Source organism: Malaya genurostris, chromosome 3 (assembly GCF_030247185.1).
Source record: "Malaya genurostris strain Urasoe2022 chromosome 3, Malgen_1.1, whole genome shotgun sequence".
Lineage (NCBI taxonomy): Eukaryota > Metazoa > Arthropoda > Insecta > Diptera > Culicidae > Malaya > Malaya genurostris.
This window is the reverse complement of record NC_080572.1, coordinates 211,248,756-211,320,844: the sequence shown is the minus strand read 5'-3', so window position 1 is coordinate 211,320,844 and position 72,089 is coordinate 211,248,756. Positions and strand designations below refer to the sequence as shown.

The window sequence follows — 72,089 nt, the reverse complement described above, 5'->3', positions numbered from 1 at the left end:
TAGTCTCGAACAAGTCTAAAATTATTGACATCGGTTCATCCAAATACGAAAAAATTTATGATTTTTATCGTTTACGTTACTTATACCATCATATCACCGGAACCGTATGATACAGCAATTTAATCTGATATTATAAGAACTTCCATCTGAGCTAAGTTTTTGGAAATAAATCAAATCATCTCTGAGAAAATTGAGTGAGTTTCATTTTAGAGATTTCGATCACTATTTCCTTTACAACCGGAACCGGAAACTAGAAATCGGTATAGCTGAAGTCGGTTCGTTTTGTAAGTAACTAATATAGCCTACAAATTAAATCAGTTTTGAGCCAAATCTAGAAGAATTTTACCCTGTTCTGCATTCTCGCTGACGGTGTGCAATTTCAAACACACTTTACCTTATTAGCATGATGAAACTCAATAGCAAGCTATGGAACTATGCGATTTGAGTTCTTTGACACATACTCACACACATACATACAATTGATTACACACAGACAATGCTCAGCTTGATAAACTGTGTCAAATGGTATAAGACACCAAGCCTTCCGAGCCAATTTTCACTAGTGAATTTTTCAAGCGATTGCACAAACTTTCTATATGAGAAAGGCAAAAAGCATTAATTTATAGAACAGAATTGTTATCACGATTTTGTAATAATATTAACAAGTATACAATTTGAATAAAAGATTTACAGATTTACTTATTTTTTACCTGAAAAATGTAGATTTAAATGTGACAACCCTTCACGCTATACGAAATTGAACAAAGCACGTTGCGAACAGATCAAAGCCGGTGATGTTTTCTTCTTCCGTAGCGTACGTACCGACGCATACCAGTTTTGCATCGTCATTTTGAATGATGATTTGAATGTTTTGACACTCATCGTCCTATAATTTCGAAACCGGAAGTCGGATCTGGATGAAATTGCACCGTATCTCTTAAGACAATAAGAGCTTTAATTTGAATCATGATTTGTGATAATCGGTTAAACCGTTACTGAGAAATCGTAGTGACATCCGTTTTTGGAGCTTTTCTTCACTATTATCGGTGCTTTCGGAAGCGGAAACTGGGAACTGATAGTCCCAAAGTAGTTTCATATATCCATTAACTAACAATGAATGTCCACTAGATGGGTTAAGCAGCAAATTTAACAAAAAATCGCACCTCGTATTGCCACCGCTTGTGAAAAATCGTCATGAAAATGAAAAGTTTTAACTTGTCGCGCTTTGATACACAGATAAAAATATTTTGTGGTTTCACATTTATTTTCATGCACATATTTGGAGCAGGCAATTGAATGGAAGTTTACATTACAAAACGAAGCGGTTTGTAAATATACAGTCTTGTTCAATGAAAAACTAAATGAATTTTATTGTAATTTTACATCAATCCTGGTTTTAAATCAGATTTTCGTTTCAACTGATGTCTATTTCATAGTACTATCGGTTTACATGTCGTGTAAGTTTCACCTTTTCTTTCTGTGTACCGGAACCAGAAGTCGGATCTAGATGAACTTTCCGGGAACTTTTTGTGGAAATCGGGTAAGAAATTTCCGAGAAAATTGAGTGAATATTTTCTCATAGATTTGCAATTCCGGAAGCGGAAGTCGAATAAAAATTAAATTCAATAGAAAGCTATGAGACCAAAAGACCTTTCGTTTGAATCTAAGTTTGTGATAATCGGTTCAGACATCTTTGAGAAAAGTGACATTATTTGTCAACACACACAGACATTTTGTGATCTCGACGAACTGAGTCGAATGGTATATGACACTCGGCCCTCGGTTGTAAAGTCGGTTTTCACAGCGATTGCATAGCCTTTCTATATGAGAAAGGCAACAAAGGTAGATAGCAGCAGCGCGACTTGAACCGAAAAACAACAGATCACAAAGCACGTCAGTTAATCGACTGAACCACAGAAGCACATATCTGCTTGATGAATAATTGATACATACAAATTCATATAGTGGAACTTGGTAACATAGTACAAATTACACTTTGAGCCTGTGAGTAAATATGGAATTGTATCGTTTGTAGAATTGTGTCACCAGTCAAATTCATAATTTTTTTCTGTATAATACAAAGCATCATTCTAAAAATCAAAGAAACATTATTCTGCTAGAAGTTTTTTCTGGACCACTATGTTTTTTGTTTGATTTTTACTTCGAAAAAATACAATGTTGATTACTATATTTACGTTTCGCATTCAGCTCATCAGTGCATAAAGTGGAATTAATTATTCATCCGTAAGGTGGCATTAGCAGCTCAACATAATCTACTCATGAACTGATGAGCTGAATGCGAAATGTAAATAAACGTGCACTTTAGCACAAACCTAAGAGGTACCAAACCCCCAAATGAATCTATCCTGTTGTAACGGTGAATTTCGGTAAAAATATTTATAAAAAATCTGAAGGAGAAAAATGTTTTTCTTTTAAAAAGTATGTAGAAATATGAAATATATTTAAAAAAATTCTCTCACCCCGGTCATTATCAATTTCAATTCAACATATCGCTGTAGGAAGATATTACGATGTAAATACCTTTTGACATAGGAAACTGAGTTTACTAATACTATTCTTGAACTAGCATCCTTATTTGAATATAACAAACCCTACCAAATGCAAGTCGAAGGAGTTTATAAACTTCTAGATATGCTTTGTATTCGCAGAAACCCATTTATTTCACTTTGATTCTAGAGATGCCCGCTAGCCAACACATTCATTGCATGACGCAAAATGACGACTGAATCGTGTTTTGAAGTCGGACACACCTTTGTTTTTTCAGCAACAACAAAAATCGCCCGTCTAGTTTTGAATTGAAAACAAACGATTTGAATTGGCTTATCAGGTTATCTTGTGTAACTGACCTAGCTTCTGCCAGACTTGGACGAATTGGCGCATTCCACTTGACCGAATTCTTCGCCATGATATGAGTAAATCTGCACGCTAGATCGTTATAAAAAGCATTTCGAACTCTACTATGGTCATAAGTCTTCTAGCAAGGTTCAATCTAAACAGTTACCTATCTGCAGAATGTTGCTCAATCTAGCTTTACTAGCAATTACATTGCATGAAATTACGGGTTAGTATTCTAAAACAAATTAAATTGTATGGTGACTTTAATCTTATTCCTGCATCAACAGCCGCTCCCACGACCGGTGACCAACGAATCATCAACGGCACGGACACAACTATCGAAGAGTTTCCGTTTATGATTTCACTACGAAGCTCAACTGGAAGTCACAGTTGCGGAGGAAGTATCCTTTCTAGTTACTGGATCCTGACGGCAGCCCATTGCGTTAATGAACAAACTACACCGGGTCGGCAGACGGTGCAGGTTGGACAAACAAACATTTCAAAACCGGTTGACGAGTCGGTGCATGAAATTGAGTTGGTTATTTCGCATCCAAATTATGATTCTTCGGATAGTTACGTCAACGATATTGCTTTGATCAAACTGAAGGATCCGCTAGAGCTGGGAGAAACCATTCAAACGGTTTTGCTTCCACCTGCCTGTTTTGAAGTCGAGGAACCAGACTTGGGTGTAACCTTGATCGGCTGGGGATATAACAACGATGGAATCATTTCAACTACCCTGCAGAGAGTGGAATACTATGTGGTACCGAATGAGGAGTGCGATTCTATTCACAGTAAAACAATCTATCCGAGTCAGATATGTGCAGCGGAGCCGGGTGGTGGCAAGGGGCAATGCAGTGTAAGTGACTATCTTTGCAAAGTATTCTATTCTATGAGTTACTCCATATATTCTCGTAAACAGGGAGACTCCGGCGGCCCACTACTGCATGATGGTGTCCAGGTGGGAATCGTGTCCTGGAGCATCAAACCGTGCACTATTGCTCCTTATCCGGGGGTTTTAACGAAAGTGTCCCACTTTTTGGAATTTATTTATGAAAACACAGATCTGGATCCACCACAGGGCGACTTACGACAGTGTTCTTAGTTTTGAGGTAATGAATTGTTGTTGATTAGTTGTATTTTATTTATAAATTTGAAGCGATTTTCAATAAAAATAAAATTGTTATCATCAGTTCTTGTTTATTTAAATATTTAATATTGCTGCGTTGACCAAATTTATATGCTGTCGATATGAAATATTGGAAAATAGTTTGATTTTCCCTTAAACTATAAAATCATGATAAGCTATATGGCATTTTTGTTAAAAACATGGAGCTCTGCAAATACCTTTGACATGCTCCAACTGTAACTTCTTCTTGCGTTTGTTTCCGTAACCAGTTTAAAAAGAAGTTTTTTGACGAAGGACAACGTCTTTGTTCCCGGTTCCAGGCAGCGCACAGTGGGGAAAAATGAACCAAAAACGCGACGATGCCTCCAAAAGGAGGCATGATACAGCTAACCACAAAGCACTTTTTTTGTGTAAAATGGTTAGAAAAATCGATTCCATGTATTTAGAAGGACCGCACGAATCGCTATCATGTTCATTTTACCCCAAGTTCCCTTTTTATACTGCATTGTATTCAAGCTTAACTATATAACATGAACCCGGAGAACTTGCAGAAGAGCGAATAGATTGTTTCCGATGTAAAAAAGGCTAGTGGACAGACAGTGGACATGTTTTGAAAAACAGATATTTTTGCCTATGGCATTTTTGCGTATGAAATATCAGTATAAAATTATGATCTTGATATGCTCTTCTCATAACCAGCACCAACCAACATTTTAAGGAATTATTTTCGAAAGTATATTCTGCATATATTCAAATAAAAACAAGTGGACCAAAAAAAAAAACGACTGCAAAGATATTTGAATCAAACGGCGGGTGGTAATGTCAGAGACATAATTGGATGTTGTAAATACGAATAAAATTGGCACGGTTCCTTCACACTTTTGAATAGCAGTTAGCTAGTTGGAAATATTGTCAAAACTGCAAAAAGGATCTCACTCACTTTTCTTCAAAATGGTCAGATCGACTTTCACATACATAGAGTCGAAATCCCCGAATTGATTTTGAATACTAGTTCCGGCTCCGAAGCTATAGAGTGTTTTTGATTTGTAGATTTTGATAATTTCCGTTCGAAGAAACTTTCCTGTTTCTATTTAATACACAATTATTTTTAGAATTTTACTCCAATATTTATGATGTTATGATAAATATAAGAAATGCATCATTACACCACTAGGTGGATTTGAACAGGATTTTTCATTCATGAAATGATTGTTATTAAAATCAATCAATCGATTACTCACTCTAAGGGCTGTGCTGATCTGTGACAAATCTGTGAAGAACTCTAAATGTTAAAAGTTCTTTCATAAAATGTAAACATTTTTTTTATCAACAATTTACATCTTTTATTGATTCTAATCGATTATTTCTATTCGTTAAGCATTTCAAACATGTTTAATTCAATTTCTCAGGTGAATCTTTTCTTAAAATCATCAATATAAGCATGGTATTTAACTTTGTTCAATAAAACTGTCTTGAATATCGTTTACGTTGCTCTACGGTAAATATACAACATGGCCAACAAACCCCGCAACAACACAAAAGTAAGGTAACACTGAAAACCATTATAGCGTTTTGCAGGGTCTTAAGTGCCAGTGGAACCACGTTTCTGAAAATCGGATGTAAATGGATCCATGATACACATATTACTTTACAAAAAACAGAAATTTACTCACCAGTCCCGAAAAATGAACAAACTTGCTACTGTACAAACGACAACACAAAAACACCTGAAAAAACGTCGGATTTTGGGCGAGTCGAGTTTGTTGAAAAACGCAATAACAGTTCGGCTGAAAAGTTCGTATCGTTTAATAGAAACACACATTTTTTTGCCAAAATTCGTTATTATTATTCAACATAATTGCCATCAGATGCGATACAGCGATTATAGCGATCTTCTAACTTTTCTATACCATTTTTGTAGTACGATTTGTCCTTTGCCTCAAAATAAGCCTCAGTTTCAGCGATTGCCTCTTCATTGCTTCTAATTTTTTACCAGCGAGCATTCTCTTGAGGTCTGAGAACAGGAAAAAGTCACTGGGGGCCAAATCTGGAGAATACGGTGGATGAGGGAGCAATGCAAAGCCCAATTCGTTAAATTTTAGCATGGTTTTCATCGACTTGTGACACGGTGCATTGTCTTGATGAAACAAAACTTTTTTCTTCTTCAAATGAGGCCGTTTTTTTGAAATTTCGTCCTTCAAACGCTCTAATAACGCTATACAATAGTCACTGTTGATGGTTTCTCCCTTTTCAAGGTAGTCGATGAAAATTATACCATGCGAATCCCAAAATAGAGACGCCATAACCTTACCGGCCGATTGTTGAGTCTTTCCACGCTTTGGGTTCGGTTCATCGCGTGCAGTCCACTCAGCTGACTGTCGATTGGACTCCGGAGTGAAGTGATGGAGCCATGTTTCGTCCATTGTTATATATCGACGAAAAAATCGGTTTTATTTCGATATAACAGCTCCAAAAACTGCTCAGAATCATCAATTCGTTGTTGTTTTTGATCGATTGTGAGCTCACGCGGCACCCATTTTGCACAAAGCTTTCTCATATTCCAATAATATTCGTGAATAATATGTCCAACACGTTCCTTTGATATTTTTAGGGTATCAGCTATCTCGATCAACTTCACTTTACGGTCATTGAAAATCATTTTGTGGGTTTTTTTCACGTTTTCATCGGTAACAGCCTCTCTTGGACGTCCACTGGGTTCATCGTCTTCGGTGCTCATATGACCAGTACGAAATTTTGCAAACCAGTCTATCTGGATAACACTCATCAAGCCATTTTTTGGTATCGGCGGCACTTTTTTTCATCAAAAAGTAGTGTTTCATCAACACACGAAATTCCTTTTTTTCATTTTTTTTCACAATAACAAAAGTAGCTTCACTCAAAATGCAATATCTCACAAACTAATAATCAGACAGCTGTCAAATTTATACACGTATCTTTTGAAGGTTGGTACTAACTGAAAATGGTATGAATTTAATTCTAGTGGCGCCCTCTTATAGAAACGATACGAACTTTTCAGCCGATCTGTTAGCTGTATTCTCCGCTACTTCTAGATAAAACTTGAAGAGAATAAACATCGGTTTAGTTTTAAAAATGTTCCAAATAAACTTATATTTCTCTTTTGAATTTCCGCCGAATGAAAACGAACATAACTGCTTCTGCGTTTTGAAAAAATGGTTGTTTTTCTAAAATTTTATTTTGCTTCTTATACAAAAAATTCTTTTCTGAAGCAGCATTACAAACCCCTCCGCCCACCCGCCTAAAGTAAAAAATTTGTAGAATACATCCGAGGTGGTAGTTTTACTTTTCGTGGACTACCTTGGGCATGGAAAAAAACATCAACAGCTAGTATTACTATGCATAATTGGATCAATTGATTGGATAATATGCTGCTAAATTCAAATGGGCTTTTTCCTCACTGATACCATTTAGATTGTAATGTCCGATGATAATAAATAAATAAATAAATAGATGCCTTTACATGCCTTTCATTTTCACAAGAAAATTCTCTAACCCTCGAAAGCATCTAAAACCTGGACTAAAATCCAGCTAGGCTTGTTAAGCAGATCATATGAAAAATTAAATCCGAATGGGATCAAATGATCAAAAGACTGCATAAAACAAAAACCCAATTGAAAAATTGATTTTTTTTTCATTTCCATAGAGTTTACTTTTCACTCAACAAACACACTTTAAAAAAAACTGTGATTTTACATCTTATTAGATGTACATAGATGGAGCGTCGCAGTTCTCGCAAATTTTTGTGCAAGAATATGTAATATTGTGTGATTTGAAAATTCCATGACATGAAATTCATTTAAATGAAATAAAAGTACAGAGATCGACAGCACCGCGACATAAACCGAGAATCATTGACATTTGACAAAGTGGAACTACTGTATAGTGAGTAAAGCTAGATTTACTCACTTTCGAGTAAAGACGGTATTTGTCAAATTTATTTAAAATTAATGTACACATAAAAATATTTATGTACACACCAAAAATTTTTGAATAATACAGCTGACTTAATTCCTCATACGAAGTAAATCATAATGACCTAATTTGGCAAATGACGGAAAATTTCATGTATAATGACTTAATCTTAGATGAGCTTGAATCTTACTGGTTTCGACTGTAACTTGCGGTCTGCTAGCAGGTGCGACTGTATGAATTTAAAAGCACCTTTTACCAGTCAAGCAGATGCATGCTTCTGTGGCTCAGTCGATTAACAGACGTACTTGCGATCCAATGATTCTCGGTTGAGGTCGCGGCGGTTGCTATCAGTATTCTTTTTTTATTTCAACGAATTTATGTCATGGAGTTCTATACACAATATTGAATGTTCTTCCACGTAAATTCGCGTGAACTACGACGCTCCATTTATGTGCATCTAATACCGGATTGTACAAAGCTTATGTTATGCGAGTGCAGAATGACTTACGACGGAACCCTAAAAAATTCTGGAGCTTCGTCAACCCGAAACGAAAAAGCTCGTCAATTCCTCCAAACGTTCGTTTTGATGAGGTAGAATCCACTTGTACATTTGATTCTTGTGAACTGTTTGCAAGTTTCTTCGCATCTGTTTTTGCTAACAGTACCGCCTCTGCCACGCAGGCTGAAACCGCCGCAATGGACGTTCCTGTTAGTCTAGTGGATTTAAGCACATTTGCAATCACTCCGGATATGATCGTCACCTCTGCAAAAAGGTTGAAAAAGTCATACTCTACTGGACCTGATGGTATTCCAGCAGTCGTTTATAGTCGATGCGTCCACGTCTTGACTGATCCTTTGTGTGTGATATTCAATAAGTCGTTCGAGCAAGGAGTATTTCCGACAATCTGGAAACAGTCTTATATGTTCCCAGTATTTAAAAGTGGCGATTGCCTAAACGTACGAAGTTACCGTGGTATAACCAGTTTGTCAGCAGCGTCGAAGCTTTTTGAATTGGTAGTTAGCACTGTCGTACTTTCCAAAACTAAAACGTACATCTCTACTGATCAGCATGGTTTTATGCCTGGACGATCGGTGAACACGAACCTGTTGGATTTTACATCTACCTGTATCACTCGGATGGAAGAAAAATCTCAAATTGATGCAATTTATACTGATCTGAAATCAGCGTTTGATCGAATAGATCATGAAATACTTGTAACAAAATTATCCCGACTAGGCGCTTCGAGAATGTTTGTTAAATGGCTGAGCTCTTATTTATGCAACAGAGTGCTACGTGTGCAGTTGGGCTCGTGTATTTCTTCTCCTTTCACGAATAAATCTGGTGTTACTCAGGATAGTAACCTAGGTCCACTATTGTTTGTGCTGTTCTTCAACGACGCTACTTTACTACTTGGCGTTGGATGCAGACTGGTTTACGCTGATGACCTGAAGCTGTATCTGGCAGTTCGGTCTATTGAGGACTGTGTTCATCTCCAGGAACTTTTAAATATTTTTGTTGGCTGGTGTAGAAGAATTTTTTTAATTATTAGTATCGTGAAATGTCAAGTTATAACATTCCATCGCAAAACCAACCCCATAATATTCGACTATCAAATCGATGGACAAACTCTTGGAAGAGTCGACGTTGTCAATGACCTCGGCGTTTTGCTGGATGCTAAGCTTACCTTTAACCAACATCGATCAACTTTGATTTCCAAAGCAACACGACAACTCGGCTTCATAGCGAAAATTAGCCGAGACTTCAAAGACCCGTACTGTCTAAAAGCGCTATACTGTTCGTTGGTGCGTCCATTACTCGAAAATGCGTGTTTGGTTTGGAGCCCGTACCAACTCGTTTGGAACTAACGAATAGAACGTGTACAGAAGAGATTCGTCCGGTTGGCTCTGCGGCACCTCCCATGGCAAAACCCTCTGGATTTACCATCGTACCCTGACCGCTGTCGTCTGATTGGCCTGGAATCTTTAGAGCGACGAAGGAAGATGCAGCAAGCGTTACTTGCGGCTAAAGTAATCAATGGCGATATTGATTCACCAAAATTGTTATCTCTTCTTGACTTCCGTGCTTCTCAGCGATCTCTACGCTCAACGAGTCTACTTCAACCAAGATTTCATCGTACTACTTTCGGACAACATGAACCAATGACAGCATGCATACGTGAATTTTCCAAAGTTGAGCATCTCTTTGAATTTGGTGAGCCGACGCACAAGTTCTCACAGAAATTATTAAGTGTATCCTTGTTATAAGTTTGTTCGTTGTACTTCGTGTTATTCATTAAGACTTTTAATTGTCAGATTAATTATTTTAACAAATAAAAAAATAAACAAATAAGATCTGAAATCACAGGGATTTTTTTAGGTGTGTATTTACATTCAATCAACACACAGAATATGGTTCAAATGATAATTCCTAATAATATTTGAACACGATCAAACCTGTCTACAAGTTTCGTCGAACAACTGCAAACTTACCTTTGAGGTGACGGAATCTGCCCTCACTACTACTATGAGAAAACCGGGACCCGGGCCGACACTTGTAAAGTGAGTAAAATTTGTTGTCATTTTGGAAACAGATTATAAGATACTCAGTGTTCCTAATTAATATTACTCACTATTTGAGATTTGAGTAAACAAGCCAAAGTGAGTACAAATTCCTCACTTAAGAGTAATGTTGAACAAGCGTGTTTGAAACCCCTCTGATTAACAAGTCAGCAGTTGAACAATAATTTATATCTAAAACTAAGAAAGACTTCAGAAGAGTGTAAGATTCCAGAAGGACGATAAGCGCATGTGCGAATTTACTGATAATTGATACGATTTTATTCCTGCAGATGGTATCACTGTGACTGTGGAAAGCTTTATAGCATATGACACTGATAGCTAAACTTTGTATAACAATGCATTCAATTACTTCGTATTTTGACCATACAACAAGACCAAAGCTCAGTGATGTATGACAATTGGATATCCAAAATGGTTTCAAACCGTTATTAAAAGATAACGACACAGAAGCTGCATTTACACTCGATTTGTATCGAAACAGTTCGATCCACTTTCTTATCAATAGGGTCCAGTTGATGGATCGATGGCACCGTGACTGGCAGTTTCGTTTCTGTTGGCCACACTGAAAACACCGTCATGACAACTGGTTCACATGTCATTCGGCTAATAATGCACCAAGATTCCGGCGTTTTGCGACGCATTCCACCGGTTGATGTATCTGTTGTTGTCACTCATCTTGACAGTTGGTATTTAGCACGGACGTTGATATGACAAAATAACAATGGTTTCAGTCGGCTTGGGTAAAACCACAGTCGATCTATAAGTAAACAATCAAATTGAACGTAAATTGATTTGTTCCTGATCACCAAATTTCGGTGCTGATAAAATTCCAAGCATTTTTTCGATGTTTTCTCTATTTTATTGCTATAGTTTTGTATTGATTTCGGAAATAAATTTCCACGATTTGGAAGTGTTGTTCTGGAGTTAACCTATTCATGTCACTTTACACTGTCCAAATAACTTTCAGACAATAGAGTAATCTCTAGTGAAAAAACAAACCTCCTAACAACATCAGTTAATTATGAACGATATCAGAAAGGCAACACTGTACCATTAGATGTATTAAAACAGTTATTTTTACGTCACATTTAATGACGGCTTTGAAATAATGGGATTTTTCGTCTTCGACCTAAAATTATCCTACTATCGGTTCAGCAATTGAATGACGTAAAATTTTCAAGTAATGAATGTTATTTACAACCGTACAAACCCGTCCCCTATTCGAATGTAAACAAATGATTTGATTTGGCTTATCAGGTTATCTTGCATAACTGACCTACAAATTTTGCCAGACATAAACGAATTGGCGAAATTCACAGCAGCTATTTCTTTGTCCCAATACGGATAATTCCTGATGCATGAACGTTATAAAAATCCATTCGTTCCCTATGATGGACATCAGTTCTCAAGTGAAGCTCAATCACAGCAGTTATAACCCTAATAAAACAATTAAAAATGTGGCTCAAATTTGCTACATTAGTACTTCTAGTGCAAATAATCTCTGGTTGGTTTTCAGAAACCTTAAAAACATTATTAAGTGATTTTAATCTTAAATTTCAACAGCCGCTCCAGCTAATGATAATCGACGAATCATCAACGGCACGGACACAACTATCGAAGAGTTTCCGTTTATGATCTCACTCCGAGCATCAGCCGGAAGTCACAGTTGCGGAGGAAGTATCCTGTCAAGTTGGTGGATCCTGACGGCAGCACACTGCGTAAATGTTCTTACCTCACCCAGTCTGCAATCGGTGCAAGTCGGGCGAACGAACATTTCCAGGCTTGCTGATGAATCGGTTTATAAAATTGAGTTGGTTATTCCTCATCCAGAGTACAATTCGTCGGACAGTTACGTTAACGATATCGCCCTGATCAAACTGAGAGAACAGTTAGAGTTAGGAGAAACGGTTCAGCCGGTTCTGCTTCCGGCGCCTTGTTTCGAGCTCGAAGAGCCAGACTTGGGTGTAACCTTAATCGGCTGGGGTTACAACAACGATGGAGTTGCTTCGACAACTCTACAAAGGGTCGAATACTATGTAGTACCGAATGAGGAGTGCGATGCCATTCACGACAACACAATCTATCCGAGTCAGATATGTGCAGCGGAGCCGGGTGGTGGCAAGGGGCAATGCAGTGTAAGTGACGATCTTTGTAAAGTGTTTCATTCTCTAGATTACTCCATCTATTATTATTATTAACAGGGAGACTCCGGTGGTCCACTACTACATGATGGTGTCCAGGTGGGAATCGTGTCCTGGAGCATCAAACCGTGCACTATTGCTCCTTATCCGGGGGTTTTAACGAAAGTGTCACATTTTTTGGAATTCATTTATGAAAACACAGATCTGGATCCACCACAATGCGACTTACGACGGTGTACTTAGTATTGCGAAAGATTAGATAATTGTTGATTAGTTATAAATAGATTGATGAGAATGTCGTTGAATAATAGTTTCTTGTTCAAAAAACAAAATCTAGTTCATCAGGGATAGTCCTGAGACCTTTCGTTGACAAGTAGGATAAAAGCAAAATTGTTAGATTTCCCCTGCGTCCGATAACAGCTCACGGACAGCAAAGTAGCCGCTTAGTCGGATTTTAAAACTCGTGTGATTTGATGAGTGAGCGAATGGTTGCAAAATTAGTGAGTCGTTTTCTATTAAAATCGTGAGATCTGCACTCTTCGAAAAATAAAACCTGCAGTTGACGTAAATTCAAGTATGCCGTAATTTGTTGAGATATGACAGAGTATTACATTTCTTAACATGTAAAAATAAATATTGTGTCTGCTTCGATGTCACCTTCAGCAAAATTAGCTGTGATAGTAATGATATGATCAAATATCATTCAATTTTAGTTGCTTTGAGATGTAAATTCAAGTAAATTGCGACGCTCGTTTTTATGTGCATCTATAGAGACGAAAATGTGGACTTTTTTTTTTCTAATTCGCATTTCACATCGTAAAGTACCTGTCCCAGTTATTTTGAGAGACGGATACTTAGAAAACAACTCATACTCAGTTAAATCATGTGGAATTTGATTCGGAATTTCGCTATGTTTTCGAAATGGAATACGAATCAGATTCGGATCAGTCCATTTGGAAATAATACCGAGCTCCGAATCAAATTTCAGACGATATGACTGGGCATGTGACATTATTTGATAAGATTTAACATTTTAAGCCGTATAAAATACAGCTTGCTCCAGAATTAATGCCGGTGAATCTGTCACAGCGCCGTCTTTTCGTTGAATGTGCCTTAGAAAAGCTGGAAGAAAATCCGCATTTTTATTGGAAAACTGTCTTCAGAGATGAAGCACATTTTTGGTTGAACAGATACGTCATTAAACAAAATTCGATGTAATGAGTAACAAGGCAACATAAGAGTTGTCAATGCATCCAGAAAAATGAACTGTTTGGTGCGGTTTGTGGTCTCCATGAAGAGCTATTCACACTAGGCCGTGACGTATCCGAAACGGGACTGGACCCGCCCGGTTTACGCTTCAAATTAGTTCAATGCAGCTCCATGTGAATATTCTCACTAGACCGTGTCGTACCCGTACCCGTTATCTACACACGTCCGAAACACGATCAAAACATGCGTTAACTCAAAGGTACTATTGGCAGGTACTTGAATTGTCACATGCTTTCCTTCCAAGGCTCCAAGACACAGCGGGAAATTCCACGAAAATCGTTAGCAATCTTCTTCCACATATCTTCTGTTGGTTTCGGCAATGCATCGTCGATTAATTTATCGGTAATCACACGACATATCTCGTGAACAATCTGGTAGGCAGCCCCCTGGTTGTAACTATGGTTTTTTCGTGTCTCATGTTGCTAAATATCGGAAATCATGAGACGAACACAAACTATAAGCCATCTCAATGATCGTTATACAATTTTTGGTTGGAGTTTTCTTGACATTTACAAAGAAATCTTGAAAATGAATGAAAATATCTTAAACAAACTACCAGTCTCTCTCGGGGAGTCACTGATAATCGAAATGTAGTGTCATGTTTTTTAAGACACGGATGAATTTTATTCAACAGCGAGTTCAAACAGGCTTTTGACATTCGGAAATATTCCTTGATCTCGTCTTTCACAAACTGCTTATATAAGGTGATGAATTCACCCTCAACTGCTCTTTTTCACCAAAGTTCGTGCATCCAAATCTTCTTTCTTTTTGTTTTTTTGTTTTCAAACTGCTGATTATCTTCGTAATTCAGTGCAATTCCAATTACGGCAAATTCTTCGTTGGAAAAATGTGCCATTTTCGTGAGGAACAGAAAAACATCAAATGCAACGATTGTGTATGTTACTAATAGCAACGGCAGCAACACGGAAAGTGCACGGTATGATGAGAATATTTTACAAATAAATTCCGGCACGTTGCGGTCCCGTTACGGATACGTCACGGCCTAGTGTGAATAGCGCTTTAAACCATTCAAAAAAGACGCTGAGAATAACGGAATCGTCAGTGGTGTTCACTATCGTAAGAAGATTTTCGATGTTTTTTTGCCTATAATGAACGAAGTGAATCTGGGTGACATGTGGTTTAAACAAGACAATACGATGGAACCTCCATTTACGGGGTATCTTTGATTAAGTTCCAATTTGTATTATTTGCGCTTTACGCTCGTAACAGATCGGCTGAAAAGTTCGTATCGTTTCTATGAGAGTGCGCCACTAGAATTAAATCCATACCATTTTCATTTAGTACCAACCTTCAAAAGATACGTGTATAAATTTGACAGCTGTCTGATTATTAGTTTGTGAGATATTGCATTTTTAGTGAAGCTACTTTTGTTATTGTGAAAAAAAATGAAAAAAAGGAATTTCGTGTGTTGATGAAACACTACTTTTTGATGAAAAAAAGTGCCGCCGATACCTAAAAATGGCTTGATGAGTGTTATCCAGACTCTGCACCGGGCGAAGCAACAATTCGTAAGTGGTTTGCAAAATTTCGTACTGGTCATATGAGCACCGAAGACGATGAACGCAGTGGACGTCCAAAAGAGGCTGTTACCGATGAAAACGTGAAAAAAATCCACAAAATGATTTTCAATGACCGTAAAGGGAAGTTGATCGAGATAGCTGACACCCTAAAGATATCAAAGGAACGTGTTGGACATATTATTCACGAATATTTGGATATGAGAAAGCTTTGTGCAAAATGGGTGCCGCGTGAGCTCACAATCGATCAAAAACAACAACGAAAAACCATGCTGAAATTTAACGAATTGGGCTTCGAATTGCTCCCTCATCCACCGTATTCTCCAGATTTGGCCCCCAGTGACTTTTTCCTGTTCTCAGACCTCAAGAGAATGCTCGCTGGTAAAAAATTTAGAAGCAATGAAGAGGTAATCGCTGAAACTGAGGCCTATTTTGAGGCAAAGGACAAATCGTACTACAAAAATGGTATCGAAAAGTTGAAAGATCGCTATAATCGCTGTATCGCCTCTGATGGCAATTATGTTGAATAATAAAAACGAATTTTGGCAAAAAAATGTGTGTTTCTATTAAACGATACGAACTTTTCAGCCGAACTGTTATATGTTTTGGACGAAAAACAGAGCGTTAAGAAAATATAGTACAGTACAGTACAACGACTTCGAAAAAAGCCTGTTCTGATCCACCTTGTGGTGTAATGATGCTAATAAATATTACTATGGAATTCGCAAAACCAACTGTTCATTGAACAGAAATAGGCAAGCTTTTTTGTTTGACTTAATCTAACAAACTCTACAGATCCTATTTACCCTGTAATTCCGGAACCGGAAGTAGTATCCACAACAAATTTAGGAATTCCGTATGGAACTGTAAGACTTTTCTTTTGAACCTATAAGTTTGTGAAAATCGATTTGGCCATCCTGAAGAAAAGAGAGTGAGATCCTTTTTGCAGTTTTTAATCACCATTCCCAATTCTTCCGAAACCGGATTCAGATGACCGGTATAGCCGAAAGTTGGTTCGTTTGCCAGTAACAAATATAATGTTGTGTATATTGTCATTCTATATGGAGATTTGAAAACTTTGACGCTCATCGTCCTGTAATTGCGGAGCCGGAGGTTGGATCCGGATGAAATTTCACAGTAGCTTTAAAGATAATATGAGCTTTAATTCGAATCAAAACTTGTGAAAATCGGTGCAAGCATTGCAGAGAAATTTTTGAAGTTTTTTTTACCCCTTCGGTGCTTTCGGAACATCAAACGTGGGGACCAGTAGTGCCGAATTAAGTTTTATTCCCGCAAACTAACAAGCTATGCAAACTAAAAGAATTCAATCAGAATTAGTATGAAATTTTTAATTGTTTTTGACCATCGTGCGTGAAAAAATACTAATGAAATTGGTAATCGTCCACTTATCAAACTTTAGTTCAAGTTAGTTCTGGAATCGGGAATGCACGAGAAATGTTTAGGAAACTATAAGACCTCTCATTTGAATCTTAGTTTGTAGAAATCGGTTGAGCCGTTTCAGAGAAAATTAATTCCACAACTTTTTCTCTATTTGGCACACATTACCATGTAACTCCGGATACGGCTATGGGATGTTTCATTTGAATCTTAGTTTGTGAAAATCGTTTCAGCCATCTCCGAGAAAAGTGAGTGCATATTTTTTTACATACATACACACATATACACGCACACACAGACATTTGCTCAGTTCGTTGAGCTGAGTCGAATGGAATATGAAATTCGGCCCTACGGTTTAAAAGTTGGGTTTCACAGTGATTGCATACCCGATCAGATGCACATAACAAAATCATAATACAAATATATCAACAGTTGATAACAGATCGGCTGAAAAGTTCGTATCGTTTCTATGAGAGGGCGCCACTAGAATTAAATCCATACCATTTTCAATTAGTACCAACCTTCAAAAGATACGTGTATAAATTTGACAGCTGTCTGATTATTAGTTTGTGAGATATTGCATTTTGAGTGAAGCTACTTTTGTTATTGTGAAAAAAATGGAAAAAAAGAAATTTCGTGTGTTAATAAAACACTACTTTTTGATGAAAAAAAGTGTCGCCGATACCAAAAAATGGCTTGATGAGTGTTATCCAGACTCTGCACCGGGCGAAGCAAGAATTCGGAAGTGGTTTGCAAAATTTCGTACTGCTCATATGAGCACCGAAGACGATGAAACCGTCCAAAAGAGGCTGTTACCGATGAAAACGTGAAAAATATCCACAAAATGATTTTCAATTACCGTAAAGGGAAGTTGATCGAGATAGCTGACACCCAAAAGATATCAAAAGAACGTGTTGGACATATTATTCACGAATATTTGGATATGAGAAAGCTTTGTGCAAAATGGGTGCCGCGTGAGCTCACAATCGATCAAAAACAACAACGAATTGATGATTCTGAGCAGTGTTTGGAGCTGTTATATCGAAATAAAACCGATTTTTTTCGTCGATATATAACAATGGACGAAACATGGCTCCATCACTTCACTCCGGAGTCCAATCGACAGTCAGCTGAGTATTTTGGGATTTGCATGGTATAATTTTCATCGTCTACCTTGAAAAGGGAAAAACCATCAACAGTGACTATTATATAGCGTTATTAGAGCGTTTGAAGGACGAAATTTCATAAAAGCGGCCTCATTTGAAGAAGAAAAAAGTTTTGTTTTATCAAGACAATGCACCGTGTCACAAGTCGATGAAAACCATGCTGAAATTGAACGAATTGGGTTTCGAATTGCTCCCTCATCCACCGTATTCTCCAGAATTGGCCCCCAGTGACTTTTTCCTGTTCTCAGACCTCAAGAGAATGCTCGCTGGTAAAAAATTTAGAAGCAATGAAGAGGTAATCGCTAAAACTGAGGCCTATTTTGAGGCAAAGGACAAATCGTACTACAAAAATGGTATCGAAAAGTTGGAAGATCGCTATAATCGCAGTATCGCCTCTGATGGCAATTATGTTGAATAATAAAAACGAATTTTGGAAAAAAATGTGTGTTTCTATTAAACGATACGAACTTTTCAGCCGAACTGTTATGTATACCAATTTGTGTTATTTTGAGATATTTATCTAATGGAAACAGTTGAAAGTTGAAACTAATGATAACAATATAATAACAAAATCAGTTATGATGTTCTATTTTCGTTTGCAAGACTAATGATAACGTTCATTAACTGGAAAAATGAGTTCTTCTATTACTTTATATAGAAATATAATGATCAGAATTTCAAAAAACTAAAAAAAGAAACCAGATTACTAAATACATTATTTATTCGTTTAATAAAGTAAATCATGCAACAATTTTGAATTGAAACGATGCTAAAACTTGGCTGTGATATAGTTTTTCTGTGTTAAATTTGCTGTCTAATTTATTATTAATTTGTTATAAATTTCTGCTTTCGGACATCTGTAGTTATATCAAATTCAATAATAATTGTGATGCAAACGTTTCAAAATCTGTTACGATTTTGTTCCCGCTAGAGTCTTTTTTGTTATGATATTTGTTATTTTAGCAGCTTAACAGCCAAACATATTTCAAAATTATTTTGTTATAAAATATTTCTGAAATAATTTACTCGTTGTTATTATTCTGTTATTTCCATCTGAACGGGTAGCCTTTCTATATGAGAAAAGCAAAATCTATTCTTAATCCATCTAGTGGTGTGATAATGCCATTCTCCTGTCATTGACACAATCTTAATAAAATATTTTTTGCCTTTTTGCCACCATTCGACTCAGCTTGACAAAATCCGTATTGGGACATTCGAAGATCAAATGACTGTGAATTCTACTTCCTGCGATATGATGAGGTAAGTTGCGTATCCGATATATGGCGTTGTTTTTCTACTGCTCTATTTTCTCAGAGATGACTAAGCCGGTTTCAACAAGTTTAGGCTCGTTTGAAAGCTACTATTAAGCCAATGATTTAGTTCAAAGATCAAATGGATGTTGCTTTCGGTTCCGACGATATGGTGGCAAGAGTGACATAACCGACAAAGTGCATTGTTTTTTACCGCTCTATTTTTTCAGAGATGGCTCAACAGATCTCAACAAGCTCAGAATTGTATGAAAGCCTACTGTTTGGCCATCGATTAATTTTGAAGGTCAAATCGCAGTCACTTTTGATTCCGGAGATACAGGGTCCGCCATGTAACCTTTTGTTTTAAACATGCAATGAAACACAGACGGTTCATCCGATTTCAAAATTTATTTTTTCATATTAAAGTACAATCCTTCCGGTTAATTGTGGAATATAATTTCATTCAAATGGTTGCCTCGGCTGGCCTTGCAGTACGCCATACTGTCGGTCCAGTTTTTTAGTACTTTTTCGATTGTATGCAGCTTTATTTCAGCTATGGCTGCACGAATGTTGTCCTTCAAGGCTTGAATAGTCTCTGGCTTGTCAACATAACACTTATCTTTGACAGCCCCCCAAAGATAATAGTCTAACGACTTCAAATCACAGCTCCGAGGCGGCCAAACGACATCAGAATTTCGACTGATAATTCGATCTTCGAAGACTGTGCGCAGAAAATCGATCGAACGAAGCGTTGGCTGTGTGGCAAGGAGCGCCGTCTTATTGGAACCAAGTGGTGTCCAAGTCTTCCTCTTCAAGTAACGGGAAGAACCAATCGCTAATCATGGCGCGGTAGTGCTTGCCATTGACCGTGGCGGCGGCTCCTGCCGCATTTTCGAAGAAAAATGGCCCAATGATGCCGCCAGACCAAAATCCGCACCAAACCGTCAATCTCTGAGGATGCATCGGCTTTTCCATGATAACGTGCGGATTTTCCGTCCCCGAAAATGCAACAATTTTGCTTATTAACATACCCGCCGAGATGAAAATGTGCCTCATCCGAGAAGATGATTTTCATACGTAATTTTCGCACACATTCCGCAACATTACCATGATTTTCGAAGTAAAACTGCAATATTTTTACACGATCCTCAAGCGTATACACAACCATTTTCGTTCAGCGGAAGGATAAAACTAAGTTTCTGTCAAATCAGAAGTGACATTAGGGTTACCAATGTCGAAATAATTGCTAGTTCAAAAAAAAAGTTAGATGGTGGACCCTGTTGTAAGTAGTTTTTTTCAGACTTCACACGAAGGTGATCGATTGAGTGGTGTTTCAATAATGAATATGTATTTCGCTTTTTATTTAATTCTAGTCATACAATTATTCTTACCGTTTCCTACCGGACGTACCTGGAGCAGGAGAAATCGGAAAAGCCATAGAGAGGGAGATAGAGAATGTTGTTGGTAATGAAGACTTTTCCCATTGGCTAAAACTTCTTGAATTTCGATAAACTTAGGCTTACTTGAAGGCAGCGATGTTGTCTCTGATTAAGTTCGGAAAAATTTTGTCAAGCATTTCCGGTTCGGGAGATGTAATCATGTATACGAGGTCTGTTCAAAAATTTCCCGGAATTTTTTAATTGCGCGCGTCTGGAGAGTCCGGTGGTCAGAATTTTTTTTTATTGTGTTGGTACATATGTCCCTAATGTATGGTGAAATTTTCAGCTGTATTCATTGTTTACATTCTGTCTTGTAGCGGCTGGTGTAGAAGTGTTTTTTGAGCTCGGCGATTTTTGTTAGTTTAAACAATGGAAGAATTGAAGAGTCAAAGAATTTGTATTAAATTTTGCGTGAAAAATGAAATAAAGTGTAAACAAGTGTGCGAAATGTTACAGAGAGCCTACGGTGAGTCTGCTATGAAAAAAAACAAGTGTTTACGAGTGGTATAAGCGTTTCCAAGATGGCCGCGAAGACGGTGAAAACAACGAACGCTCCGGTCGACCCAGCACGTCAATAATCGATGAAAATGTGGGAAAAGTGGAAAAAAATGATTATGGATGATCGCCGAATCACTATTAGAGAAGCTGCTGATGGAGTTGGCATATCAGTTGCCTCATGCCATCATATTTTTTCAAATGTTTTGGGCATGAAACGAGTGGCAGCAAAATTCGTTCCAAAACTGCTGAATTTTTATCAAAAAAACAAACGCATTACCATCGCTCAGGAGCTGTTAAACGACGTCAACGACGATCCAAATTTACTTGAAAGGGTCATAACTGGTGATGAAACATGGGTGTACGGTTATGATGTCGAAACAAAAGCACAATCGTCCACATGGAAGCACACAACGTCACCAAGACAAAAATCGCCGAGCTCAAAAAAACACGTCTACACCAGCCGCTACAAGACAGAATGTAAACAATGAATACAGCTGAAAATTTCACCATACATTAGGGACATATGTACCAACACAATAAAAAAAAAATTCTGACCACCGGACTCTCCAGACGCGCGCAATTAAGAAATTCCGGGAACTTTTTGAACAGACCTCGTATGACCTAATTTAGAGGCAATTTTTATGCTAAATATCATAGAATTGCATGAAACGTAGAGATCTGGTGTTATCTCGAAAAAAATTCATGCAATTCCAAGACATTAGACAACAACAATTTTCGATTTCGGAAATTTTATGTACTGATAGCGATTTTTCAAGACCATATCCGATTTAGCTCAAATTTGCATAGGGACTTTTTTGAAGAGCTTAAACTTTTGAGCACTACCGCTCTACGAAATTAGAAATGACCCTAAAATAGAGTAGCTTATATTATCTAATAGTTGAATGATCCGAATTTTACTAAACCGGGGGTGGAATCATGTAAGGTGATAAGTGACTATCACCTCTTGGTGATAACGAAGTGATCACCAGAATGTTTGGAATCACCGAAGGTGATCACTTTTACTATCACCATCACCGGTGATTGAGCCAACTTCACTCCATTTATCACCTGTCAAGAAACGTCAATTTTTCTGGAGTAAATAATGAATGTGGCGTATACCCATATAATATTTTAAAATCTAAAGTTTTATTCCTTTAGTTTTCAATTTTTTTCATTAATTCGAGTCATGTTTATCAATGATGATTTGTATGGATCGAAGAGTAACGTTGAAAAAAATTACCTGCGCACAAACAAATAAAAAAAATCACTTGTTGGTTTAATTTAGCGCCGATTTTTATTTTTCAATGGAAATCAATGTCACAGTCAATTCTTTGGGATACATTTGCTAGCTTTGAAATGACACGAATTGTTAGATCTTCTTGATGTTTCAGAACGGATGGCATTCCTCTCGAATGAGAAAGATCCGTTAAATAATTTCTTGTATAGTTTTCATTCACTTTACGATTATGGCATTTCACAGAGCTTTCAAATGCTACCTCCATTTTGGAAATTTTACCCACCGGTACTACGAATATCCACTATGATTAGCAGCAACTAATTGTCCAAAAATATTGCCTTATTTAGTTCAACTCACAAGAAGAAAATGAAGAACGCAGTTTAATCTTTTTTACTTTATCAGTTGAACGAGACTGATATGTCGCTTACTAAGTCACGGCCATCTAATTCTACTGAAAATGTTAGCATAGATTTTTTTTTGTTACGTTATGTGCAACAGGAGATGTCTACATTCATAAACTTATCACTTTTCCAGATAGCAATTTATCTTTGACTTTACGAATACCCCAATGATATTCCTTCAAATAAACTAAGTTACTTTTCATTTTGGTATTTAATTCTGACACAATATCAGTACGAATTTTATTAAAAAATTATCCTCTCCGACCAATATTGGTAGGTTGTTTATATCAGTGGCTTGAAATTCACTTAACGGACAATAATTTATAAAGCCACTTCTCAAAAAATCAAATCACTACTGAAAGTGATAACTAAATTGCTATCACCTCCATTTTGACATGAAGGTGATTAAATCGCGGTGACTATCACCTTACGTAATGCCAACGTTTGATAGTGATGTTAGCCTCTCAGCAGTGGTGACAGAACTTGGTGATTATCACCTTACATGATTCCAAATTTTCAAAAGTGATAATCACTTGGTGATAATCACCTTACATGATTCCACCCCGGTATCTATTTTACGGTTGCAAAAATACTGGAAATAATGAATTGAAGGATTGAATTGATGTTCATTGACTTAAATTTAAATGTAGTATATAAATGTAATAATATTATGCAAAATAAATCTTCAAAGTTGGGTTTTAAACTTTTTTAAATTGTAGTATTTTAAGGAATCTTGATGTAATGTATAGGATATAATAAGTATTATGTGAAGTGCATCTTTACACCACTAGGTGGACTAAAAAAAGTTTTCGCATCTCTGTAGCTCGGAAACTGTTAATTTTAAAAACATGGTGTCAAACAGTTTATAGACAATCTGATGCCTGTTTGGAAGAAACAGTGTAACTAGTGTATAAAATATGCACTAATCTTGGTACTTGTGGTTAGGGAGACATGTCCAAATATGGGACGACACTGGTAGACCACCCGGAAAAACTCAAACTTTTTCATGCAACTTAGGTCCACCCTAAAATATATGCTGTCTTTAGTTGTCGTACTACGTTAAAATCGATCTCTTGTTTGAACATACTTGGCAAAACCAATTTAATCTTGGCTTGTGTCAGTTACTAAGCCCTATTATCACAAGTAGTTTAAGTAGTTTCTGACTGATAGTTTATACCCATTATAAAATCGAACTGCATAGACTATTTCGATTCAGTATTATTAAGGCCGACAATGATTCCACACGTTATCTGCGCAGTGTTGTTACTTCAAGTGGCTTATGGTAAGTGACAAATTTCTATCTGTATAAAAGCTGAATCTAACAAGCTGTCGTCGATTCTACTGGAAAGCTGCACCAGCTGAACTTGACTGGTGGAGAATCGTTAATGGCACGGATGCGTCCATCAAGGATTATCCATTCGCGATATCCCTTCGCGGTAGCACCGGCCGTCATTCTTGCGGTGGAAGCATTCTGAACGAAAGATGGGTTATGACCGCTGCTCACTGTGTCAATTACTACACAACTCCTTTGGTGCAAACGGTGCAAGTTGGTAGAACTGATGTATCACGGGAGGTCGATGATTCCGTGTACGGGATTGAGGATGTGATCGTTCACCCGTTCTACAATCCATCCAGGAGTTACATCTTCGACATCGCGTTGCTGAAACTGAAAAAACCGTTGGTATTCAGTGAAACCATCCAACCGGTTGAGCTACCGGAGAAGTATCATGAGGTGCCTGAATCCGATTCGACAGTGACTCTGATTGGATGGGGTTTAAAGGCAACGGGAGGTATTCTGCCCACCACACTACAGCAAGTGAGCTATTCTGTGGTACCAAATGCCAAGTGCAGTGAATTGCACTACAATCACATTTACCCAAATCACATTTGTGCAGCCACTCCGGGAGGTGGAAAAGGGCAGTGCAGCGTGAGTACCGGAATGGACGTCGTCAAGTGTCAATAATAACTTTCAAGTTTTATTCATTTCAGGGCGATTCTGGCGGTCCACTGCTGCACAAAGGAGTTCAAGTTGGCATCGTGTCGTGGAGTGTTAAACCTTGCGCTGTAGCACCTTATCCAGGAGTGCTGACCAAAGTGTCCTATTTCATTGATTTTATCAAACAACACATAAATAATTGACGAACTTCTACTGTCACCGCCACGTACAAACTATTCAAAATTGAATATAAATTTGTAAGTTGCATTTGTAACACATTGTCACAAACCGCCGAATACCAAATCTTCCATGAAAATAAATGTGTCTCCGTTGTTTTCGTCCGTCTTTATTTAGAAACAATTTTCAAATGCAAGAATGCTGGTGTGTGTGTGATTAATTTGGAAAGAAACCAATGTTTTTTGCCACTCTCATATAGAAAGGCTATACAATCACTTTGAAAACCGACTTTTGAGTCGAGGCCCGGAGGGTCGAATGTCTATTCGACTCAGCTCGACGAACTGAGCAAATGTCTGTGTATGTATGTATGTGTGTGTATGTGACAAATAATGTAACTCAATTTTCTCAGAGACTGATAACGATTTTTACAAACTAGGATTCAAATGAAAGGTCTAGCGGTCCCATAGATCGCTGTTGAATTTTATCCTGATCTGACTTCCTGTTCCGGAATTACAGGGTGATATTCACCAAAAAAAATATGTCATTACTTTTCTCAGAAATGGCATGACCGATTTTCACAAACTTAGATACATTGTCATGCAAAATGATGCAAAATCGGTTCAGCCATCGGTACGTGCTGGTACGGAAGAAGCAGAAAAGTACCCACCTAGCGTGCTTTGTTCAATTTTGCAGGCGTGCAGGGTTACCACATTTAAATTTAAAGTTTACCCTAAAGAAATTTTTTGATTTTATTTAAGTTTGAAAATGAAAATCTTGATAGAATCATCTAGTGATAAAAAACATAAATAATATGAGAAAGGCATCATTACACTACAAGGTAGATTAAAAAAGGTTTCGTTAATGTTTGATACAAACGAGCATTGAGATAAAATTCAGTGCCAAGAAGAAGTGCAAAAATTCAACCGAATGAAGTGAACGAATTATCGCACAAAGCATAACGTGCAAAACCGACAAATTGAAATACAGAGACACATCGAGTGGAACTACACCCGGCAGTATTCGACTGGTGCTTCAGACAATGGCGACAACGATTGGGATCATTCTTTCTTCTAAGGGCACGTTATCTAAAGAACCATAAAAATTACTTCTCTGAAAATTATTAGTTTGGCGCAAATTTAGGATAATTTGATTATTTTGGTGTACTTTTCGCTGTGCGAATTTTGCACCAAACAAGTGCAAATAAAGCCAGCATTTGGCTACTTCGGGTTCGAGGAAAATTCTTCGAATATTGTTTAATATCGTATAAAATTTCACAATTTGGCTCTTCTGAAAGTCAGAAATGAATCCTGTACAGCATTTTGATAGTTTCTTTCACTGGAGCATGCAAATCCGAAATGAAATAATTACAAATAAATCCAACAGTCAGCTGTTTTTCGAAAAAAAACTTGGAGTAGGTAATCTCAGAGACATAACCGCGAGATTGACGTAGGACTGCATTCGAGATGTGTATAGGTAGCAATTGATTTGATACCGTTTGACCGTTTAACTTTTTAAGCCGAATGATCCTTTTCAGTACTAAAATTGTAATATTGAAAAGGATCATTCGGTTTCAAAAGATCACGTTTGTATTTTATTCTCTCGGTGACGCTTAAGGATCAAGAGTAAACCCAGTTATCTTGTGTTTTCAATTTGTGTATTACGTACATTCTATTTGGTACGTATATCATAGATCTAAGGATTCATATACGCAGTGCAACCAGTTTATCAAATCTTTTTATCGCAATAATTTCTGCAAGGGGAAATCCATATAGGAATGTGTTTGTTGCTAATCAAATGTGTTAGTGGAAGTAAACTGAAACTGAAATAATTTTTCTCGAGCAGTTTCAAAGAAAACAGAAGAGTTTTAGACCAAGATTTTCGCTTTTGGTGAATTACAATTTTAAGCAGAATGAACTGATTGGTTTATTTTTCAACTATATGGAAGATTGATTAATTAAAATCAGCAAATCAGCACCGGCAATTTGGTTTTACGCAACGCACTCCGCAATTGACATGGCGGGCCTCGGCGAATTATGCAAATTTTCGTTATCGCGTATTCTCTTGGAATTTGCCACGTCATATTTTGACTGCATGTATTGAGGCATGTTCAAGCTCTCGCCAGTCTTTTACAAAGCTAAAACTAACCGATTGGCTACAATTCTTTTATATCTTCAAAATAACTGCTTCAAGTTCCGACCATATTAGGTTGTCAAAACTGAATCATTTGGAAAGTTGCTTCGTGTAAGATTTCCGATATAAAAATGTCATAATGTTTTTTGGGATTCATTTCTAGTTCCTAAAGGTGCCAAATTGTGGAACTTTCTCCCATATTAAGCACTGCTCGGTGCCTTTTTCTCAAACTCAAAGCAACTGAATATTGGCTTTATTTGCATTCGTTTAATGCGTAGTCCGCAATATGAACGGTGATTATTTCATTAGATTTTTTTCTAAACGGATTATTTTTACTTCCGATTTGCATATTTCAAAGATGAATAATTCTAATAGTCCTTTGGGAAACCCTTAGAATGGACGATTAATTGACTTTTCTGCGTCGCTCACATTTCGGTGTATTTTTCACGAATGCGAACGACCAGCAGCTAGATGATGACGCAAGGACCAAATTGGAGAATTTTCCACGATATTAAACACTGTTTGGAACATTTTTCTCGAACGCGAAGCAGTAAAATGATAGTTAACGTTCGTTTAATGCAAATTTCGTGCAGTGAACAGTGCACAAACCTAATCGAATTGTTCAAGATTTGTACTAAGCTGATGATTTTTATCTTCGATTTGCATTGAAGCTATATAGATAATTCTTTAGAAAACATTTAGAGTCATCAGAACGGCTGATTTTGAATAATGTTACCCATTGTTGTCCACTTTTCGTTTTCTTTCTCTCCATTGCAAACGACCACTAGCAAGATGATGCAATAACTTTCGTTTGAAGGAGCAAGACTTTATGCAAGCGTATGAGTAATGTCAACAATGTGTGCGTAAAAACAAATTCCGGCGCTTTTTTTTCCTGATTTTAATATATATATAGCTTCCATATGGTTGAAAATAAACCAATCAGTTCATTCTGCTTAAAATTGCAATTCAAGAAAAGAGAAAATCTTAGTCTAAAATCTTCTGTTTTCTTTGAAACTGCTCGAGAAAAATTATTTCAGTTTCAGCTAATTTCCACTAATACATTTGATTAGCAACGAACACATTCCTATATGGATTTCCTCTTGCAGAAATTATTGCGATATAAAGATCTAAGTAAACCCGCAAAATAGAAACCTTTAATTTAACACAAGAAAGGCAATGGATATGCAATTTTGTCGTAAAACTATTTATTTTTCCGGAAAACTGCTTTTGTAACAGAAAATATTTAATTTTGTGTAGCGCAATCTGATACAAATGCATTGAAGCAGTGGTGCTAACTTTTTTATTAGAGAATTAAAATCTACATTCGTAAAATGTAAGTAATTTTCAAAACTGATATTTCATCCAAGATGTCAAGCTTAACATTCATTTGAGAATAAAATATTGTTGAAAAAGATTGTTTGGAACTCAATCGTGCAATCCACTTTGACAAACACGGTACACTGCATATATGAATACACACATCTATGGCATACGTACCAAATAAAATGTACGTAATATAAAAATTTCCAACACAAATTAACTTGATTTACTATTGATCCTGAAGCGAAACGCACATTGCGAACGTCCAACAGCAGATATGCTCACAGAGGAACTATTTGCTGTTTTCAGCCGGGGATGAATAAACGATATACTCAATCAATAGTTGCTGTTTTTTGCGTTTAGGCTTGAGGAACGGAGCTTCATATTCGTCGCTGACAGTTGAATAATGCCAGGTGTAGTTTCATTGTCTTGAAGTAGATGGAAGCCTGCGCACTCAATATGTCTCCGTTCATGGATTATCATAGACTTAAGCTAGCAAACGTGCTACAGAGTCCATTTATAGATTCGCTTGATTATGATGTGCTGTGTTTGTACGTACCTATTTTGTCACTATTCGATCAATGTTTACGTAATATACGTGGTATTAACATCAATTCCACACCATCTTCCATTCGTTTTTTGAAAGATTTATAGAAAATACTCACACTGGTAAAAAGTAATTAAGAAATCAAATCTGGAGCAATTTTGTCCCACTTTCGTATTGTGAAATTTTGAAAATGCGCCCAGCTGACCATAGTAAAGAAAGACGTAGTCCTACGTCAAAACTTTATCATTATAATCATTTAATTTCCTCAAAATTCGATTAAATGATTTCTGCAAACTATGTTCATTCAACTGTGAAACATGTGTAATTTAATTATAAAATAGAAACTATTTGAAATTTTTTATCCTTATCCAACTTTCATAAAAATAATAATACTTGTAATACTTTTACCTAATCTTAGCACTGCAAATATATTTGTACCTCGATAGAATTTGCCTCACAGATCATCTTCACCAAACGAAACGCTAGAGTAGATGAAAGTATAAATTTATATTTAACGCATTCTATAAATGTGTATCGATTATGTATAGTATAGTGTATTTAAATTCTATTGATCATTTTCACTGAAAAAAGGGTTTTCAAGGAATATCAATAAAACGGAAGTCGCGATCTTGGAATTCAGAACCACCTCAAACATCGTTTTCCAACTTGTACTCATCAAACCCGTTCCGAAAATACTCATATTCTGATGGTTTGTAACGAATATCGATGAACCGGAAGTCGTCATCTTGGAAATTGATGCGACCTAGAACATCCTTTTTCTGCAAATACTAATAGTTTTTGTTCCATAGTTATCCATTATATTATACATATCCAATAATATACATAAATGGGAAAACTTATTTTAAGTTGAAAATTCCAAATAACGTAAACTTCTTTTACGTTGAAAATTCCAAATAACGTAAACTTTTTTTACGTTGAAAATTCCAAATAACGTAAACTTTTTTTACGTTAAAAATTCTAAATAAAGTAAACTGTTTTTAGGTTGAAAATTCCAAATAACGTTAACTTTTTTTACGTTGAAAATTCTGAATAACGTAAATTTTTCTTACGTCATAATTCGATTTACGAAGACCCGATTATTACGTAAATGGAGGTTTGGGAGTACTTGTCATCTATCGAGTTTACATAACACCACGTTGTCATTTCTCGTGGAGTGGAGGAAAATATATTGATTGGTGGACGGAACAAGATTGCATGACTTCATGAAAAGTTCTTGTAAACACCTGATTATATATTTATTCTTTTTATGTACAATCATAAAATTAGCAGACACAATGAATCGTACACAAAAAAATAACGAAATTTACACTACATGTCATTCAATGATACACTTGAAATAGACATCAATTGAATCAAAAATTTGATTGAAAAACATCATCGATGTGAAAGTAAAGACTGTCCCAGAAAGTATGGACGCACTTTGATTTCGCTGTAAATAATTCACAAGTGTTAGATATTCAAATTTTATTCGATATTCTGATAATATTAGACTACAACAACAGAATATTATTCTCAACGTTTGCTACTTAGCCATTGTGGACTAGTTGGCGCACCTTCTTGCGAACGTTCCTCATTAAATTCCATACATACTTCTTGGCGACTTTGTTTTGACACCATTTCCAATCTTTTTCGAACTGTTAAATGGTTTCGGCTGCCGACACATGTTTCCAAAGATGTGCCTTCGTTAATGCCCAAAATTCCTCAATTGGTCGAAGTTGTGGGTAATTTGGTGGATTCATGTCTTTTGGGACGAAAGTGACATTTTTGGTAGTATACCATTCTACCGTTGATTTCGAGTAGTGGCAAGAAGCAAGATCTGACCAGAAGACAACAGGATCCTTGTGACTTCGAATCATGGGTAGAATTCGTTTTTGTAAACATTCCTTGATATATATTTCGCTGTTCATTGAAGCATTGGTGTAGAGATGGTCGGGTATAGAAATTCTTATACCCGAACCCGACCCGTACCCGAGTGATCAGCAAAAAAAAATACCCGTACCCGACCCGTACCCGATTAAAAATTTAAAAAATTACCCGTACCCGACCCGTACCCGATCAATAATAAAAAAAATTACCCGTACCCGACCCGTACCCGATAAAAAATAAAAAAATTTACCCTTACCCGACCCGTACCCGATTAAAAATTACCTGTACCCGTACCCGACCCGAATGAGTAGTAAAAAGTTTAACAAAATTCAGGATGGAAAAAATAAAGTGTTTTAGATAGCGAGCTAGATAGAGCGTATCAGGCTCTAGTTTGTAAGTAAAATTCATTAAAATGCTTGTTTACATTTAAACATATAAATACACTGTGAAGCATGAATAGATTTCCAATGTCTTTGGTACTTTATACTCATTTACAAATGTCAACAAAAGGGAGTTATATCTACTCAAATTTTTCGAGAAGCATATTTATCCAAAATGTCGTAATACCCGTTGTATTCAATTTTGGGTAGGTATGGTTTTTACGAAACAGTGCGACTTTTGATCCAATTCTTTAGAACCACAAGTAAACGTGCTCATTATCTTGACACACAAATAAAAATTCACATTAGAATCACTTGAAAAATCACGAACATCCCCTAAAATTAATAGAGTATCATCGGTTCGTTTACGTGAATTGACCAAACATCAAATAATTCACGTGTATTCCCGGTGTGAAAAATTCAATTTTGAAAATGGTGAACTGTGAGTCCTTCAAGTGTAAGTAGTTTGAACATTTGTGAGAAATTTTTTTTGGTTACATTTTTTTTACTACAAAGCAAAATGAATTATGATTTTGATTTAAATTAATCTGTCAAATATGCCCGTTTTGTAAGCCTCACAAACCCACACCAACGATGTTAACGGGAGCTGGTGGTTTTTACAGCCATTGAACTTCTGTTCCACCTCCTTTGGAACCCTCAACGAGTGAACATGGTGATAATTTGAGCATTTCGCGTGAAAAGATTTTCACCCGTACTTTTGCGACTGTCACGCATCGAGATTTTTAGTGAAAAGAAACGTAAACTAACTCGACGTCAACATTTCAAAAGGGCCTAAAAACAATTGACAGATTTTCTTTGTTTACTTTCTCTTTCGACTATATCTGCGTTATTATACAAACGTTCGTTACATATTTGGTAATGTTGGAAACATGGAGATATTATCTTTCATTCTACACGAATACTTTGTAGGTACACGTGAAAATTAAAGAGATATTCACAAAAGAGAAAGTAAACAAAGAGAAACTCTCATTGGTTTATGTGCCCTTATGAAATGTTGAACATCGAACTGGCAATATAGCTCAACTTGCTGTGCCATCAATCGGTGTCATTTCAAGTGAGGTGACACCACCCAGAAGTGAAGAATAAGAAGAACTTCTATGCAGATTTTCTGAAATAAATGTTCATGTTTTTATGGGTAGAATCCTAATGATTTATATGTAAATTTTGAAAATCTCCAACCAATATTTAAAATAACAGTTTTCTGTTATCTGAATGTGATATGAGTACTACACTACATTTTATATATTAATCAAATAATTTTTACTGGATTGTGCATTAAACAGCTTTAAAATGGCAGTCCATTAAAACCTACGTGAAAAGTAGGGTCTGGCCGCAACATCTTAGAGCTAAGGCAGTGTGTCTTATTAAATATGTTATAAAAAAGTAGGGTGGAAAATATTCACATAACTTTTCACGTAACTATGATTGATCGTTTTTTTTAAATGAAGAAAAGAAATGTTTTTTTCTGGAAAAAGATGCCAGTTTTCAGGTCTAGTTCTAGGTGCGAATGTCAAAACCCCTTGAATCAAATTGTTTATTTTTCGGAACAACTGTTTTGCAAAAAAAAATTCTCGTCAACGTGTAAACATATTTATGTAAAGTACAAATGGTCGGTTAATCGATCAGAAAAAAAATTTACCCGTACCCGACCCGTACCCGAGTGAGTAGTAAATTTTTTTACCCGACCCGACCCGTACCCGAGTAAGCAGTAAATTTTTTTTACCCGTACCCGACCCGTACCCGATTGAAAATAAAAATTTTTACCCGTACCCGATCAAAAACCCGTCGGGTACGGGTACGGGTCGGGTTTCGGGTAAAATACCCGATACCCGACCATCTCTACATTGGTGATGAAGGGTTTCGAAATCTTACCGCAGCTACAAATTGCTTGCCAGACCATAGCTTTCTTACCAAATTTTTCGACTTCAATCGATGTCTCGGACTGGTTTAACTGGACTGGATTTGTAATCGAGTTTCACGTAGGTTTCGTCGTCTATGATTATGCAGTTCAAATTTCCAGCAAGAATCGTATTGTACAGCTTTCGAACCCTCGGCCTGATCGATGCTTCTTGTTTCGGACTACGTTTTGGTTGTTTCTGCTTCTTATAGGTTCGAAGATTCAAACGTTCTTTAGCACGAAGAACATTTGACTTTGAAGTGCCCACTTTTTTGGCCATCCCGAACTGAAACCTCCTTCTTTTGCTCGAACGCCTTCAGTATACGTTTATTCAACTGAGGGTTGGCAGGACCTTTTTTTCGATCCGTTTTCGGTTTATCCTCAAAGGTGTTATCCTCACCGAATTTCCTGATTGCATTTCGCACGGCTTTTTCACTTACTCCTTCCATTTTTGCTATCTTTCTCAGTGACAGTCCGCGTTCTGTGCACCAGTTGTGCACAATTTTTCGACGTTGTTCTGCTTCCACGCATTTCGAAACAAACTAATGAAAACGAATAAACAACTGCACAAGTGGTTAGAGAAGAGTGTAAACAACAGGACGCAGCCATAAAAATTGACAGATTCTGAACCATTGCGGACAGTCTTTAAATTAGATTGTCTTGATTTTTCAACGAAATATACAACATATTTGAATCTACGACTTAATATTTTTAACTGTGTATTATGTTACGTGGACAGTTTCAATCGAACTTTTAAGCCGATAAGGCAAGGTTAGACAAATTTTGGGAATTCACATCTTTTTAATGCAGATATTTGGAACAAGAAATTGTATATAAAGTTACCTTACTGTTCCTTATTTTGCAATGTATTTTGTAAGCTAAACTAAGCGTTTATAAGAAAATACGGCGTTATCAACAGAAAAATCAATGCACTTCAATTTAATTTTACATATGTTATGGCTTTCAATCAAATTCTAGAATCAACTGATGTCTATTTCCGATTACTATTGAATTACACGCTGTGTAAATTTCATTATTTTTGGTTGATCATCAAGTACTGAATGGTCATGGTCAGTACAAGAGATGACATTTACAGATATTTCTGTATTATACAGATTTTTACATGCGCATACAGATTTGATACAGATTGGAAATCCATCTCAACATATGAAGTGAAAAATTTCAAACTAGATAAGTCTATGGAATCATAATTCATTTGTTTTTGATAAGAAAAAAACTGTAAAATTTCGTCGTTGAATATTCTTGTGAGCACCGCAATGACTGACGAAGATATGAAATTGAATCAACCATTCTATAACCATAATCTATTGGAATAACATTTTTCAACATAATTGTATTGTAGAAAATTCATTTTAATAGCGAAAACAGATAAAGAAAAATTCAAATTGAACTGCCGAGTCTTGCATTAGGCAGTTCAATTTGAACTGCTCTGCACTGATGAGTCAAAGACGAAACATAAAGAAATTTCAAAACGGTGATGTGCCCTAAGCACAAACCGGAAACCCTCTAAATGAGATAAAGACAGATATTTTATACAAAGCAATATACATTTTCTATGAAAATATCTGGCATCTCTGATCAGCACTTCTCAACGCGAGCACTAGCAAAAGTATACAAAAAAATCTTTCTATACGAGGCAAAATTTACAATAGTTTTGATAATACTGTTCTTGATAGATTTCATTTGTAAATACATCGTTTTCTTCGATTTGACGTCTGAAGATTTCAATCCGAACGTAATAAATGAAGTTGGGTTATCGCTAGTTCAAATAAACGGCTTCTCGTGGAATGATAAGAACTTAATTCAGATATGACAGCAAAACAATCGCATCTGCCTTTCACACGTATGCATTTTCATTGATGAAATCAATGATATATGACACTTTGGTTAGTACGCCCGGATAAGGTGCGATAGTGCAGGGCTTTTTACTCCATGACACGATGCCGACTTGAACTCCCTTATGTAGCAATGGGCCGCCCGAATCTCCCTAAAATGCGAACAACATGAAAATTATATCCATCAATTTACGTAAATATTAGTGCTCACATTGCATTGCCCTTTTCCTCCTTCTGGAATGCCAGCACATATCAGGTTCGGATAGATGTGATTGTCATGCAAATTGTTGCACTTTTCATTTGGTACCACAAAGTAGTTCACTTTCTGCAGGGTGGTATGAGCAACTCCTTCCGTTGCGTTCCGTCCCCATCCGATAAGGGTTACGGCTAAATCGGATTCATCCAATTCCTGATACTTGTCCTTCGGAAGCTGGACCCGCTTGATAGTATCGCCAAAAACCAACGATTTCTTCAGTTTCAGCAACGCCACGTCGAAGATGTTACTTTTAGACGAATCGTAAAACGGATGAATGATTACATCGTCTATCCAATAAACGGACTCGTCGATTTCTGATGAAACATTCGTTCTGCCAACCTGAACCGACTGCAACAGAGGAGTTGTGTAGTAGTTGACGCAATGTGCAGCTGTCAGAATCCAGTTTTCGTTGAGAATACTTCCACCACAGGAATGACGGCCAGTGCTGCCCCGCAAAGATACCATGAAAGGATAATCATTGATGGAAGCATCCGTGCCATTGACGATCCTCGACAAATCAGCTGCAGTCGGTGCAGCTTTCGATACAAAAAGGAGTTGTATGTAGAAAACAAGTTCTATATGAGCATTACACTTACCGTAGGCTACTTGATGTAACAGCAATGCCCAGATGAGTTGTGAAATCATTGTTTGCTGTAATAATACTGAAGTGGGATAATCGCTACTGCTTAAATATTGAGTCAATAAAAACAAGTGTCGAAGTATATCGGTAACAATTTGAGATAATGCATAATCTCAAATAATAATGTATAATTTTAGTACCGCTTTGTTACACGATTACATTCTAGTGTTTTGAAACAGGGATGATCAATATCGTAACAGTATATTCAATATAAATGAAAACGTCTTCATAGAGTAAAAGTCACATGAAATATTTATTATCTAGTTCAATTATTCGCCGCCACGGAGATACCGAAATCAGCAATTTGGCTAAAAAATTGGTTGATTTTCTGAATTTAGCTAATTATTTTTTGAGACAACTAAAAAATTTTGATTTTGCTAATTTAGATTTTTTAATTCTCATTCCTTTAATAATGATAAAATATTAGTTGAAATGGCTAGTTTTTTAGTTGAATTTACCAATTAAACGTGCTGTCATTTTTTGTTTAATTTTTTAGTTAAATTCAAGAAATAAAATATTGTTTTCAACCAAAATGAATGGTTGAATTGACTTCTGCAATTTGTAGATATATGGAGCACTGTCACCAAAAAAAAAGGTTCACACTGTAATGACTACTAGCCACTAGATGGAACACTATTACCGAAAAGAATTTTTCAGTCGCGGTTGTCTTTTCTATATTGGCAGATATAAATACGATAGCGAATTCCCGTGTTGCATTGGAGGAAAAGATATAAACGGAACATAAACTTCTATTTCATATTTTTTCCCTGTAATAATCATAGTAATCACTGTTTTCTTCATTCGACTCCTCCAAAACAACTCTCTCACTGAAAACTTTGAGCACTCGGAAAGCAAATACCGAATACAAGTAGTACTGCGGACGGCATAGCCCGAGCGAAACATACCATGAAATAACGAGAGAAGAGCTACCGCCTACTACGAGTATTCTACACAAACTGTGAAAGATCTTAATTTCTTGATTCAAAATTATGCTTTGAACAAATATAAATCAACCTTTTTTTGAATACGACTTACTTTACTATGGGGCGCCTTTTCAAAATGTACCCTCTGAGAGAGTGATAAATTTTTGATCGTGAATATCTCTTGTTGTAAAAGGTGATTTTTTTGAGGTTAGGATTTTCATGCATTAGTATTTGCTCAGATTTTTTGAGGTTATGATTTTCATGCATTATTATTTGCTCAGTATGCTCTGACATTTCATCATGAATAGACTTACTAACGAGCAACGCTTGCAAATCATTGAATTTTATTACCAAAATCAGTGTTCGGTTCGAAATGTGTTTCGCGCTTTACGCCCGATTTATGGTCTACATAATTCTGGTTGAATGGCTACGTAAATAAGCAAAATTGCCGCATTTGGAGTGAAGAGCAATCAGAAGCCGTTCAAGAACTGCCCATGCATCCCGAAAAATGCACTGTTTGGTGTGGTTTGTACGCTGGTGGAATCATTGGACCGTATTTTTTCAAAGATGCTGTTGGACGCAACGTTACAGTGAATGGCGATCGCTATCGTTCGATGCTAACAAACTTTTTGTTGCCAAAAATGGAAGAACTGAACTTGGTTGACATGTGGTTTCAACAAGATGGCGCTACATGCCACACAGCTCGCGATTCTATGGCCATTTTGAGGGAAAACTTCGGAGAACAATTCATCTCAAGAAATGGACCGGTAAGTTGGCCACCAAGATCATGCGATTTGACGCCTTTAGACTATTTTTTGTGGGGCTACGTCAAGTCTAAAGCCTACAGAAATAAGCCAGTAACTATTCCAGCTTTGGAAGACAACATTTCCGAAGAAATTCGGGCTATTCCGGCCGAAATGCTCGAAAAAGTTGCCCAAAATTGGACTTTCCGAATGGACCACCTAAGACGCAGCCGCGGTCAACATTTAAATGAAATTATCTTCAAAAAGTAAATGTCATGTACCAATCTAACGTTTAAAATAAAGAACCGATGAGATTTTGCAAATTTTATGCGTTTTATTGTTTAAAAAAGTTCTCAAGCTCTTAAAAAATCACCCTTTATTTAACGAATCAACATAATTTTTACTACACGCCATCGGAAATATGATCACAATTGTATGATAAAATTATCAGTTGTGTGACAAAATCCCAAAAAATTCAAAATTAAACTTTTCTGAAATGTTTGGTATAAACGAGTATCAAAGAGGATAATTCATAAGGCGCGTTTGCCTTTCTCGTAATTTTAAAGCTCAGTGATCTGTCAAAGGATTTATATAATCTAACTACCAATAGCATCGAAATTTTTCAAATTAAACGTGTATAGCAACAGAATTGAAGTATTTCAATAGCACACTATTGAAAAACATGTCTCATTTGACCCATGTCAACCCCAGCCAATCAGAACGCGTTCTGAGGAAGAGAATAAAATATCATCTGCTGTACAACAAATCGTTCGAGAAAAATGTTCCGAACAGTGCTTAATATCGTAGTGAGTTCCACAATTTGGTCCTTCTGAAAGGCAGGAATGAATCCCGTACAGCATTCTGATAGTTTCTTTCAATGAAATGCAAACCCGAAATGAAATAATCGAAATTAAAATTCTATGTATATGCTGTTATTTTTATAGCCGTTAGGACCGCCCATTAGTAAAAAGCTGCAAACGAAATCACGTAAAAAGAAACCTCTTAACAAAAATTGGATCAGTTTGGATTCTATCGCCACTGCGAGCAGATGTACTGTGTGTCGTTTGCAAAGCTAGTTTCGCTTCCGACAAGAGCAATTACGTCACAGCTGCTAAACGTTTTCTAAAGAACTATTAGGATTTCTTCTTCGCAAATCGAAGGTAAATATCCTCAGTTTAGTGCAAATCTAGAACAGTTTGATTAGATTTGTGCACTTTTCGCTGTGAGAAATTCACTGTAATCGAGATCAAGTGAAGCCTTCTTTGTTTTTGCGAAAAATGTGGAAAAGGGGAATGCTTGCATAATTCATACAATTGATCAACTAATTAATATTCGGAAGTGTTAAGGAACATGTCAGTTGTTTTCGTATTCACGGCATCCAGTTATGTCTTTGACATTACTCACCCGCCTTTTTTGTTTCGATATAGCCATCAGCTGAAAAAACTACAACCTGTTTCAATATGAATATATCGTAAGACATGCAGAAAACATCAAAACAATTTGCAAGCAATTTCAACGAGATTATCTTGTTTAGGTTTTTAATCAATTGTTGTGCTTTGACAGTTCTCATGAGTTTTTGGCAAACAAAATTTCCAAAATAACTATTAAGGCTATCGTCCAAGTACCATGCGCGGGGGTGGTTTTAGAAAATTTTCGATGGAAATTTTGAAAAATTTGAGAAAACCAAAAACATACAGACCTTTGAAATACTTTTATCTATCTACAGGGTGAAAATGGTTGAAAAATTCGGAGGATTTTCCGAGTCTTATCAAAAATAGCTCTGAAAAATTAGTGTTTTTGTGATCTTTCACAATTATCTGGAAAAATAATGCGATGACATAAATTTTTTTTTCAAATAAACCTTATGATGGATACAAAGATTACATTCGGACACATTTATGAAAAACCTTTTCACGCTTTTCATAGAAAATCCACGAATTTCAAAAATTTTCACGAAATCGGTGATATGAAATTCGTTGATTTTCATGAAAAGCGTAAAAAGGTTTTCCAAAAATATTTCCGAATGTGATCCTTGTTGCCAGCATAAGGTTTTCTTGAAAAAAAAATTTCATTCCATCGAATTAATTTTTTCAAATAATTGTGAAAAAATTACAAAAAAAGCTCATTTTTTCAGTGCTATTTTTGATAAGACTCGGAAAATCCTCCGAATTTTCCAGCCATTTTCACCCTGTAGATAGATAAAAGTATTTCAAAGGTCTGTATGTTTTTGGTTTTGTCAAATTTTTCAAAATTTCCATCGAAAATTTCCTAAAACCACCCGCGCGCATGGTACTTGGACGATGGCCTTAAATTAGTTAAAACTGAGAATATACTTTGCTGAAAAAAAACTCTTATTTTTAGAAAATGTGTTTAGTTGGCGAATATCCTGGACACAAACCAGCAATATTTCAACCCAACACGAAAATCTCTTTAACTAAAATCAGAAAATTTGTCTCTATTCCATCATTGCTGAAGGACAGCACAAAGAAAACAAAAATGAAATTTTTTTTATCAACAAGTTTATTAGCCAAAAACTCTTGAGAAGTGTCAAAGCAAAACAATCCATTAAAAACGTGTTTAATCCACCTAGCAGTGAGATAATACCTTTTTTTACCAATCTGCATGTGTTTTTTGCATGAATATTCTTCGGTGTTTAAGTTTTCATGACATTATTTTAATGACCGTCGTTTTAAGCGACAATTTGAGATTTTAATCACTCATTAATCTGTAATGTCGAAACTGCAAATCGGATCGAATTTAAATCTAGAAGTGTGATAATCGATTAAAGATGCCATGATATGTAAGTTCCACTTTAGAGTTTACGGTAATTTAAGGAACTTCCAGAGCCGGTATTCAGGAACCAGCAAAACCCAAACCGATTCGTATGGCCATATGACGAATAAATTACAACAGTTTTGAGTACAACTTTGAAGCTTTTCGGGATTGTCATCTTCTATATCGGTTTGAATTTTAAAAATTCATCATCATGTAATTCGAGAACCGGAAGTCATAATTGGATAAAATTAATTAATTTTGTATATAAGTTTATTTTAATTTGAATTTTTGTTTCTGATATTTGATTAGGCTTTTTTTGAGAAAACGATTGAGCTTTGAAAAACGATTTTATACTGGAACCGGAATTCTAAAATCGGTATGGCCGAAGCCAGATAAATTCTCCTGAATAGCTGTATAGTTTACATTTGTTTCAAAATATTTGAAAATCAGTGAAGACATCTTTGAGAAATCATAGCACGAATTAAATTTTTAGGTGCCTTCTGAATCGACAAAAAGTTAATTTTTTTTATCGGCTATCCAAATCTGCTAACCCGATAAACCTGATTAATTTATGTGGAATAGACATTTTTATACCAATCACCCTGTATCCCCGAAACCGGATGTTGGATCTGGCTGAAGAGCAAAATGTTTTATAAAATCTTGAAACTTTTCATTTGAATCTTAGATGATTCTTAGAATTCATTTGAATCTTAGATCGGTTCAGCCATCTACGAGTAGAATGAGTTACACAATTTTGATTTCGTTTCATTTATCATCCTGTAGTTCCGGAACCAGAGGTCGGAACCAAACATAATTCAGGAACTTTGTTTGGGAGCATACGACTTTTCGTATGAATCTGAATTTGTAGAAAAGAAATTTTCCGAGAAAATTGAGTGAAATTATTTGTCACACACGCATTTGCTGATCTCGACGAACTGATTCGAATGGTATATGGATGTTATGTTCTTCCAGCATTTATTGCTGTAAGTAGTTTAAAATAATATAATTAAAAAAAAATCTGCATCATCTGGTTTATATATGTCATATTCGAACGATTATGTTGCCAAAAACGAGCCGTGCTAAAATCGGTCCGAGGCTAAATGTCATGGAAAAGGATGCTGTACACAGTCTTTTTGGTGCTTAGAAACAATTGTATGTAACAGAATAAAAAATCGTGTTTTCCGTTGCTCCCAAGCATTGCTTTGCCATACAGCGCTCAAAACTCCTACTGATGGAATAGGGGGAAAAGTCGTTTACACAAAAATTTCGATATTTACGTTAAAAATGGACGGATTTTAACAATCTATGACTTGTTGGATAGGTATTATCGTGTGGAATCTAAGTCTGAAAACATATTCTGTTTTCATGGTAAATTGTGACAGATACTGTCAAAAAACTGAAAATTTTGACATAAAACTTCGTATAACTCAAAAAGTAAACATCCGATCTCAAAACCATTCAATAGCGTTTTGGGTGACGGGGAGACCTCTCATTTGCAACTAGTTTGATCAAAATCGGCCCAGCCATCTCTGAGATCTCGACCTCTTAGTTGACAACACACATACAGACACACACACACATACACACACACAGACATTTGCTCAGTTCGTCGAGCTGAATCGATTGGTATATGTCATTCGGCCCTCCGAGCCTCGGTAAATTTTTCGAAAGTTTGAGCGAATTCTATACCTATTTTTTATATATATAAAAAAAGGTAAAAAAGGTAAAAACTAAAAAGGACAGTCTTGTTGAAACTGCTTGCAAATTATTTTTATGTTTTTCGCATGTGTTACGATATATCTATATATAAATTTCTAAACTGATATGTAAAAATGACGTAAACTTTTATTGAAAAGTGTATTCATTCCAAATTTGTGCGCATTTGAAGCGATTGTGCGTAATAATGTTTTTACGTGGAAAAGTAAAGTGAGTTTCGAATGTTGCACTCTAATTGTATATGTCAAATGAAGTTTTTTGTATCTTCCAACCTTACCGATTTTTGTTTACCGAGTGCTCAAAGTTTTTAGTGAGAGAGTCGATTTCGCGAAGTCGAATGAAGAAAACAACAATTTATAATAATTGTCTCCAATACATCATCTTATTTATTCCTGCCAATATAGAAAAGACAACGGCGACTGAAATTGTAGTGTGCCATCTAGTGGCTAGTAGTCATTACGGTGTTAACGTTTTTTCGGCGACAGTGCGCCGTATAGCTGCAAATTGCAGAAGCCAATTCAACCATTTATGTTGGTTGAAAACAATGTTTTATTTCTCTAATTCAACTAAAAAATTAGTTAAATGGAAATGAAGTGTGCCTTAGCTAAGAAATGACAGCACGTTTAATTGGTGAATGCAACTTAAAAAATAGCAATTTCAACAAATATTTTATTATTTTTATTAAGGGAATGAGAATTAAAAAATCAAAATTAGCATTCCCGGATTTTGGAAAACGCTCAAATCACTTCAATTTAGCTTTTTTTAAATAGTTTAAACAGATATCCCATATTAAAAAAATAACATTATAATAGGCCCACTAATTGAGAATTGAAGTACTATTCGGTCATCTTGATGTATAAACAGAAAGTATTTATTATGCATGCACATATTATGCATAAAAATGCAGAGATCATTCTTTGTAATCGCATCACTTGAGAACGGATGGACGGATTTACATGAATCTTTTTTTGTTTGATTAGTTTCTACCCCCACCGGGTTCGTACATCAAAAAAATTTGGAAAACTTGCCGGAAGAGTGGGAAAAATCCATGAAGTTGTTTTGTATGGACAATTTCCACTGAAAAAGTCGCCAATGCTAGCTAGATCTACGATTGATGTTTGGCGCGCAACGAGCTGCATAAGTGCTTGGCCGACGACGGAAAGAATACTAGATCGTCGAATAAATTTTTTGGCGCGCAACGAGATGTTTTGTGTGGAGAATTCTCATGCATACGTGATTCATTGGGTATCAAAATTATTGCTTGATAAATAAATTAATGACAGAATGCATATGACTGCATGACCGCTGCACTGCCCATACTCGCATATCAGTCCCATATCGATTTTCGCCAATATTGAGTTCGCTTCAGGAATGCAAACTATCCTTAACATACTCTCAGAAATTGCAATAAAAGTTTATGGTTTGTTCAGAAAAACGTGAAAAAAATATCAACTTATGTCTGTCCCATATGCAAAGTACCCGCATATCAGTCCCATTCAGTGGAAATATCAATAATTTCATTTGTTGCAATATTAGAGTAGCAAAGGTGTAGTACCGATATTACATGTAATAATACCACGATGTAGCATTAGGTAGCACAATAAATAAAAAAATTCGAAAATAAGATTTTAATCGTCTTTTTCTCGACATGCCGATTTTCCATATGGGACTGATATGCAAGTATGGGCAGTGCAGGTAGAAGAAAAATTCTGATTTCCAGTTGAACAATTGTATGTAATGAAATCAGATAAATACTATTGATCAGCGAGTTTAAAAAATCAGAAAATTTTTGAATAAATCAATGAAAAGATTGTGCTGTAGAAGCGCTAAGGTCAAACTAAGAGATCTTTCGTTGCATTTTACTTTCGAATGTTTTAGATTACACTAAGCACACATAATAAGTGGTAATTAGATCAATGTTCAAGGTGAACCATCATGGATTGAGACTGCCATTTCCTGTTTCATATTCTGTGAAGAATGTAAAAATTGGAAAGATAAATATCAAATTGAAATTTAAGCGTCGTCTCTCCAAGCAACCAAAAGTTCCACAGTACCTGAATAGTATCGACTTTATTGGAGCTTTATTGTACGCACGGTACTTTTTAGCAACTAGAACGTACAGAAAATGTTCCCAGAAAACTTTCTCGCTGATTTAAAGCTGTACAAGGAACTTCTGCAAAGTTTGTTCTGTTGCGTCGGGTGAACATTCAAGTTTGACTAATTCCTTAAAAACGGACTGTTGGGAATGTTTTGTGTACTACTTAAGCCAAATCCTTTTTTACGAACTTTTGGTTACTTGGGCTAAAAACAAATTGTAAATATATCATACTCTACCAAATGAACAACTCTAAAAGAGAAGCTCTGCAACATTGTGTTAAGTTTATCAATCAAACATTATGGCTAGTGAACTTTTTTGTCGATTATTGGAAGTAAGAGTCACATCTGGAACGGAAAACGTGGCACCTTGTATCGATTTCGTCGAAGTCGTTAGAGTAGGATCTCTGTTCAGTTTATTGACTCAAAGGATGAGATGACAACCTGTACATTTGCTCAATTTTAATATAAGTATTTCACATTTTTACATTAATTTTTTGTGATACTCCTTTTTTGAGCTAAAGCGTGTGTGTGTCGCATTCCGTTGATTGTAGGTTAGGTAATCAGAAAAACAAAGGAGACATACGTGAAGCACTTAGTCGTTTAACAATTTTGCAGTCCGAAAACATAAATTCGAACAAAAAATTTTTGGCGAGACGAAGTTCGACGGGTCAGCTAGTTTTGTATAGAGTTTTCTGCGTTCCTTCCTGAAAGTGAAAGTGGAAATATCAGTTCGGCGGGAAAATTATAAACGGAATGATGGCACAGCGAACCTAACACAATATCGTCATTTCCAGGGCTTCGGCCATGGTACAACAAATTGTCATATGGACATACGGAAACCATAAAACCAATTAATAACAATGTTCTATCAGACAAAACCGGAGACCGGTGTGTGAGTATGTTTGTTTTTTTTTAGTAGGAGGTGAAATTGCCGGATCATCAAGCTACCTGCGCATAAGTGAACTGTGGGAGTCGAACCCGAACTAAAAAACTTCCCTAGCTTCGTTCCCCTCATCCTGCCGGGACTACCATAAGGTATTACTTCGGCAGGGGGGCTGTGCTGAAGCACCACCACTCTCGATTCGCTGACGCTTCGACTACCCAGGGCTGGTCGACGTCGCGAACTACTCGGCAAATCCCCGATGATGGTTCTAACCTACGCTGACGGATAAGGTCCCCGACGATGGAAGTTTCCCCGGACCGACGTTCCCAAAACCCGTGAACGGTTCGAACGGCAGGGTGCCTGGGTCGGTCCAGTGATTCCGGTTGGAGGATGACTTCCGGTCACTGGTGCCCCGAAGATCCATACCAGAGCTGCGTCGCAATCTAGACTACGCCGACGGAGAGCTCCCCAGCGAAAGAGTTCTTCCCGACACCGAATCTCCTATTTTGACACGCGGGACACTCGAAGAATGAGCGCCGAGGTCGCTCCGGTGATTCCGGTTGGAGCCTGGCTTCCGGTTCACTGGCGCCCCGACGACTTGACTTCGGTGCTGTGGCTTATACTCGGTGTGTGTGTGTGTGTGTGTGTGTGTGTGTGTGTGTGTGTGTGTGTGTGTGTGTGTGTGTGTGTGTGTGTGTGTGTGTGTGTGTGTGTGTGAGAGAGTGTGTGAACTTTTCGAACATATTTTTACCGCTAAATTTTCTCAGACATGGCTAAACCGGTTTTAACAAACTTAGGCTAGTTTGAAAACTACTATTTTGTCATTTATCAAGTTCAAAGATTGCGATTGAAATGCCAATTAGCGATTATTTGCTATCATGATGCAGCATTAGTATGTGCTTAATGGTTACAGGGGAAGCAAAAAGTGTTGATTTTTACAAACCTTATGGTTTTTTTTTGAAAAGCTAACGTTGGGCCATTTATCAAGTTCGAAGATCAAATGGCTATGAGTTCTGTTTCCGGAGATATAATGGTATAAGTGCCATAACCGACAAAACGCACTTTATTTCTCACCACTCAATTTCCTCGGTTTCCAGGTTGGTTCATTGAACACTTACGGTTCCGAAGATATAATGACAAAACTTATGTAAACATCAAAAATCATTACTGCTCAATTTTATTGTATATGGATTAACCGATATCAATAATATTAGATTCATCAGTTTAAATGTGTTTTTCTGTCAATTAACTCGCAAATGTTAAGCTAATTGAGTATTAAGTGAAATACATTTGAACTGCTCGTGTGCTGAAATTTATGTGAATTAATTTCAATACCGTTACAACAATTTATGAAAACCCTTTTTTAATCCACCTAGTGGTGTAATGATGCCTTTCTCATGTATAATATTCTGGTGTTCTATTAAAATTTATTCTCTTAGATTTTTGAAAGAAACCAAGAGATTGTTTGTGCATAACATACTCTTATTCCTGATAACAACAAACTTGTTGTGTTTTTTAAGTGCGAGAGTTTTTAAACGTTTTTATACTGTTTTTCCATATATTTACTGTATGAAATTCGACTATTGTGTATACATTTTTCATACATTGCGAGTGTTGTGTTTTGAATAATCGATCCGCTGTGCTTTCGGCAATTAATCCCACCGCTGCTTACTGCTTGCAATCAGCCACCGTCGCTCAGCTCTCTAAACAATAAACAACCGTTTCACCAGTGCTATTCTGGTGAAGTGTGTGAACACAGTGAACCCGATCTAACACGGCAACGATGAGCGCTGAGAATAACTGTGCCAAATGCAGCCAGGTTATATCCGGCATCGATTCGATTTCATGCCGCGAGTATTGTGGATGTAAGTTCCATATGACCTGTTCTAACGTCTCCCGAGCCCTCTTGAGTTATTTTACAGCGCATCGCAAAAATTTGTACTGGATGTGTGATAATTGTGCCGCTTTGTTTGATAATTCGCATCTTCGTTCGATTTCAAAAGCGGCTGATGATAAATCACCTCTAGTGTCACTCACTGAGGCGATCAACAACTTGCAATGCGAAATAAAGCAATTGTCGAGTCAAACTCCACGTACTATCACACCGAGAACTCGAATATGGCCCATTGATCCTCGCCGTGCAGCCAAACGGCCCCGAGGACCGGACTTGTCACAGAAGGCATCCGAATGCTTGTCGGGATCGAAACAACCACGAGAGAATGTTGTTTGTGTTCCTATCTGTGAAAGACCGGCGAACAAATTCTGGCTTTACTTGTCCCGCATAAGACCTGATGTGACTAATGACGACATATCTAAAATGGTTCGTGCAAACTTCGAATTGTCATATGATCCCGAGGTGGTTAAGTTGGTGGCTAAAGGAAGTGATGTCAGCAACATGACTTTCATATCTTTTAAAGTCGGTTTGGACCCAGCTCTAAAAATTAGCGCTTTGGACCCAACAACCTGGCCACAAGGAATTTTATTCCGTGAGTTTGAGGACTATCCGGATAAAAAATGTCGGGAACCATTCTCTCTGACTCCAACGTCGCAGCAATAGAAAGAGGTTTTATACTGGGACGCGCCGAAAGTGAAATTATGGAAGCCTCAGATCCCACCACCACAGTCGAGCCACTGCAGCCAGCGTTCGTCAGCCGTCCCGGTCCTATGGGTGGTAATGGTGATGAGGTCTTCCAAGCCTCTAATTTCGGCAAGTATACATTTTTGTCGGATCATTCCATCGCTGATTTGTTTCCCGCTTCCAGTTTGTCACCAGATCAACGATCACTGGGATGCAGCGCCACTGGTATTATGGAAGCCTCTGATCCCCCCGCCACAGTCGAGCCACTGCAGCCAGCGTTCGTCAGCCGTCCCAGTCCTGTGTGTGGGAGTGGGGACGAGGTCTTCCAAATCGATTTTATAGGCAAGTACGCTCCCGTTATGGATGTTTCAAGCACTGAAATTTTACGCTTCCAGCTCTATGGCGGCGAATCAGTCATGTCTTTCGAGTATCCGGGTATACTACCAAAACGTTGGTGGTATGAATGCATGCATTGATGAGTATTTGTTGGCTTGCTCGGATGAATGTTTCGACGTGATAGCTTTTACGGAGACCTGGCTTAACGATTGCACCCTGTCTGTGCAAGTCCTCGGTGAAAACTATGAAGTTTTCCGAACAGATCGTAGTTCCAGCAACAGTACGAAGAGTACTGGTGGCGGCGTACTTGTTGGTGTTCATCGTCGTCTAAAAGCACAACTAATCCAATGTACCAGTGGTAGTTGCGTTGAACAGGTATGGGTACAAATTAAGTTGGCTAGTTATTCAACTTTTTTCTGTGCGGTTTATTTTCCGCCGGACCGTACTCGTGTTCTGCCGTTGATCGATGCCCATCTTTTGTCCCTCGAAGAGATATGCTCTTACGCTTGTCCTGTCGACGAAATATTAATCGTTGGGGATTTTAATTTTCCCAATCTAAAATGGCAACCAGCTTCGAACGGCTTTCTTTTCGCGGATCCTTCGCAGTCATCTTTTCATGCTGGCAGTATCAGTTTGCTTGATCGTTACAGCACAAATCTGATGCGCCAATTCAACAACGTGACGAATGAAAACAATAAAATACTGGATCTTTGTTTTTCGAGTAAATCCGATTCCGCTCCCAAGATTGCTGCTGCACCCGTTCCTATGGTGAAATATGTAAAGCACCATCCTCCTTTATGCCTTGAGATAGAAGCTTCTCGGCAGTCTCATAGCTCCAATGTGGATGGAACCGTCAGATATGATTATAAAAAAGCAGACTATAGAAAAATTATCGACTTTTTGTCGAATATTGATTGGAGTGAAGTTCTCGACAAAGACGATGCAAATCTTGCTGTTCAAACTTTTTCCAAGATTTTGACGTATGCTATAGATCATTATGTGCCGAAACGACTAAGTAATGCTTTCAGACAAGCTCCATGGCAAACTACTGAATTGAAGCGATTAAAATCATCTAAAAGATCTGCGTTAAAAAAATATTCCAAGCATGGCGGGTATGCACTGCGTGCAAACTACGTACACATCAACTCTTTATATAAAAGGACAGCAAAACGTTGCTACGCACGTTACCTTCGGAATGTTCAGAACAAATTGAAGTCCGATCCTAAATCTTTTTGGAAATACGTAAACGACCAACGAAAAGAATCGAATTTGCCTTCGTCGATGGTATATGGGATAAGTGTTGGAACTAATCTAGATGAAATTTGTCAACTGTTTTCCGAAAAGTTTTCCAGCGTTTTCTCCAATGAAGTGTTGTCACCGAACCAAATCGCCCAAGCAGCAATGAACGTTCCAGTATCACATCAGTTGTTGGATACTATCAGTGTTGACGAAGATTCAGTAAAAATGGCTATCGCCAAAATGAGATCTTCGAGCTCTTCCGGACCCGATGGTATTCCTGCAATCTTTGTGAAAAAAAGCTCCATCGGTTTAATTTCACCTATCTGCCAAATTTTTCGTTTATCGCTAACATCTGGGACCTTCCCTGATTCCTAGAAGTTTTCATACATGTTTCCAGTTCATAAAAAAGGAGACAAAAAAGACATCGACAACTACCGTGGAATTACGTCGCTCAGTGCTATTCCAAAGCTTTTCGAAATGGTGGTACTTGATTCTATATTCAACCATTGTAAATGGTTTATTGCAGAAACACAACATGGGTTTATGCCGAAACGGTCCACGGCTACCAATCTCTTGACTTTCACGACGTTTGTGACGAATGCTATATCCTGCGGTTTACAAACTGATGCTATCTACACGGACCTTTCCGCTGCCTTTGACAAAATTAACCACGCCATTACTGTTGCTAAGTTAGACAGATTGGGATTTGGTTCTAACATGCTGCGTTGGTTTTCCTCATACCTTAATAATCGCCGATTAGCAATCAAGATAAATGACGCTGTATCCAAAGAGTTCATCGCTTCTTCTGGGATTCCACAAGGCAGCCATCTCGGACCTCTGATCTTCCTCCTGTATTTTAACGATGTGAATCTTTCTCTAAATTGTCCACGTTTATCTTTCGCTGATGATCTCAAGCTATTCCAAATAGTTCGAAGTAACGAGGATGCTGTTTTCCTCCAACACCAACTTGAAATTTTTTCAAAGTGGTGTGTGGTAAATCGAATGGCTTTGAACATTGATAAATGATCAATCATCACGTTCACACGCAAAAAAAATCCTATAAGATACAACTACTGCCTTGATGAAGTAGTGATCAACAGAACCACGTGTGTTAAGGATCTTGGTGTAATTCTAGACGAGCAATTGTCTTTCAAGCAGCATATCAACTTTATTGTAGCAAAGGCATCTCGTAGTTTAGGATTTGTAATGAGAATAGCAAAACATTTCACAGACATTTACTGTTTAAAGTCTCTATATTGCTCACTCATTCGTACAACGCTCGAGTACTGCTCTACGATATGGAACCCATATTACCTTAACGGCTCCTACCGAATAGAATCAATACAGCGCAGATTCGTCCGTTTTGCTCTTCGACAGCTACCTTGGAATAACCCCAACGAGTTGCCTAGCTACGAAAGCCGTGGATTATTGATTGGACTCGACACCCTTGGCATTCGACGTAATTTGTCCCGTGCTATGTTGATCGCCGACATGTTGAACAACAAAATAGACTGCCCTGCACTCCTCAGCGAAATTTCTTTAAATGTACGCAGTAGAGCTCTTCGGAATAACGTCTTTCTTCGATTGCCTCTTAGCCGTACGAATTATGGATATAACGGTGCTATTATTGGTCTACAGCAAACTTTCAATGGAGTATCTGCCGGATTCGATTTTCACATTACGCGTAGCAGAATTCAAACAAATTTTTTAAACATACTTAGAAATAGGAATAGTTTTTAATCATTGGGACTACACATTGTCTGTTGATTACATGTAAATAAATAAATAAATAACATACAGAATAGAACAGTGCTTTGATTGCGTAGGTCATCCTTAAGAAAACGAAGTGGGTTCACTATTATATGCACTTCCGGCACCGGAACCCGAGAACCGGTATAATCAAAGTCTTTTCGTACGGCCACCAACTAACATGACATACAAACTCTACTAGTACGCACTCTAAATCACGATTTAAATGTTTGTTGCATCCAAAAATATACAGTAAATTTTGGTAGAACCATAAGACCTTTCAATTAATCCTAAGATTGGGAATAACGGTTTAGAGTTCAGTTTAGAATTTTTTTTCGTTTTTTGTTTCGCTGGTTTAAGTGACGGTGTACAATATTGAACACACTTTACCCTATAACTCCGGAACCGGAAGTCGGATCCGGATGAAATTCAGGAATTCCGTATGGGACCACGAGACTTTTCATTTGAATCTAAGTTTGTCAAAATCGGTTCAGCCATCTTCGGGAAAACCTAGTGAGATTATTCGACACATACACACACACACACACACACACACACACACACACACACACACACACACACACACACACACACACATACACACAGACATTGCTCAGCTCGATGAACTGAGTCGAATGGTATATGACACTTGGCCCTCCGGGCCAATTTTCACTAGTCGGTTTATCAAGTGATTGCATAACCTTTCTATATGAGAAAGGCGAAAAGAATAAACTTGGTGTGAATCGAAATGGAATAAACAGTCAGATAGGCCAATTTAACCAACCTCTAGAAATCACTTAAACATAAGTTGAAAATAAACTGTTTTAGTTCAAGAATTTTTGCTGATTTGTTCATGTTAGCTATTCTTCCTTTCGGAAAGCTGCTCGAGTAGTATCGAAATGCGATATGTCTTTACATAGATACTGAAATCTGCTGCAACTTGCAATAATGAATTTTTTTAAAAGGCAGTAGCATGAAAGCTCAAAATAAACTTTTAGTTAACGACAATCTACTTCAATTCAAGAATAACCGAAAAACAAATCAAAACTTTAAATTTCAGACTTTTAATAATTTTTCCCGTCGTGCTCATTGATTTTAACTACCAGATAATTCAATAGCTTGTAAATTCATTGTTGTGTTTGAAATGATATTGGTTTCAATCTAAACTTGTTAACTGGTGTTTGTCTATTATCGGTGCTGGTTGAAACAAACATTGTCTACTTGTAAACTGATAACAGCCTCATTTTGACATGGAAACCATTCATTTGGCCTCTCATGCGTTTATAGTTTCTTTGATGAACTTGATGAAATATGACACTTTGGTCAGCACTCCTGGATAAGGCGCGATAGTGCAAGGCTTTCTACTCCATGACACAATGCCGACTTGAACTCCATTATGTAACAGTGGACCTCCGGAATCACCCTAAAATGAAGAGTGATTGAAAGTTGTTTGGCAGTTCGCGTTTTTGTTTTGGTACTCACATTGCACTGCCCTTTTCCGCCCTCAGGTATGGCAGCACAAATTTGATTCGGATAGACGTGATCGCTGTGGAAATTGTTGCACTTTTCATTTGGTACTACAAAGTAGTCAACTTTCTGCAGGGTGGTAGGAAGAACTCCATCCGTTTCGTTCAATCCCCATCCGATAAGGGTTACGGTTAAATCGGATTCATCCAATTCCTCATACTCTTCCGTAGGAAGTTGAACCGGTTTAATAGTTTCGTCATAAACCAACGATTTCTTCAGTTTCAGCAACGCCACGTCAAAGATAAGGCTATTACTCGGATCGTAAAACGGATGAATGATTACATCGTCAATCCAATAAACGGACTCGTCGATTTCTGATGAAACATCCGTTCTGCCAACCTGAACCGATTGCAACAGAGGAGTTGTGTAGTAGTTGACGCAATGTGCAGCTGTCAGAATCCAGTTTTCGTTGAGAATACTTCCACCACAGGAATGACGGCCAGTGCTGCCCCGCAAAGATACCATGAAAGGATAATCATTGATGGACGCATCCGTGCCATTGACGATCCTCGACAAATCAGCTGCAGTCGGTGCAGCTTTCGATACAAAAAAAATGGTAATTAAATTTAATGTGTAGAAAACAAATTCTATATAAGTATTACACTTACCGTAAGCTACTTGAAGTAACAGTAATGTCCAGATAAGTTGTGGAATCATTGTTTGCTGTATTAATACTAAAGTGAGGTTATCGTCACTACTGAAATGTAGGATCAATAAAAGTTTGTGTCGGAGTAGACGGTTGACAGGTTGAGATAATTTGATTAATCACCGCTTTAAAAAAAGATTAAATCATTGTGCTTAGTTTATTGAAACAGGGATGATCAATAAGGTATATTGATAATATTCGAGAAGAAAACTCAGTTGAAATCCAATGGCTTGTCGCGACCATCATATTATAAAGCAATTTTTGTGCAAATTTGTGAAACTTTCGACAACATTCCTTGAAATGAAGATTTTTTCAAAGACTTTTAAATCAATAGAGAAATATTTTGATGAAATACCCCCTATCTTAATGTGAATCATCTTTTCCAAACTTACCTTTCAAGACTTTCCCTTGAAGGTTCCCGCAACGTCTCGAGTTGTGCTAAAAGTAACAACATCATTATTTCCTATGCCGTCGGAAACATAATCAGCAACTTATGATTATATTTTCTGCAGTATCAGACAACCAAAACTAACTCAAAAGTTATGTTCTCTCAAATTTAACCAGCATCAAGGAGAAAATCTCATCACGCTTTTTTTCCCGATTTAATAATTTTTAGTTGGTTTGATGTAAAGTCGCCATAACTAAGTTCAGTTTTTGAAATGACTGAGTGGAAACATATATTGGCGACGCCAAATGTATGAGAAACTTAATGAAAAGATGATTTTTTGGAAAAATATACGCTCAGAAACAGGACTTTAACCTGCGTTCTTATGCAATCCGTGCATACGCGTTACCATTTCCGCCATCCCGAGCTGTAGTAGACACAGCTCTTCCACAAGTCTCGGTTTGGTAACCGCACATCGAACATGGTCTAAACCCTAGCCGCCTCACGACCAGTATCATATATCCAAACATCTTTTCTGACTCCCCAGACAACAAACACTAGTCCTCTCGCTCTATACCTATTTTTCCGCTCGAGAAACTGGGTAGGAGAGAATATTTATAACCACTTGTTGCCTTTTCTACTGTGATAGTCGATACCTGGCTAACGCGTATGCACGGATTGCATAAGAACGCAGATTAAAATCCTGTCTCTGAGCGTATCATTTTTCAAAAAATCATCTTATTTGTGAGATTCTCATTCATTTGGCTACTTCAATATATGTTTCCGCTCAGCCTGAAGAAAACTCATCACGCTTGCTACCTTTCTCGCACACAGGCAACCGCTTTGAAGTGGTCAGATTTAGACTTGTGCGTTTGATGGAACTCGCATAGGGTAACCCCTCATTAATCTCAGTTTCAGTAGTCTTCTCATATGTGAAGTTCTTAGTCAGAATAAAAGGTGCTATCTCTGCTCGATGGATTTACTTCAATGGTTAGATGAAAATTTTCGTGTCTGTATAACAGCAGCAATGCACATTTTTTTAATCATTTTGTCATGAATACGACTTACTTTACTCAATACAAGACTGACTGGGTAGAATCTAACCTAAAAACATATTTTTTTCTCCCTGTGTTATGTCTCTGAGATCAGCCACCCACATTTTATTTCTCAATTCTGCTATACTGTTTAGGTTGAAGTGTTATAATATTTATCCTCTGAGAGAGTCATAAGTTTGTGATTGTGAGTATCTCTTGTTGTATCTAACGTATCAACATAATTTTTGCTACATACTAGAGATGGGCAATTCGTTCGCGAACAGTTCAAAAGAACTAGTTCTTTTGAAAGAATGAATGAGCAGTAGTTCTTTTTTCGAGAACGATAGTTTCTCAGTTCAAAGTCGTGGGACCTTTTTTTTTGCTCGCTTAACGTTTTTTCGAGAGCGATAGAACAGACTAGTCTGTGGCGATAGTTCTGTAATAAGAAAACTGCATGTCGAAAGCTCAGTTCTAATTCGTGGGACCTTCTTTTTGCTCGCCTAACCTAACAACATTAAGTTCTCATTTAGTCTTTGAACAAACAAACCAACTATGAAAAGAACGAACGAACGGCTCTGGAGAACTAGTTCTTTCAATAGAACTTTGCATCACTGAACGGTTCTTTGAAATGAACTGTTTTGCTCATCTCTACTACATACCAATGAGAATATGATCATAATTTTATGATAAAAATTTTCAGTTGTATGACGTAATCTCAAATAATTGAAAAATTAAACTTTTCTGAAATGTTTGATATTAACGAGTATTAAAGAGAAAAAACTCATGACGCGTATTTGCCTTTCTCGTATTTTGAAAGCTCATAGCTCAGTGATCTGTAGAAGGATTTTTATAATCTAACTACACCCAAACCTCCGTTTACGTAAACTTTTTTTACGTTACCTCTTTTTACGTAACTCTTTTTACGACAAAAATCCCAAATAACGTAATTTTTTTTACGTTGAAAATTCCAAATAACGTAAACTTTTTTTACGAACCTACTTCGTAAAAAAAGGTTATTGCATACAATGAAAATCGTCTCCAGCTCATTTATATTCCATGAAAATTACAACAATATGGGAATTTTTGGAACGGGTTTGATGAGTACATGTTGGAAAACAATGTTTGAGTTTAACGATATGAAGAGGAGCTATTAGTTGCTAATTAAAATGTGAATGTTGGTGAGAAAGTCACCAACATTATTTTAAAATTTAATTGTTTGACTCATTAGTTTTTTTGTGATTTACCGGAATGAAATTATGGGGAAACTAATCAAAAACAGTTTAGGGATTGAAATCAGTCAACGAAAACGAAAATAACACTTTTAACAGCAGTTAAACATAACACTTGAATCTATTCAAATAAATCATATTTACTACAATACTGAAATTAAATATTAACATTTCTTTCACCAAAGAATGAACCTTAAAATATTTACTTCGAATTTAAGTATTTATTTGACAGTTTGACTGTAAGTGTCAAGCTAATATTATGATGAATTTGGAATAAAGTTCCTGAAGTTTATTTGAAACAACTTTCTTCCTAATATTGACTCGTAAAATCCATTCCGAAAGTAAAAATATTATAAAGTATTCGACAGTAAGTCATAATTACTCAAACAACGTTTACTAAGAACTGTTCTTTAAACCCGTTCCGAAAACATTCGTTTTGCAACGGGTTTCGAGAAACATCATCTTGGATTTTGAAATGACTTTAAACATAGTTTTCCAACATTCACTAATCAAACCTGTTCCAAAAATATCCATACTACAGGGGTTTTCCAGGAATATCAATAAACCGGAAGTCGTCATCTTGGAAATTGATGCTGCTTAGAACATCCTTTTTCTGTAAATACTCATAATCATACGTTCCATAACTATCCAATGTATTATACATATCTAATAATACATATACATAAGGAAAACTTTTTTTACGTTGAAAATTATAAATAACGTAAACTTTTTTTACGTCATAATTCGATTTACGTAGTCCCGATTATTACGTAAATGGAGGTTTGGGTGTACCAATAGATTCGAAATTCTTCCATTTGAACGTGTATTGCAACAACATTGAAGTGTTTCAATAGTACACTATTGAAAACCCTGTCTGATTTGGCTCAAGTCAGCACCAGCCAATCAGAACGCGTTCTGAGTACGAGAACAAAATATCTGCATCGATATAAAAGATGAACATGAACACTTTTTCCCATCAAAGCTTGTCGACGCGAGACATACGGGAGAGCAACATTAAAGACCTCACGCTTTTGGAATAAAGCGAGTGCCGAAGAACGGTCGTAGCCGGGCACACAGCAAAACCACACCGAAAGCCTACCAGTGAAAGTCGCCTGCCGTCGTGGAAGCACTGCTCAGTTAAGGTGACCTGAATTTGAGTGTTGGAATTTATTGTGAGTTGTTTTATCTTCTTTGGAATCCAATTAGAAATCACAATGAATTCCTAGTCAAATTTCGAACGAGTTTATCTAGTGTACACGCCAAGAGCCATCCCAGTTCTCTTTAACTGCAGATTCTGTTGGTCGTGACAATTGAAGACACTTTTCAGTCCCACATATTATCAGTAAGAATTGAGTGAATTTTCTCCGTTTCCAACCAAAAGCATTAGATTCATCAAAATAGAAGTTGGAAAAGTTTGCGCCGTCACTAACACATTAAATTACAACGGCAATGCGAAAATGAAAGGAAATGATGTAGAACAAATCGTTATGCTAATATAGGTGCCGTTTCGAATTATGACGTGCGAAACAGGGTTTCCATATATACAGATTAATCTGTGTTTCATTTCTCCTGAAATATACAGATTCAAATGTGGCGAAAGGAAAGAATTTCTTAGCACCGCTAAAAATCCCAATTTGTTTAAAAAATGTTTTTCTAAATATATTTTATGTTTCTATGCGGGATAAAAATGAAGTAAAAATACGCCTAATACGATAATATTAAATTCATTGATTTCATGAGCAACTACATAAAGTTAGATTTGAAATCTACTCCTTCAAAAGCTACTACGGCACATGTGTTCACTAGAAAAATCAATGTAGAAATCCGTAGATATAATTCATACTTTTCACAACATAGAGCTATTGTATCAACCCATCGAATTAATGCATTTTTCATTGGACGATTATTCTAAGTTGTGAACGCTATAACTACGCCAACCATATCAGTATCTCATCCGTGGACAACAGGTCAGTTTGGAAATATATGATGGAAGTCAGTGGCATCCATCGGAATTCAACTCGTCTTCATAAAAGGCTCTTTTCAGAACCACCATTATTTTATTATGTTATGTCTCTGACATTACCCATCCGCCTTTTTGTTTTGTGCTGTATTTTCAGCTTTCTCACTACACAAATCCGTCATATGTCCTTCTAATACTTTCCTTTCCGTCAGGAAAATGATAATAAACCATGACAAGGTACAAATCTTCAAACAACCAGAGGCACTCAATTTGTTCTGACTAATAATTCCTACTAACGACTAACTGTTAAAAAAAGCTGCTAGGGCTATTGTACCAATAGTTATCTCATTAGTTGTGTCACCATTCTTAAATGCTTTGCGCGACCTGATTTCGAAAGATTGTCACATGACTAACAGTTTCCTCGAAAAAAAAACGGACATATAGCAACCGTTCCATTCAGGCAACGAAGTGCTCTGAATCGGCAAAGTCATTCTCCACTATCTCCACAACTATGCGAGCTCTCATTCAACGCGTCAAGCAAATGACTTTGAACGTTGAAATGAATGAAACTTTGCACATGGCATCAGCATGGCAAATCATAAGTTTTGAATCGATGGAGAGGTCAATCCGACTCACAACTGATTTTTAAAAAGGGCGTATGATTTTTTTCATTTCACAAAAATTGCCTTTTTCAAATCGTTGTAACTCGGAAACCGTTTATTATACAAAAATGGCGTTCTGGAAGAAGTTGTAGGGAATCGATTGGACACTCTAAAAAAATATACACTGAAAAAAATTTTTGATTTTTTTTCTCAATAATTACAAATTAATCCATAAAAGTTAAATAAAAAAAAACCAGGGTTTTAATTTTTTTGATAGCTTTTATTTTAAAGCTGTTATTAAAACCTACAGATAGATGACTATCCCATCCGTGCATTTTGAAAAATGAAGAAGTTACAGCTTAAATAATTTACAAATATACTCGAAATTTCAAGTTCTCGTTGAAAGATAATCATTTAAACAGTAGAACTAACGTAACTAGGGTAAGGGCTCCCTATTTCATCTCATTAGTAAGGACGTTACTTTAAAAACTTGGCTAACCACTAAAATTACTATGATTTTTTCATATTCCTGCCTAATTCGCCTTGCTCCACATGGAGAATTGATTCACATTCCTAGGAAATTAAAATAATGTTAAAAAAATCAGCTAAAACACGTTTGATACGTTCGCTACTCTGCTCCTAAATCCATCTCAAAGGATTTTTATTTGTCCTATCGTTGGTCCTTTATTTATCCCATTAATTAATAATGGCGACAGCAATCAAAACAAAACATTACACTATTGCACTATTGCACTATTACTTATTTCGAAATGTCGAAATTTTTCTTAAAAAGGGCCAAATGCCAACTATAAGCCAACCCACGATATTTTTAGAATAAGTTTTGAATCATTTCGACGTTGAAAATTTGTTAAGTTTATTAATCAACGGACAAATCGCATGTTAAAATGGAAATCTTCGCAATTTTGAAGAATTATCTTTTAACATCATTTTATTAATGAAAACAGATAGAGCAGATATAGACTTTTAATACAAGCAATAAATATTTTCTGTGAAAATATCTGGCATCTCTGTACACAGCCGATGAAACACACACAGTTAACAGCGTTTTGTTGACATATAGGGGAAAGAAACCAGTGCTACTAGTTTTGCCACAATGGTTATTTTATTAGTAATTAACACGCTCTTTCTGGTAATATTCGAAGCCGAAATAGTTTAATTGAAATACAAATATCAATAATATAATTAAACTAATGTCACGGATACCTAAAAAAAACTTTTTGATGATAACTTGAAGAAGAAAAACGATTTTGTTTTGTAACATTATGAGAAAACCTGGCAACTTTGCAAAACCAAATGAGATGAAAACAAAGCGCAATTAAGTGAACTAAGAGAAAAACATTCATCTCATATTTTCGAAAACTTTTATTGCTTGTCGGGTAGTTTTTCAAGTTTTTAAACGTTAATTGAACAAGTGGAAAGTGAACATTACAAATTATGAAGTCATCCAGCATTCAATAGTAATGTAATTGTGCGAAACAGTGATCATGTTTTGAGACGAATCGTTCAGTAGATATTCAGGAACATGACGAACTGTAAATGTTAAGACGAAAATGTGTCCTAAATCGAAAGGTGAGTTTGTTTTAAATGAAAAAATCGATCACCGAAGAATTTAGAACCATTTCTTCCAATGGAAAAGTGTGACAATAGGTTAAATGTTCATTAAAAAAATATTTACAGTTTGGTTCAGGTACGTTGTAAGATATTATTCATGTTCAAAGTAATGAGGTGAAGGGTTGAGATGGAAATAGGAGCTTTTCTCGAGGATAATTAACATTCCGGGTTTTCTTCGTTGATATCGGAGACACGTTGATTCCTGCGATGCCCTTGTTGAAGAGTTCAATGTTGTGTGCTCTTGAAAACTCCGCCGCGTCTGATGCTTCAGAAGATGCTGAGTTGATTGAAGCCGCTGAAGGTACTTCCTCTAAATCGTATTGCGATGTGGATGGTTGTGGATCCGTTGTTGACTGCCCTTCTGTTTCCGACGTATGACTTTCCTTATAAATACGCCTACGACAGCGTTCACAAATGCTTAACGTGGTATTCAATTTAACCTTGCACTTTTGAGCTTCTAATTTTCCAATTATGGTTTCTGTTAATTGTTGTTTCAACGTAAACTTGAAATTTCGAATATATCTGTAAATTGTTTTAGCTGTAATTTCTTCATTTTTCAAAAGGCACGGATGGGATAGCCATCGATCTGTAGGTTTTAATAAGAGCTTTAAAAAAAAAATTATCATTATATTCCTGGACGTCATTTTTGTACGATGAACGGTTTCCGAATTACAACGAGAAGAACTTGATCATTTGCATGCACCCATAAACTGTTTTAGCTGTAACTTCTTCATTTTCCAAATGGCACGGATGGGATAGCCATCTGTAGGTTTGATTAACAGCTATAAAATAAAAATTATCAAAAAAATTAAAACCCTGTTTTTTTATTTAACTTTTTCGGATTATTTTTTAATTATTGAGAAAAAAAAAATGTATATTTTTTTAGAATGCCCAATCGATTCCCTAAAACTTCTTCCTGAACGCCATTTTTGTACAATTAACGGTTTCCGAGTTACAACGATTTGAAAAAGGCAAATTTTTGTTAAATGCAATAATACATACGCCCTTTTTAAAAATCAGTCGTGAGTCGGATTGACCTCTCCATCGGTTCAAAACTTATGGTTTGCCATACTGAAGCCATGTGCAAATTTTCATCCTAATCGGAGAAGGTCGAGTCTGATGATCTGCTAAGCATTTCTGGAATTGCTCATATTGAAAATGACGATAAAGGACGCGGACGAATATAGCTTACTACCACCTGTTTCTGTTTTCGTTGTTTTAAACCTTTCAAAAACACACAATTGACTGAATGCACTTATCTTTGTTAGTTCAGAGTACTAGTATTATAGAGAACCTTCAAGTCAGCACAACTGAAAATCGCAGTATTTTTGAATTCATGATTACCAGACATTTAAAAAATTGAACTTGAATGAATATTAATTGATTAAATCAATTGCAATACTGCAATTCTATGATTGGGAGATTCTCCGTAGGTCAGTTCTATGTAGTTTTGGATGAAGTTTCGTATGGGAACGTTCCACTATTCTTTTACCCTTAAACAGAAACACAGCAAATGCTATCGAAAAATGCAAAACAAAAATAAATTGAACAAAGTTACATACTAGCTCAGTTATTTTTGCTCACAGTTTTCATGTGACAAGTAACTGGAAAAATGATGAAACTTTTGCTTATGTTACACTTCCTACTACATGCATTTCATTGAAGTCGGCCGAAGTTTATAGGAATGCATTAACCGCCGATCTATCATTCTAGTCCGCCACCAGAAGCAGATATCCGCGAAGCATGAGCACTTCCCTTGGGTACAATTTATCAGACCACTTATTTCGAAGCGACTGATTCAGCTGGGAAAGACAAGTCCTATCCCTCATGCATCGATGCGGTGAAACGAGAGGCAAAAAGTTAGTCCACTGACTGGCATTGAGCTGCACTTCACTCGTCTGGTGACTGCAACGCGCTATCGACATTGTTGCAATAAGCAATCATTTCCTGCTCACTGAACGCTGATTGGAAACACGGAACGAGAAATGTTCAAAAAGTGAAACCGAGATCGAGTCCAGTGATGGTCATGTTCGGTGTTTTCATATTTCCACAAAACTCTTTCTTTATGTTCTTCTATCCTGACTGGCCAAAGATGACCTTCAAATGTTTTCATTGGTCCTGACAGTAAGTCATCCCTATTTCTCGATTGGACAACCAAGCTCCGATGCAGCTGTCTGTTATTGTTAAAGTCGCCTTCGATGGTAGGGTAAAAGACGCTCCTCCTTCTATGCACCTAGTTACTAGTAAATAGTTATAAAAATCCATTCTTGCATGAAATAGCCATTTGCTGAACGATTCCGACAACGATCTTCAACTACTCATTCGTTTTGGTTTCTTCTGAAGCAGCATCGTAAAACTTAACGCTTCTGTCACACCAAGCAGGAAGCAATCGGGTTAATCCCAGTAACTGTTAGATGGACTAAAACACATCACTTGCTTTTCTTGAAAATTAACTAACCCTTACGATTTCGTAGAAACTGCGCCCAAATTCAGTTTGCATTGATATCAAAGCGACATTGATATGCTGCTAAAGAAAAAAAAAACACACTTTTTTGTAATTACAGACTATAAAGTATTTCTTTCCTTTAATGCGTACCGGGAACTTTAGGCGTCAGGAAACAGCTGAACTACTCCTAATGAATACGCGAGGAGACTGTCTTTGTCCAAGAAACGTTTTAAGGGGCAACGGCCATTGTTGCAAAAAGCGAAAGCAGCTGATATGCAAACAAAATAAAATAAAATGCAAAATCTCAACAAAGCATCTTCAAACAGTTAAAGATAGAAGCACCTGCTACCAATGGAGAGAAATGGGATTCTATCTATCGTATCTTATGAGGAAATTATTTGTAATTATAGTCTTGTGTATTTATTGATTAGCTAATTGAAAATATAAACTGCGTTGATATTCAAATTAAATCAAAATCATTCGGAATAAATCGGCAGATGATTTACGATTTTATAAAACTAGGTGATTAAATTGTGAGAATAACAAATTAATTATAGCGTTCATAGCGGTGCTCCAAAACATCTTGTTAAACGGTATTAGTAAAACAAACCTCGGAAAAGAAAACCTCTGCTGATGTGCAGAGCGATTTCTATTTCGCGTTGCGCGTCTTTTTGATGCCAATATTCTCATATTACCAACTCGAAATTAGCACCGTCTTGTTGTGACTGAATAATGTGCGCTATAATATTTCGCACTATTGCACTGATGCAATAATCGCTCCAGGAGAAATGATTGAGAAGTAAAACTTCTTGCGCTGCCCCTGTGACCGTTCCAGATAGTATAAAGTGGAAGTGCGTACAATGTTTCGAGCTGCCCGTCGTGCTGCAAGAATTACTCCAGGAAGAATAATGAAAAAATGTCAATCTTTGACCTTTACATCCGCGCAGTGTGCTGGTTGCTTTGATAACGTGTTCTGATTCAGTTTTTACAATCACTGAGCGGAAACATATATTGGAGAAACCAAATGAATGAACAGGTTCGAGTCCTGTCTTTGAGCGTATCTTTTTCCAAAAAATCATCTTTTCTGTTAGTTTCTCGTTCATTTGACTTCTCCAATATATGTTTCCGCTTAGTCATTGCAAAAACTGAACTTAGTTATGGCGGCTTTACGTCAAAACAACTAAAATTAATAAATCGTGCTCTGATTGATTCGTGAAAATATGGGTCAATTAAAATTGATTTTTCAATAGAGTACTATTGGAAAACGTTTCCATGTTTACTATGCACATTTAAGTTAATAGTTTCCGATTGGTGGTTTAAACATATAAATCCATCAACAAAAGAAGAAGTTAAATGCCTTCAAAATTATGACAGAGTATTTAATTGACACTCGGTGCAGTATAGTGAAAAGTAATGTAAAAAAAAAACCAAGAACACCATGCAAAATTTTTTCTAATTTGTTTTTAGTCCTTAAAAGGTCTGATTTGTAGAATTGTCACGGTTTTTGTTTACTTTTCGGTGTGTTTTGCACCAATACAAACGACCAGCGGCTGGATAACGCAATCGCTCTTGTTTGAGGAAAAAAAGCCGTACTGCGAACATCCCGCAGCAGAACTGCTTCCTGTGCGGATTGATTCAATCCAGATTCAATTTTTGTAAAGTGATTTCATTTACACCTTTTTCACAAAAGGGCGGTCTTAACAGCTCGCGAAATACCAACATATTAAATTCTGATCTTGATTATTTCATTTCGGAATTGCATATTTCAACGAACGAAATGCGACACGGACACGATAAGCCAGAAATGAAATGTTGCTTACTACCTCTAAACCGTCGTACCAGGTACGAGAAATGCAAACATGCGTCATGAAGCTTTGTCTTTGAAACTCACTGATACTATATATTTCAGAAAAATTTAGTTTTGAAATATTTGTGGTTGTCATACAATTGGAAATTTTATCATAAATTGAGGATCTTCACGACTGGATCGTTTCAAAAAATAAACAGTTCTTTCGATGTGGTATTCGTAAGTTGATGAAAAGATGAAAAAACGCATAGCTTTCGAATGTAACTTCTTAGAAAAAAGTATATTCAACCTACTTTATATCATGGATTCTACTTTAATTGCGGGTTTGGTGTATTTTGTAAATTTGTTTGACACCATTTTGTCAAAAAATACTTTGCCCCTTTGGTTATTCTTAGCCGAAATAATATGATCTCACTTTTAAGGAATTAGTTTCCAGAGTTAAATCTTCAAAAGATGGCGCAATATTTCTGGAGATACTACGTTTTCATGATGTTATTAATTAAAAACGTAATGTTTAATGTCGTTAGAAAACACGTATCACAGCTCACAGGACACCACTTCGATCATTTTCGCAAAATAAATTGACAGAAGGTTTGCTTGTTTGTAGGTTGGTAGGTTGGTAAAAGATTTCAAGAGCCATGGTTCCGGAAAGAAGATAAGTAAACGTGGAGTACACTAAGGTCTTTTTTATGCGGTTTTTATGCGACTTTTTTTACGCGAATTTTCAGAGTTATGCGGTTTTTTTTATGCGAATTTTCAGAGTTATGCGGTTTTTATGCAAACTTTCAGAGTTTTGCGGCTTTTTTATGCGGTACGTAAACTCGCATAAAACAAGACTTCAGTGTATACGAAAACATTACAGAACAATCCCTTGATAAACGTCCAAATATTGTAATTTTATGCAAATAGAGATAAGTTTGTTTTGAAGATAACATTGCAAATATAAGATGTCTTAAAATTGAATTAAAATTAGAATGAAGGAAAAAGTTTCTGTCAGAATTTTTAGAGCTTAAAAATTCACACAATTCACATTACGATGAACGTATTTTTACGTAGAATTCTTTCATTTTTGGATTTTTTCCCTTTACCTGTTACTAATACTTTCAAAGAGAAATAAGCGGATAGCAAATAGCGTATATTTTTTCAAAATCGATTCAAATTTAATAATCGTTTTAATTTATTAATGAAATATTATGCTTTTGAAGAAGAACGCGTAACGTGTTGTCCATTGACTGTCAGCATATCCCTTCGTATTCATTTGACTTATTCTGTAGTTGATATTTCAGTTACTGTGATTGGTATACCTTTCTTCAGGCACGTACCCAAAGGGGGGGGGGTTCTTGCCCCTCCCGAAGTCGGAAATTATAAATGGTTTTTCATATACTATTCACACATTTATTTTTACATAAAGAAAACTTTTTGGCTAAAAATTTTCGTTTGAAAAAAAATTATTCCAGACAAAACGGCGATGGAAGCCAAGCAAAAGTTATGATATGATTTTTTTCCTTTTAACACATGGAAAATATGAATATTTTTTCTATTCGAATACGGAAATTCTTTTTTGTTAATTAACCACTTTTGAGTTTACACTCACGCTTATAAGAAACAAGAGGTACTAAAAGCGCACCAAGAATTAGATACATGAAAAAGTTAGTTGTTTTATTTTTGATCTGGGCTCCTCCCGAAACGAAATTCTGGGTACGGGCCTGCCTTTCATCTATTGTCTTGAACCAATTCGAATGTTTCATTATTCTCATTTTAAGGCCGCTCTATCAAACAATTGCAAGAGATAATTTGGTATATCAAGAGATTAACTGTCGGTGATTAAACTGACTTTGACTGAAAGAAAAGCAAACGAAGATCTGAATGCTACCCGTTCGGTACGGCAGCCAAGCTTGTGTGTAAGAGTGTGGAGTCTCCTGAGTCTATTTTGTTATTTCCTTGTGTTTTTGCCTTTCTCATTCTCTTTCAATTCTAAATCGACCTCAAATCTTTTCTAATTGATAGTTTTTATCAGTAGACGGTCAAACAAACCGATTTCGGTTATTCTTTTAAAAATCAAAGAAAATTATTTTGAAGAATACCACAGTATTTTATATGATAGTATTATTGAGAAAGGCATCAATTCACCACTAGGTGGATGCAAACAGGTTTCAAGGAATAAAATTGGATGGATTTTTATTGAAATTTGGATCTACAAAAGACATTCTATTCTCCTAATACACACAATCAACCATTCCAGTTGGTTTTGAAAATTTTAAACGTGTTTCATCATTATTTCACATTTATCAAAAGGATGGCAGTCACGTTCGTCGCGGCTGATACCCTCGCTTTACTCATAAACTACAACAGGTGTCCCTTTCCGGTTAAAATCGCATGAAAACCATCGCTTTGTTGTGTCTCCACGAGACCCGCCGTGACCGTTAAAATATGACGTCTTTCTGTTTCTTCGCTAAACGCACGGTGAAACCGTGCTGCGCATCATCGCCAGGGTCTTCACGTAGTCAATTGTGCTCCTAACAGGATAAGCTTCATTCCGTTGTTTACCCCCTGTTAGATTCGTGGCACGTGATATGACTGCAGCCGCCAATAGCGTTGTTCAGGTCGGAATACTGTGGTTGGATTTGTGGCAAAAAAATCTGTCTTTCGGAACGCAATTCACCACGGAGGAACGCAAAGGTCCTCCGGAGGACGCCAGGAACAACATCCTAAATCAAATTAAAGATATTAGCTTTCAGCGTGCGTTCTGCGCTCTTCCTATTTAGTATCAAATAAGAACCTTGAACCGAATCGTGGCGTTGTGAATATGAATTTCTGCTGGGCACAAAGAAAAACGTATTGATGTCACAGTCACGCAACAATGAGCTGCTGTCAGTATTCATACGCTGCTAGAATGATTATTATGACGATCATGAAAATGATGATAGCCGTAATCCAATAACCGGTAACTTTTATTCACTGGAACGGTTTCACTGTGGATCAGAAGGAATGATTTAATAATCAAGATCAAGTGGGTTTTGTATCTTTTTCGAGTGACTAACTGTGGTATGACATCTTCGAAGATGGTTTAGTTATTAACGTTTACAGTAAAGCGATGACATTCGTTATTTGAAATTCAAAGATTTCAGTTCCAAAAAAGGCGGGTGGGTAGTGTCAGCGACATAACTGGACGTCGTGAATACGAAAAAACTGACACACTCCCATCACTTTTCCGAATATCAGTTAGTTGCTTGATTGTATGAATTGTGCAAGATTTCTTTTTCGTAATAGAGTTTGAAGCGATGCACCTACATTAAAGTACAGATTAGTTACATTAAACAGCTACTACTCTACAAATATATATTCCAAACTTGAAACAATTCCTTTTTAATTTGCTAATATAGGAGGCTAGGTACGACAAATTTGTAGTTTATTTTTATTGAAGCTATGAAGTTCGAAGATATCTGATTCTTCTCGAAATTTCACTGCGAGATAATTGCAATGGCCTGGTCTGAAATGTATCGACGATCTTCGGTATGCAAAAATAATTTTAATAATAATAATGATAATGATAATAATAATAATAATAATAATAATAATAATAATAATAATAATAATAATAATAATAATAATAAATATAAAGATAAATAAATCTGTACATATGGTAACCCTGTTTCTCATGGCATATTTTCACACGACCCCACACTAGTATAAAGATGTATTGAACATCATCACTTCCAATTTCGCATTGCCGTTCGTAATTGAATGTGTTAGTGACGATGCAAATTATTTTAAGTTCCATCTTGATGAATCTTTTCTTAGGAAATATTGAGATCTGAGATGGCTCTCGTGTGTGTCTTGTTTCGGCAACAGTTGCTCAGGAAATTGTAAGGGCCTTGCTGGACTTTTTGGCTGCCTTTTTACCGGTTTTCGGTGTCATCGTGCTGACGGTGTCTCGTTCGTTTAGAGTAGCTGCTTTAACTTAAATGACGCTATTTCTCACATCACATTTCATTTTATACCTGCTACTGTACGGAGCGGTGCACGGACAGCCCCTTTGCCAAAACTCCTTTTATTGTTCACAGAACGGGAAACAGTGAGACGACAGGTCCTCGATGTTGCTCTCGTGTGTGCCTTGTTTCGGGAACAGTTGCTCAGCAAATGGTAGGAAAAAAAAATTTTTTTTGCATAAATATCTGTTTATTAATCTTATTTTTGTGTATTACATAAACATTTTACAGTACAAGTGTTTTTACCCTTTGGCCTTTCATCTTTGTTGTTCATACGATTCGTTATTAATATAAGGTGTGTTAGTTACTCTTGTTTTACATACTAATGTTTAATCATAATATTTATTTTAATTATTTATAAAATGTCTACCTACTTATAACTATCCCTAACCTAATACGTACAAATTTTGAATTATTTGTATTTCAGAGATTGAACACCTCTCTTCAAATTTCGTGCAGTATTGTTCGAATTTTTGTTCTAGTATATCCAGTGAGGCCATCTCATGTACTTCACTAGTCCTTGTCCAAGGGGGTAGATTTAGAATCATCTTTAAGATCTTACTTTGAATGCGCTGAAGCCTAAGTTTGTGTGTTCGTGCACAGCCCCGACTGCGTATTCAATTGCGGGGTAGATGATTTGTTTATAGACAGCCATCTGATTCTTCAGGCATAGTTTAGATGTTCTACAAATCAGTGGATACAGAGACCTAATGAGTATGCTGCATTTTTGAACGATTTTGTCAACATGTGACCTGAATATCAGATGTCTGTCAAAGGTGAGTCCTAGATAGATAACTTCATCGGATCATTGAATGACCTCATCACCGAATCGTATTCTGCATTCGTCTGATGGAACAAGTTTTGGAGATCTTGAATGTGGAAACAAGATGACCTGAGTTTTTGCTGCATTGATCACAATTTTCCAGCTTGTAAAATATTCCGTTAGAGCGTCCAGACCTGTCTGTAGTTTATTCTTCAGAGCATTAATGACACGACCTTTGTAAAGAATGGCAGTATCATCAGCAAATTGTGACAGAACACCACCACCTGGAAGAGGTGGGATGTCTGATGTGAAAATGTTGTATAGAATGGGACATAGGATACTTCCCAGGGGTACACCAGCAGGAATAGTAAATCTTTCTGAAAGTGCATTATTCAGAGAAACCTGGAATGCTCTATCTGCAAGATAATTTTTGATAATTTTAATAAGATACATGGGAAAATTATACCGATGCAGTTTGAACACCAGTCCATCGTGCCACACATTATCGAATGCCTTTTCAATATCCAATATTGCCATGGCAGTCGTTTTGGACACTGATTTGTTTTGCTGGATGACGTTGTTAACCCTTGTGAGTTGGTGGATGGTGGATCTTCCTTTCCGGAACCCAAACTGTTCTTCCAATAATATATCCTGTTCATCTGCGAAAGCAAGAATACGCCTTTGTGTTGACTTTTCAAACAGCTTGGATAGGGCAGAGAGTAAGCTGATAGGCCGATAGCTCTTGGAAAAGGAAGGATCTTTCCCCGGTTTCAAAACTGGGATAACTTTAGCTAACTTCCACTTTGAAGGGAAGTAACCAAGCTCCCAGCACCTGTTAAAAATTTTAGCTAAGACGACAAATGAGCGAATACTCAAATATTTCAGCTCAATGTTGAATGTGTTGTCGAAACCGGGGGCCTTCATATTTTTGGATTTTTTCACAAAAGCCATCAGCTCATTCGCAGTGACTCTACTTTCCTCAGGAACCAAGCTGTCTGATTGGTCAACCTCAGCTACGCTATCAGCAACTGCTCTTTCATATGGACTAACAATGTTAAGTCCTAAATTGTGAGAACACACAAACTGCTGGCCTAGCGCATTTGCCTTCTCTACTGGTGTGATTAAAGGTATTCCTTCAGCTGCGTCCTGGGGTGACATCAGAGGAGGAATAGGCTTCGGTTTTTTCTTAAGCACCTTCGTTAAGGACCAGAAGGGCTTTGAATGTGGGAGAATTTCTCGAAGCTTTTGCTGGAAGTTCCTGTTGCGAAGCTCAGATATCCTTTCCTGGATTATCCTAGTTAAGTTGTTATAAGTAGTCTTCCTATCTAGGATGCCAGTTCGTTGATACTGCCTCCGGTAGATATTCCGAAGTCGGATGAGTTTCTTGGTGACACTGTCGATTTGAAGAGAGGAACTCGGCATATGTTGTACTGGAACCGTCCTATCACGAGCGACTGTGATTGAATGCTGGAAGGAAGATAGGGCTGCATCGATTTCCATCGGGGAATCAAGTGGCAAATCGATATTAATAAGTTGGTCGGCGATATGTTGAAATTGGACCCAATCGGTGCGATAATAGTTCCTCCGAGGTTGAATAGGCACCGTTTCTGATGAAGATCCCAACGTCAATATTACTGGAAAGTGGTCAGAAGAGAGCTCGTAGAAGACAACCGGAGAACTGTCTATGGCGATGTTGCTGATGAATATATCCAAAATGGAATGAACTCCCGATCTGGAAAGTCGCGTTGGTTGATCCGGAGCGAAGATGTTGTATTGTCCAGCTTCGTAATCTTCGGCAAGTACGAATCCGTTTCGATTCTGTCTTCTGTTTCCCCACAGCTCATGCCGTGCGTTCAGGTCCCCAGCAATGATGAATTTGTTCTGTCGTCGAGTGAGCATAGCCAAATCTCGCTTCAATGATGCACACGTACCATCTCGAAGATTTGTTTGTTTGGGGCAGCACGCTACAATGATGATGATGGGTTCCATCGTCGTTGTAATCTCAATTCCGATGGCTTCTATAAGTTGCAATTTAAAGGCAGGCAGAAGTCTGTGCTGAATTAATCGTTTAATGGCAATGGCAACTTCCCCTCCTCCGATAGTTGTCCTGTCGAGCCTGTTAATCCTGTAATAATTTCAGTTAAAATAGCAATATCGGCATTCTTATCTTGAAGAAAGTCGGACAATTCAGCAGTTTTGCTCCTGAGTGAGCAAGCATTCCAATTTACAATAACCAACTCATTATATTGCATATTCGATGATGAATTTGCCTAAGGCGTTGATTTGATCTAACCGCGTTCTGCAGTTTCGTAGTTTTGTTGTGATTGTTTCAAAAATGACGATCAGTTGTTCAGCAGAAAATAAATCACCAGAGTCATCCTTTGCTTGTGGTTGATTATTGCCCCATCCAGGAAGGATTTTTGAGGAAGATTCTTTTTGTGATTCAGCGGCTGAATCTTTTGGATTGTTGCGAGGAAGTGGCGGCAAATTCGGAATATCCCTCTTCGGTGGGAGCCGTGGGAAATTAACTTCATCCTTCTGTGGAACATTCTTGCGCGTTGATTGTTTGCGGGACGCCTGTTGTCGAATTTTTGTGAACTCAGCACGTTTGGGACACGATTTGCTAGTAGATGGATGGTCGCCATCACAGTTCACACATTTTACAGCGATATCATCTAGTAGCCAATCGTTGGTATTGTGTGGTTCGGCACATTTCCCGCACCGACTTTTCATGTGGCAATCCCTCGCTCCATGGCCGTAGTTCAAACAGTTCGTGCACTGTGTGACATCCCGATGTACCGGTTTATACTTTTGCCATTCGATGATTATGTGAAATAACGATTTAATCGTTTTCAGTTGACTCATGTAGCCTTCAGTACATAAACGGATTGTTGCCTGTAGTCCTTTGCTGATCAGTGTGTTGAAATCCGAGCGTAAAGTTGGTGGGAAGCCCTTCAGGTAGAAAGGCGGCATTTTTTTCTTCTTCTGCAGTTCCTCTTCGACATTTACTGGCAGATCAGCATATTGGTTTTTACTCAGCAAACGGTCGTTTACCTGTACATCACTTGGCTTCAGACGCTTAGCATCCTTTGGATCCTTCTCGGATCTATGGCGGTTTTTACCCATAGCT

General features: G+C 36.9%; 5 protein-coding genes across 5 annotated transcripts; 3 read left to right on the top strand and 2 right to left on the bottom strand.

Annotated features, from left to right (window-relative positions):
• Positions 1 to 2,964: 2,964 nt before the first annotated feature.
• Positions 2,965 to 4,048, top strand: LOC131439004 (chymotrypsin-1-like). The gene is made up of 3 exons (XM_058609474.1): positions 2,965 to 3,082; positions 3,144 to 3,715; positions 3,779 to 4,048. The coding sequence occupies exons 1-3, from the start codon at positions 3,034 to 3,036 to the stop codon at positions 3,959 to 3,961; spliced, it is 804 nt and encodes a 267-aa protein (XP_058465457.1). The 5' UTR covers positions 2,965 to 3,033; the 3' UTR covers positions 3,962 to 4,048.
• A 7,841-nt stretch (positions 4,049 to 11,889) lies between these two features.
• Positions 11,890 to 13,231, top strand: LOC131438971 (chymotrypsin-1-like). The gene is made up of 3 exons (XM_058609408.1): positions 11,890 to 12,020; positions 12,080 to 12,651; positions 12,718 to 13,231. Exons 1-3 carry the CDS (start codon positions 11,972 to 11,974, stop codon positions 12,898 to 12,900), a joined length of 804 nt encoding a protein of 267 aa, XP_058465391.1. The 5' UTR covers positions 11,890 to 11,971; the 3' UTR covers positions 12,901 to 13,231.
• Positions 13,232 to 24,034: 10,803 nt separating this feature from the next.
• On the top strand, positions 24,035 to 25,126 carry LOC131438779 (chymotrypsin-2-like). Its single transcript, XM_058609035.1, has 3 exons — positions 24,035 to 24,135; positions 24,203 to 24,780; positions 24,843 to 25,126. The coding sequence occupies exons 1-3, from the start codon at positions 24,087 to 24,089 to the stop codon at positions 24,990 to 24,992; spliced, it is 777 nt and encodes a 258-aa protein (XP_058465018.1). The 5' UTR covers positions 24,035 to 24,086; the 3' UTR covers positions 24,993 to 25,126.
• A 9,619-nt stretch (positions 25,127 to 34,745) lies between these two features.
• Positions 34,746 to 35,905, bottom strand: LOC131437506 (trypsin-6-like). Its single transcript, XM_058606903.1, has 3 exons — positions 35,857 to 35,905; positions 35,216 to 35,796; positions 34,746 to 35,156 (listed from the first exon to the last, which is right to left on the bottom strand). The coding sequence occupies exons 1-3, from the start codon at positions 35,903 to 35,905 to the stop codon at positions 35,007 to 35,009; spliced, it is 780 nt and encodes a 259-aa protein (XP_058462886.1). The 3' UTR covers positions 34,746 to 35,006.
• A 16,101-nt stretch (positions 35,906 to 52,006) lies between these two features.
• On the bottom strand, positions 52,007 to 53,546 carry LOC131436945 (chymotrypsin-1-like). The gene is made up of 4 exons (XM_058605947.1): positions 53,505 to 53,546; positions 53,075 to 53,237; positions 52,422 to 53,002; positions 52,007 to 52,362 (listed from the first exon to the last, which is right to left on the bottom strand). The coding sequence occupies exons 2-4, from the start codon at positions 53,121 to 53,123 to the stop codon at positions 52,213 to 52,215; spliced, it is 780 nt and encodes a 259-aa protein (XP_058461930.1). The 5' UTR covers positions 53,124 to 53,237; positions 53,505 to 53,546; the 3' UTR covers positions 52,007 to 52,212.
• Between the last annotated feature and the right edge of the window lie 18,543 nt (positions 53,547 to 72,089).

Coding starts and splice junctions, on each gene's coding strand:
- LOC131438971 (XM_058609408.1), top strand. CDS start 11,972: ATGTGGCTCAAATTTGCTACATTAGTACTTCTAGTGCAAATAATCTCT. Junction 12,021..12,079: donor TCTAGTGCAAATAATCTCTG/GTTGGTTTTCAG, acceptor AAATTTCAACAG/CCGCTCCAGCTAATGATAAT. Junction 12,652..12,717: donor GTGGCAAGGGGCAATGCAGT/GTAAGTGACGAT, acceptor TATTATTAACAG/GGAGACTCCGGTGGTCCACT.
- LOC131438779 (XM_058609035.1), top strand. CDS start 24,087: ATGATTCCACACGTTATCTGCGCAGTGTTGTTACTTCAAGTGGCTTAT. Junction 24,136..24,202: donor GTTACTTCAAGTGGCTTATG/GTAAGTGACAAA, acceptor TCTACTGGAAAG/CTGCACCAGCTGAACTTGAC. Junction 24,781..24,842: donor GTGGAAAAGGGCAGTGCAGC/GTGAGTACCGGA, acceptor TATTCATTTCAG/GGCGATTCTGGCGGTCCACT.
- LOC131437506 (XM_058606903.1), bottom strand. CDS start 35,905: ATGATTTCACAACTCATCTGGGCATTGCTGTTACATCAAGTAGCCTAC. Junction 35,797..35,856: donor GTTACATCAAGTAGCCTACG/GTAAGTGTAATG, acceptor TTGTATCGAAAG/CTGCACCGACTGCAGCTGAT. Junction 35,157..35,215: donor GAGGAAAAGGGCAATGCAAT/GTGAGCACTAAT, acceptor TTCGCATTTTAG/GGAGATTCGGGCGGCCCATT.
- LOC131439004 (XM_058609474.1), top strand. CDS start 3,034: ATGTTGCTCAATCTAGCTTTACTAGCAATTACATTGCATGAAATTACG. Junction 3,083..3,143: donor TACATTGCATGAAATTACGG/GTTAGTATTCTA, acceptor CTGCATCAACAG/CCGCTCCCACGACCGGTGAC. Junction 3,716..3,778: donor GTGGCAAGGGGCAATGCAGT/GTAAGTGACTAT, acceptor TCTCGTAAACAG/GGAGACTCCGGCGGCCCACT.
- LOC131436945 (XM_058605947.1), bottom strand. CDS start 53,123: ATGATTCCACAACTTATCTGGACATTACTGTTACTTCAAGTAGCTTAC. Junction 53,003..53,074: donor GTTACTTCAAGTAGCTTACG/GTAAGTGTAATA, acceptor TTGTATCGAAAG/CTGCACCGACTGCAGCTGAT. Junction 52,363..52,421: donor GCGGAAAAGGGCAGTGCAAT/GTGAGTACCAAA, acceptor TCTTCATTTTAG/GGTGATTCCGGAGGTCCACT.